At 41.2% G+C, this 64220-nt stretch overlaps 2 protein-coding genes across 3 annotated transcripts in view; both read right to left on the reverse strand.

The window, feature by feature from the left end:
• GFRA3 (GDNF family receptor alpha 3) overlaps nt 1-13786 on the reverse strand; it is a 17833-nt gene extending 4047 nt beyond the window's left edge. Inside the window, exons 1-4 of the mRNA XM_023549383.1 lie at nt 13714-13786; nt 6864-7154; nt 2337-2429; nt 731-1043 (exon numbers count right to left, since the gene is read on the reverse strand). Coding sequence (XP_023405151.1) covers nt 731-1043; nt 2337-2429; nt 6864-7154; nt 13714-13786 — 770 coding nt within the window. The remainder of the gene's footprint in view (nt 1-730; nt 1044-2336; nt 2430-6863; nt 7155-13713) is intronic.
• Nucleotides 13787-19800: 6014 nt separating this feature from the next.
• Nucleotides 19801-59652, reverse strand: CDC25C (cell division cycle 25C). 2 transcript variants are annotated; one of them, XM_010590942.3, is made up of 15 exons: nt 59044-59652; nt 58661-58859; nt 56701-56804; nt 55959-56004; nt 50602-50635; nt 50402-50491; nt 49084-49182; nt 47176-47331; nt 32794-32904; nt 31716-31817; nt 25467-25529; nt 23435-23533; nt 22744-22877; nt 22237-22348; nt 19801-22047 (listed from the first exon to the last, which is right to left on the reverse strand). In XM_010590942.3, the coding sequence occupies exons 2-15, from the start codon at nt 58852-58854 to the stop codon at nt 21898-21900; spliced, it is 1494 nt and encodes a 497-aa protein (XP_010589244.1). In that variant the 5' UTR covers nt 58855-58859; nt 59044-59652; the 3' UTR covers nt 19801-21897. The 2 variants fall into 2 exon arrangements, with proteins under 2 accessions (XP_010589244.1, XP_064132756.1); XM_064276686.1 differs by having other exon boundaries at nt 58661-58866.
• Between the last annotated feature and the right edge of the window lie 4568 nt (nt 59653-64220).

Below are 64220 nucleotides of genomic sequence, written 5' to 3' on the forward strand. Positions count from 1 at the left end.
GTAAAGATTTACAGCCTTGGAAATCCTATGGAGCAGTTCTACTCTGTCCTACAGGGTCAGTGTGAGTCGGAATTGACTCAATGGCAATGAGTACCGCTTACTGAGCACTTATTCTGCACCAGTAAGCTAAATACTTTACATAAATTATCTAATTTAACTCTCACCAGAATCCCATGAGGTCTGCATCATTTTTCTGTTTAGTTTTAATGAGAGTTAAACAACCTTAGATTAAGTGGTGGAATTTTAGGTTAAGTGGTGGAATCTTAAGTGGTGTGCACAAGGTCACACAGACCCAGGATTTAAACTCATGTCTCACTGCAGAGCTCCAGTCTTTACCACTACTCCATACCACCTCCACGGGAAAATGCTCATGAGATATGTAACAAACATGAATGAAGCAAGATACAAATATATTTCCAGAATGTCTAATTCTGCTTATCTGTATAGAAAAGAAAAAAACAGAAGGAAATGCCCTCAAAGGTACAGTGAGTTATCTTCAGGCGATGGAATTTTGAGTGATTTTTTTTTTTTTTTGTATGTGTATTTTTTTAAGTTTTTACATAAAGGGGGAAAAACTTCTTCTTGAGAAAATATCTAAGGTAGCCACCTGATAAAGAAGCCAGTCAGTTTCTGGGTGGAGAGAGATATCAGGCCCAACCCCCGCACAGGCAGGTGGCCCTCAAGGAGTGCACCACGCCCATTCCCACCAGGGCCCACCCGCACCCCACACCTGCAGAGCGGGTCTGAGAGGCAGGTGCGGCGCAGCTCCAGGCAGTTGGGGACAGCAGACGGCAGCGCGCAGCTGGGGGCGATGGTGTTGCGACGGCGCTCCCCGCAGCCTCGGTCTCCTTGTGAGCACGGGCAAAGCAGCAGGCCCTGAGCGCGGTGCTCCGCCGCCTTCTCGAAGAAGGTGCGCAGCTGCTCAAGGCAGATATGGCGCTGGCATCGAGGGCCTGAGCACGCCTCCCCGTAGGCCTTGCGCAGCCGGTCACACTTGTCGTTCAGAGTGCACAGCATGGCGAACTTCAGGCAGAGGTCTGAGCCTGGGAGAAAAGGGGCACCAAGTCACCAGGCTGTGTCCTCCAAGCATACCTGCAGCCCAGCCTCCCTAAGAACCCGTAAGCACCCTAATTTAACTCTGAAGGCTGGCGGGGGGCGGGGGGGGGGAGGGGTTGAAAAGCAGGACTGACTTGAATAAGGCCACTCCTAATCCAGGGTTTTTCCTTCTACCCACAAATTATATCTGGTATTCTTCAGACTCCTCCATCCTACTCCTCATCTTGACTAGGTTAAAAAAAAAAAATAAAATCCATATGTATCTAACAGCCACTCATCTAGAATTCAAGCAGCCAGAAAACCCAAATAACCAAAATCTTTCCTTTGGTGAGATCTGGTGGTGGAAATCATAATCTAGAGGCCCTGCAACGTTCTAAAGCACCTTCTGAACGGTCCAAGGCAGATGCAACCAAGTTCTGTTTAGTCTTTGTTTTGCATCTGTCTATTCTGTTCTTTTTTTTTTTCAGCTTTAATGTCACTTGTCTGTCTTTCATTGATTCATGCATAAAAATTCACCACACTCTGAGTCTTGGGAAATCATGGTGATAATTCCATTAACAGGATATTTCGGCAGCCAAACAATCAAGTAACTGGAATGGGATATTCACTAATTCCTGATAATTAGAGTTGGTTATGCATCTCCATTTTTTCTCTCAAAATTCTAATATATAGAACTGACTATACAACAAAACTCAAATCTTTCTCAAAAAGAGAGTGCATGTGTGTGTGTGTTCCTTCCCAACAGCCTAATCTTCCTGAAAAACATACATCATAGTCCTTGCCAGTCTGATGGCTCCCCACCCCAAGTCACCCCTGTGTGGAGTCACACACTCTTGCACTATTTTCCCTGCCCAACACCTCGCCCATCCCATTACATTGGCTGAAAACAAACAATTTCCTATTCTTTAGGGACAAAAAGCTACTTTCCTGGCTGCCTTGAATAAGGGTAAATAACTCCATTTCAGTACATTTTTCTGAGACTGCTGCCCCTCCTGCCACTCCCACCACACCCTTTGTAAGGGCTCACCTTTGGGAACCAAGGAGCCCTAATGCCTTCTCTTCAAATGCCTCCCTAATAGCTGCTGCTCTTTGATGGCTCTTGTAGGACCAGACCACACCCACAGCTCAGACTCCCACCCTAACATAATAATTCTTTAGTCACCTGGCAGGGTAGGAGTTATTCCCCCACAAGTCTCCCCAGCTTATGTTCCCACCAGACACCCTTTCCTTGGGGTCCAGGCCCAGCCTCCCATTACCCAGCCTGGGCTTGCCCTCTACACCTGGTTTGAGCATGTTCAGTTTGCGGAGATCCGTTTTCCAGGGTTTGCTGGTCACTGTGTCTTCATAGGGGGAGACATCCAGCTCGTAGTCACCTAGAGACAAGGTAGAGGGAGCACCAGAATCCTGAGGACCAGGGTGGGGGTGGGAGGAGGGGCTGAGGCTGCTGGGCCAGACCTCAAAGCCCTGTGGAGAAAAGGAAAAGGCACAGGTCTACTCAGCTAGCTGTAAACGGTACAGAGATTAGAAAAAGGAAGGGCCTTGAAGGTATAGGCTGGGCTTGATGAACAAAGTAGGTTTAATGATAAGAAAATAAAAGTATCATTTGTCCATCACACTATGTGCTGGGTACTATGGTATGTGGTGTGTGTGTGTATATATATAATATATATATATATATACAGACACGTATATATATGCGTAATTGATTAACCTATCTCATTTATATATATACTTTACATAAAATAAATAAACTTACGTGTGTGTGTGTGTGTGTGTTATGGATTGAATTATGCCCCCCAAGAATATATGTTGTAAATCCTAACCCGTATGCTTGTGGTTATAATGCCATTTGGGAATGGGTTGTCTTTGCTATGTTAGTGTAGGGCGTATTTTGAGTCAATCTCTTTTGAAATACAAGAGATTAAACGATCAGTTGAAGCAGAGAAGGGTAAAGAGAGATGCCAAGCCACATGAAGACTGTACAGGAGCAGAGGCTCAAAAGAGGCAAGGGCCTTCCTCTAGAGCCAACAGAGAGAGAAACCCTTCCCTTAGATCTGGCACTGTGAATTCAGACTTCTAGCTTCCTAAAACCCACTGCTGTTGAGTCGATTCTGACTCACAGGAACCCTATAGGACAGAGTAGAACTGCCCCATAGGGTTTCCAAGACTGTAAATCTTTATGGAAGCAGACTGCTACATCCGTCTCCTGTGAAGCAGCTGGTAGGCTTAAACCACCGACCTTCTGATTAGTAGCCGAGTGCTTAACCACTGCACCGCTGGGGCTATTTACTCTCCTAAACTGTGAGAGAATAAATTTCTGTTTGTTAAAGCCACCCACATGTGGTATTTCTGTTATAGCAGCACTAGATAACTAAGACTCTGTGTGTGTAATAAAATCTCATTTAATCTTCCTGGCAGCCTTGGATAAGTAAGAAAAAAACTGAGGATGAAAGAGGTTGAGTTACTTACTCAGACTCACATAAGCTAATAAGAAGTGGAGCTGGGACTGATTCCAGAGTCACTGCCTCTAACCACTAGACATATTGCCTGCAGGTACATAATCAATAAAGGGGACCCCGTCTCTTGTTTTCTCTTGCTATTAGGGAAGGGGCAGTGGTGGACTCTGTTCCAAGCCTGACCACTTGGGTATGGAAATGCATCATATGCCAAGGAAATGGAAGTGAGACCAGGTCTTGAATTAAACCTGACTGAGAAGGGCAGAGAAAGAAGAGACAATATTTCAAAGCAAACATATCTCTCTCACACACACCCATGGGGGTGTGAGCTCCTTAAAGTGATTTACTAGGTCTTATAAAAATCTCTGCATAGCTCATATATATGGTAGGTGCTCAATAAATGTTGGTGAATAAATCTTGCAGGGATGTCACCCAGTAAATCTTTGTAAATGCATCTTCAAAACAAAAGGAATATCGATGATGCTGGATCCTTGGGAAGAACTCCAGCCTCCCAAGGGAAAAGGGGTGGTGGTGCAAGGATCTCGGGAGAAGTCTCAGGGGGAGTTCTGAAAGAGAAGCCATTAGGATGGGAGCAGAAAGTAGGAAACAAGGAGGTAGTAAATTGTATTATTGTTCTCAATTATTTGCTACCCACCTTACGGGAGCATTATACATCTCCACCTATTGCCGTGCAACTTTCATGGCCCCTGTGAGAGGAGTGTAATTCCCCACCCCACTGATGTCAGGCTTAGACACGTGACTTGCCTTGGCCCATGGATTGTTAGCTGAAGTGACGTAAGTCACATCTGAGCAGAAGGTTTAAGAGCCATCACATGGTTCTCGATTGCTCTTTCCCCTCTACCAGCCTGGATCCTAGAATGAAGAAGACAGGCGGAGCAGAGATGAAGCCAACTTGTGGAAGCTCACAGCAGATGTGTAATATGAGCAAGAAATAAATTCTTGTTGTTGATAGCCAGTGATCTGGGAGTTGTTTGTTACTGCAGCATAACCCAGCAAATCCTTATTAATAAAGCAATTGATACCTAAAATGGAGTGCTGCAGTAACAAAAAAATCTAAAAGGTGTGGCACTGTTTTGGGGACTGGGCAGTGGGTGGTAAAGAAACTACTACTGGGGGCTGGAAAGATAATAGCCCATGTCATGTAGTGGCAAAGCATTTGGTAAAATTGTTGCTTGCAGTAACTTAGGAGGAAGATGATTTACCAAATGAGCTTGTGCTTTAAGGGGAAGGAGCTGAGAATCAGAACGTTACTAATACGTCTTAATTGTTATTGGCTGCATTTGGCAAGGTACTACAAAAAATACATAAGCTCAGAAAAGAACTGGCCAGTGTGCAAAGTACAGATGAAAGGGGAAAGAGAGAATCCAGAAACTCCATGGCCTGCAGCAGGATTGAGAGATGCAATAAATGGTAAGATAAAATTGAGAAATGCTTTGAGTGATAAGCTCAATTATAACTTAGCCTTAGAAATAAAAAAAAAAATTTTTTTATTTTATTAGGGCAAAGATCAAGTGTGTGACTATCACACATTTTTAGAGATTTCTCAATTGATTAATGGTACCAAATAAATCCTGCCATTTGGACCAAAGCACTCAGGGAAAACAAAACAAAACAAAACAAAACAAAGGTACTGGCTCTCCCACAGAAGCCTGATAAGGTCAAAGTACTTCTAATTAGATCTAGAAAGAGATTCATGTCCTGAAAAAAATTGTGAAAAAGGCTACCGGAACATGAGGTGACAGAAATCAAAGAGATAAAAAACAACTATATTTTGAGAGAGTTGTACTGTTAAACAAGCCACTAGCTTGGATAAAAAGAGACTGTAACTATTGGAGCCTTTAAATGCCCCAACATTCCTCAGGCAGGAAGCAGGCTGAGAACATTGCTCAGTCCCCAAGGAAGCTGTAGTCTCCAGTGCCCTCTTCAGATGTGGCCAAAGAGAATAATGGAAAAGGAAGGACTCCCAGAGGGCTTGGGCCAAGAGTCCTAGAGAACAATGGATAGAGCAACTACTCCCATGGAGCAGAATAAGGGCTTTATTAAGGAACAACCTGTACTCCTAGGAAAGAGGGCCCTTGCAACATTTGTCTAGCGGAATTCCAGAATTGCTATGAACCATTCAGTGTCTGCTGTGTACCTCCCACTCTTCCCCCATTCTAACTGGGAATGTTGTTTGTGGTTATCCTGTCCCTGTTCCATTATTGTTTACTCAGTATGTGTGGAAGGTAGATGACTTGTCTTTTTAGTTCATGGGCTTCTAGATCAAGAGAAGCCACATCCAGATGTGATACAGAGACTATCATGAGCTCCTAGACTTTAAGCCTGATACCATGTTTGTCTAGAACTTTTAGGGCATCTTCCTTGGGAAGAGGGGATGGGTGTATTTTTCTTGTGGAAGGGAGGAAAGTGAATATTTTGACCAATTGGTGGACTACGGTAGATTGTATTACTGTTCCCAGTTATTCTTTGCCTTTCCTGTAAGATTATATATTCTCATTTCTATCATGTGATATGTAGTGTCTTCCTGTAGGAGGAGTATACTTCACTGCCCCAGTGATGTCAGGCTTGGCCATGTGACCTGCTTTGTCAATGGAATGTGAGCAGAAGTAGCGTAGGTAACATCTGAGCAGAAGCTTTAAAAGCCATTGCGTGGTTCTGTCACTGCTGTTTCCCTGTGTGATGATAAGGGTACATCCCACATGAAGCTGCACTGTTAGCCTGAATCTCAGAATCAAGAATATACATGAAACAGCCAACACAGAACATGAGCAAGAAATAAACTTGCTTTGCAAGTCACTGTTTTGTTACTGCAGGATAGTCTTATAAAACCTAATACAAAGAAGGCCTAAGAAAAGAGTCAGAGGAGGTTCCTCTCTTTGGCTCTTTAGGTGCTTCTCTCTCTTATCTGGTTAATATGTATCCTTTCTGTTGAAGGCTGGACAAGAATGCTACCTTCCAGTCTCTCCTAGCTGTGGATTTCATAATATCTGGAGCCTGTTTACGTGTTAGGATCCTTTTCCCCACCTCTTCTCCATACCTTTGTGTTCAGCAGCTCCCCAGGCTGGGCCTCAGCCTGGTTCAGTGCCAAGAGGGAACTACACGTTGCCAGGTAAGAATAGGGGACGTTAGAAAAAGAGAGCAGTGTTCCGGAGACCCAAAAGGATACCGCCAATTCCTCTTTCCACCTTTTACTGCTGTAAAATGCAGAGTTTCATCATCATCCCTATTGAAATCCACCACATAGCTCATATTCTGCAAGATTAATAAACAGCCCCCGAGAGCCACCTGCCCATTTCCCCAGCTTAATCCACTCTAGCATGGGGAGCTCACCAAGGCTGCGGGCATGGTGAACAGTCCAGTAGATGTCCAGGCAGGTAGCTTGGTTCTTCATGCGTCGGTGGCATGAGCAGCCCATCAGAGAGCTGTTCCTGAGCTGCTGTGCTGCCTCCAGGCACTCTGCAGGGACTGATGGCTGCTCAGAGGGTGATGGGGTGCTTATACTATAGATGCAGGAATACAGATGGTGCTGGTAGGCAGCATTGCACGTGGGGTTGGCCTGGCATTTCTTCTTGGCTTGGATACAGCTGTTCATAAGCCGGCCCTCTGTGGGGAAGGTGTCCCCTGCAGCGGATGAGAAACCAGGTGAGGCTCACAGAAGCTCAGAGTAGCTGTCTGGGAGTAACAAGTTGCGACACAGGGTGGAGGGCTTCCCAATGAAACCTTGGGCAAGAAAGTCTTGGGGTAGCACAAAAGGCCATTTAGGAATAAGAATGAGGAGAAAGAAGCCCAGCAGGACTGGGCAGTCTGCAGCTGTCACAATCTCATCAGTACAGTTCAGGCCCAATAACAGATGGAGGATTTGAGGAAAGGCTGTTTAGCCTCCAGGAAGGAGGAGGAGGGCACTTGTTTGAAGCTGAGCCTGATGACCCTGCCAGGCTAGGGAAATGGGGTCCTGGGCAGAGCCATGCCAGGGAAAGGGATAGCATCATGAGAAGAGAGTTGAGAATGTCCAAAGGAGTGCTAAACCAGAGTCAGAAACAACTCTGAGTCCTCTGTTAAATAAAAATTATTTTAAAAAATACTTTAACATGGGAACCGGTTGGGGTTGGAGTTGAGCTATTGCTAGAAGGGAGAAGGGGTAATCTGATCCTCTCACTCAGGAATACCAGGGTTGGTTAAAATTCAGCCCTGGAAGAAACCCCTGTATCCTAAGACATAGGAAGCTCTGCCAAGGGGATCCCCATCCCCCCATTATGGGGTAACAGACACCATCCCCTCAGTTTTCAAGGCAAAAAATCTAGGAATCATTCTTAATGCTTCTCTATCCATCACACCCTATGTTCAGTCCAGCAACAAGTTGTGTCAACTCCATGATATATCTGGAATGTGTCCACTTCTCTGCACATCTATCACCGCCTCCTTAGCTCCAGCCACCAGCAACTCTTACCTGAACTATTGCCAAGCCTCCTTACTGTTCTCCCTTATTCCATCCTCCAAACCCATTCTTCCATACTATCCAACCATCTTTTTTAATAAACTTTTTTTCTTTGTAAACCAGAAGACTATTTTTTTAATGAGGCAAAATTCACACAACATAAAATTAACCATTTTAAAGTGTACAAATCAGTGTCATTTAGTACATTCTCAGTGTGGTACAACCATCACCTCAATCTAGTTTCAAAACATTTTCATCACCCCAAAAGGAGACTTGGTATCCATTAAGCAGTTGCTCCCCACCGTCCCTTCCCCCCAGCCCTGGGAACCACTAATCTTTCTGTCTCCATGGGTTTGCCTATTCTACACATTTCATATAAATAGAATAATACAATATGTGGTCTCTTGTGTCTGGCTTCTTTCTAGGTTCATCTATGTTGTAACATATATCAGTACTTCATTCTCTTTTTTACGGTTGAATAATATTCTGCTGTATGAAAATATCACATTTTGTTTATCTACACACCAGCTGATGAACATCTGGGTTGTTTCTACCTTTTGGCAATTGTAAATCGTGCTGCTGTGAACACTGGTGTACAAGTATTGTTTGAATACATATTTTCAGTTCTTTTGGTGATATGCCTAGGAGTGGAATTACTGGGTCATATGGTAATTCTACGTTTATCTTTTTGAGAAACTACCAAACTGTTTTGGCTGCACCATTTTACATTACCACCAACAATGTATAAGGATTCCAATTTCTCCTCATCTTCGCCGACACTTACTTTCTGTTTTCTGGTTTTTTAATTATAGCTGTCCTCATGGGTGTGAAGTGGTCTCATTGGGAATTTCATTTGCATTTCCTTAATGACTAAGGATGTTGAGCATCTTTTCATGTGCTTGTTGGAGATTTATATATCTTCTTTGGTAATAAACTTTTTACTGAAGTATAACATACAGAAAAATGCACAAATCAAAAATGTACAGCTTAATGAATTTCACAAAATGAATACACCTGTGTACCCAGCACCCAGATAAAGGAACAGAACATTATGAGCACACCCAGAAGCCCTCTTCTACTCACTATGACATTTCCTAATTTCTAACACCAGAGACTAGTTTTGCCTGTTGCCTGTTTTTTAATCATGCAATGTGTACTTTCTGTTTCTTATCTTCTTTTGCTCAGTATTACATTTGTGAAATTCAATAGCTTATTTTCATTGCTGTGTATTATTGTTGTTGGGTGTTACCAAGTCTATTACGTGAGAGAGTAGAGCTGCCCCACAGGGTTTTCTTGGTTTTAATTTTTTTTTTTAAATAGTATTTTATTGTGTTTTCAGTGAAAGTTTACACAGCAAGTTAGCCTTCCATTTGACAATTTCTACACAAATTCTTCAGTGATACTAGTTATATTTTTCAAATTGTATCAACATTCTCTTTGTTTTCTGGTTGTTCCATTTCCTGTACTCTAGTTTCCTTATTATCCCATCTTTGCTTTAGAGTACCTGTTGACCTTTTGGTCTCTTGGCTGTAATCTCTATGGAAGCAGATCACCAGGCCTTTCTCCTGCAGAGCAGCTAGGTGGGTTTGAACTGCCAACCTTTAGATTAACAGCCAGGCACTTAACCATTGTGCTACCAGGGCTCCTTCATTGCTGTATACCATTCAATTATATGAATATAACTAATTCTACTGTTGATTGGCATTATGTGGGGCTATCTTTTAAAACCGTAAGTCAGGTCATCTCATTTCTCTGCTTAAATCCCTCCAATAGTTTCCGTTGCACTTAGATTAAAATCTAATTTATGTCCCTTGTAAAGCCTGATCCCCAAATTGGGAGGAGCCTCAGAATTCAATTACTCCAACCTCCTCTTCCAGTCCAACCTCAAATTATCTAGATTATTTATTAAAATGCAGATTCCCGAGCCCCACACTAGACCTACTGCCTCAGAATCTCTAATGATAAAACCTGGGAATCTGAATTTTAGAAAATTCACTGGAGATTTTCATGCTCCCTAAAGTTTGAGAGCTGATCCCATATTCAGTGTATAAACACAGGCTCAGTCTTAAAGATTTTTCTTTTTGCCTCAGGCCCCAGTATGGCTCAGCATGGCATTGTTACTCTTTTTATTCACAATTTTCATATTCATTATGTGTTTTTTTCCCATTAATTTTAATTTTCTTAAATATTACTTATCTTGACTACTGAGTTTCTTGACACCCCTTCACTCACCTCACTGTAGTCCCAGCCCTACATAGAGCAATTTACTTCACTTTTCTGGACTTCAGTTTTCTTAGCTGTAAAATGAAGGAACTGAATTAAATCAGAGTTTCTCAAGAGAGAGAATTAGGAGGAGAGAGGATAGGTCCCTTCTGGGGGTAGATCAAAATTTCCAGAGGGAATGTGTAGTTCAAAAAAGTGTATTTGAGCAGCGATGCAGACAGACACATACACATCAATGTTTACTGTATCACTGTTCACAATTGCCAAAAGATGGGAATGACCTAAATGTCCATCAACAGATGAATGGATACACAAAATATGGTCTATACATACAATGGAATATCACTCAGATATAGAGAAATAAAATCCTGATACATGCTACAGTATGGATAAACCTTGAAAATGTTATGCTGAGTGAAGTAAGGCGATCACAAAAGAATATTTTATCTCACTTACATGAAATATCTAGAATAGGCAAATATATAGAGAGCAAAATTTATTAGTGGTTACAAGGGGTGGGAGGGCGGAGGGAAAAGGGGAGTCATTGTTTAGGAAGCATTGAGTTTCTGTTTATGGGGATGGAAAATTTGGCAATGGATATTGCTGACGGTTGTACAATATGATTGATGTAATTGATGTCACTAAATTGTACACATGAAAAACATTAAATTGACAAATGTGTTTTATAGATATAGATAGATAGATACAATAATAAAAGCATCTTTGGCAGTTTTATATGTGGAGATAAAAAAAGCTTTTGAAATTTCAAAAAATGTTTAAAGAAGGCATGAGATTTTTATCTTTATCAAAAGGGAAATATGGCTTGAAACTGGTTGAGAATACTGAAAGTTTAAGATGTTGGTACTTTGGGTAGGTACCCAATGAGTGCTTGCTGAATGAAAAGTAGCAGGTCCATGTCCATTGTCTTAAGTGGACTAAATGTTGCGTTATAACAACTTTCAAAAGAAAATTTCTCTAGTTTTTTACCTAATTGTTCACAAAGGCTGGGCAGTGGTGGATTTAGGGGCATTCCAGCTCAACAAAAGAACTTGGGAATCACTTTAAATTTCATCAGAACAGGGCAGAACTTGTGTTTCCTGGACTGTGAAATATGGGCTTGATCTAGGGCAAAGGTCACAAATTAACCCAGTGTACAGTTGTTTTTTTTTTTCAGTCTACACAGTATTTTCTTTCTCTCTTTTTTTTGCATTTTGCATTTTTTTGTAACTAAAAATTGTAATTAGTTGCCAACATTTAAAAATCGTATTTCACATAGAATTCTGAATTTCTAACTTCTCTTGAAAAATGGCAAGACTGGGCCCACAACCCCACAATGCAACAGCTGGAGTTGAGTAATGACTGCCTTTTTTGACAAGTGTTTTCTAGTTTGTCACAGGCCCCACCACTCTCCTGCCCCCCTCCTAATTTCCACTGCCACTGACATGTCTTTATTTCATACTGATTAGTCAGAAGCCTGGCTTCTGAATTGGTTTTCTGCTTCTTGAATCATCACAGAATGAGTAGCTGCAAATGGGGCAGAATTCAAGCTATGCTTCAGGGCACAAGACTCTCATTTGTTGCTCCCTGGTAAGGCCCACAGCACAGACACCCATTCTATAGATCGATGAACAAAGAAAAGTAACATACAAGCGGATGTAGCAAGTCAAGGCTGGAGCAAGGCTAGAAACCAGGACTCCCAACTCCTACTTAGTCCGGAATGATTTTGAATACATGATGCCACTTCCCTGTGAATTAGAGGCCTCTTTTATGCTTGGCGGAAGCCCTGGTGGCATAGTGGTTAAGTGCTATAGGGGCTAACCAAAAGGTCAGCAGTTCAAATCCACCAGGCACTCCTGGGAAACTCTATGGGGCAGTTCTACTCAGTCCTATAGGGTCACTATGAGTCAGAATCAACTCTATGGCAATGGGTTTGATTTTTTGTTTTTTATGCTTGGCAGGTCGCTGGGTGGCGCTATTGTCTACTAACCAAAAGGTTGTTGGTTCAGATCCACCTAGCAGTGCTGTGGAAGAAGTGCCCAGCTATCTACTTCTGTAAGATTACGGCCATTGAAAACTATGGAACACAGTTCTACTCTGAAACACATTGGGTTGCCATGAGTCATTATCAACTAGATGGTAACAGGCTTGGGTTTTTGGTTTTTTAATGCTTCGGTGAGCCCTGAGCAGAGGTATTTTCCACTCAAATGCTAAAACCCTCTGTTTGTGCTCTTGGAGAGCAATTGGCCCTATATTGCTGCTCCTGGATGGCTGTTTTAAGGATTTTCAATGAGGCCACTTAACCACAAATCACTGCTATCAAGAATTATCATGCAAAATAGACCTCTACCCATACTGCTTCATTAAATTGGTTAAGGAGGAAGGCGTTTAATATTTACCCCAATTCTGACATGACCAGCCATACCACTAGGGTGAGTGGAATTTTCTGGGCAGTCAGTCAAATCAGATGGGTGATGTCTTTCTGTACTGATTTACTGATGGAGTCAGTCTGGACAGACCCAGTCCTTTCCCTTCCTCCTTCCAGTCTGTCTTGGAGCCAAGATTCCATCTCTGCAGTACCCATTTGTGGACTGAGGAGGCCTCCCGCCAGTGTGTGATATCTCTGCCTCAGGATTCCCTCCCCTTGGGTTCTGGACAGAAGCCTCACAATGAGATTCCAGAGAACTACCCATCCCACTCTAAAGGCTGTGGACATGTTCCCTGGGATCACAGACCCCAGGCTGACTCCTTGAGGGAATGGTATGGTTCTGATCTTATGCCTTGAACTATATATTCCACAAAACATCTACTGTGGATCTATTATAGGGCAAGGCAGGTGCTGGAGAGCTTGCAGAGGAAAGGCCATCCCCCCAGTAGCCAGTTTTCGGCTGCAGTTAAAAAAATGATACTCTGAAGGCTGTGCTGGTGTGGTAGGTTGGTGGTGAGCAATAGTCTCAACAATACAAACAAATAATGATGTTAGCAAGTCTAGAGCAGCAATTTACAACCCTAATTTGTCACAAGTCAGTTCTAACATAAACCTCTTTTCTTCTTCTGGACCTAGTTTCCCCTTCCCAGCTTTTAAAGAGGGTAAAAGAGTTGAAGCTCATGTGGAACCAATAGTTCTGCTTCTGATCAGATTGTGCCGCCTCCAACAGATGCTGTTTTGGTAGTGGCCTGGCCGTAGGTTGTTCTCTGACGGTGGAGTCGCACCTCTAAAGAGGGAAGAGGGAAACCAGGGAGGGAGGAGATGTCTGGATGCCCAGGCCATTGCTGGCACTTAATCCCCAACAGCTCGGACACTGTATTAGGCATGGAACCCAGGCCCTTCCTGGTACCCAGCCTTCCTCCTCCAGTTCCTGAGGCCAGGGTGAACCGACTGACCGGACCGGGTGGCAGTTGCTCCAGCGGACCCGAACCCACCAGGCTGAACCCTCTCCGGACAGCCCCGCCTATATGCTCACCTCCACCTCCCGCTACTGCCTTGGCCCGTGCGGGCTCCGCGTACCCACAGACGACACTCACCTGCTCGCAGCAGCAGCAGCAGCAGGAGCAGGACCCCGGTCTGCAGCGGCCGCGGGCTCGAGAGGCACGCCATGGCGGGGGTGCGGGCGCTGGGTGTCCGCCCCCGCGGGGCACTGTGCCTGCCCCGGCGCTGCGCTCTCTTGTTTCTCGCGCTTGAGCTGTGCGAGCCGAGCTCCCTCCGCCGGCGCCTCACGCCCCTCCTCGCGCGGAGCCGACTCTCTCCCACCAGGGTCCTGGGCGTCGCCCTCCAACTCCGAAGCGGACCGACGCACCGCGCGGCTCTTCTACTGGACGGAGAAAGCGGGCAGGGGTGGGGACGAGGGCCTGCGTCCTGGGGGCTACCCGGGCGCGGGAGGAAGAGGGTGCTCCACCCAAGTCTGCCCACCTGCCGTCTGCTGAGAACTTCGCTCAGAGGAATTCTGCCCAAGACAATGTAAAGGCTGCTACTGGAGGCTTGCCACTTCGAGAAGTCCAAATATATCTCCAAGAAAGCACTCTCACCTTCTGGACACACGCATACACACACCCAAAGCACAAGGGCAACCACCACGAATGAAATCTTCTAACACTTGCATTTGTAGTAATTTATTTTTCTATTAGAATTTGCTCACCTATTATTTTCCCCTCATAAGAATCTTCAAGACTAAGATTTGGTTGTCATTACCCCAGGACTCTGCAAAGATGGGTCCCAGACAGGTGAAATGATTTTGATGTAAGCAAACCTAGGGTCAGGTCCCAGGAGCTTTATCAAACTAGGCTCCAAAATTCAGGCCCTTTCGTGTCATGAGGGGGGATGGAAGGATTATCCCCCGCCCTTTAGACTAGGAAACCCCGGTGGCATAGTGTTTAAAAGCTACAGCTGCTAACCAAGAGGTCAGCAGTTCAAATCCACCAGGCACTCCTTGGAAACCTTATGGGGCAGTTCCACTCTGTCCTTTAGGGTTGTTATGAGCACTATGAGCTGGAATCAACTCGACGGCAAAGGTTTTTTGTTTTTGGTTAGACTTAAAGCAGAGATTTCTCTGGATGAAACACAAGGTCATTGAGGGAAGTGACTACTGAGACCATTTAGGAGCCCAATCATTTTCAGATGATAAAAGAGTTTCAGAGAGAAAGATGCTCTAAACAGAACCACAGTTGTGCCCAGAACCCAAGGTTTCTACCCTTAAGGAAAGAGATATTTATTGGGCTTGGGGCTGATTCTCAAGGAGCCCTGGTGGCGCGTGGTTAAGATGCTCAACTGCTAACAGAGACGTGGGCAGTCCCAGAAACCGCCAGTGCTTGGTGGGAGAAAGACGTGGCAGCTGGCTTCTGTAGAGATTTACAGCCTTGGGAACCCTATGGGATTGCTGAGTCGGAATCGACTGGACTACAGTGGGTTTGGTTTGGGGGAGCTGATTCTCACTGGCTCCCAGATAAAGACAGAGGCGACAGGATTTGGAAGGATAAGAACTAAGCAGTGCCAGAGAAAGAAGAGAAAGTAGTGAAAGGAAGTGAAGGGCTTCACCCCCTAACCCACCTATTCAGGCTCCCTCCTTACTTCCACAGCCTGCCTGGCAGAGGGCCAGGAGGGAGGGTATTGAGAAGTGCAGTATAAACCTCTGAGATTTATTGGCTGCTGCTTCTGAATATGGCTATCCTGCTGTGGCCTCTGGGGGGCATTTGCTGATATGATCAGCCCAGAAAGAGAGTCATTCCAGCTGGGGGTGTAAATCACCTTTCACAAAGCTAGGAGAGAGACATGTGGCCCCAGATAAGGAAGGAGACTGATGTGGCCTCTGTGCCCTTCCCTCCCTTCTCCTGCCCAGGGGGAGCTGGTTCTTGAGCAGTAATGCACTTTAAATGGAGTTTGTGCTTCATTTTAATCTATATCTCCCTTGCCAGCTTTACAGGAGACCTGTGAAAGTGACCATCTGGCTACTCAGCCTTTGTACAGGGCTGGTTTTTCCCCAGCTCCACCTTACTTCTATGTACCTTTCCCAGTCCCTCCTCCCCAGTAAGGCTAGGGAACCTGTAGCTGGGGAGCTGACACCACCCCCCCTTCCACTGGCAATAGTTTCAAAAAGGAATTTACAAAGTAAAAAATAACAATTTCAGGTGATTGGGATGCTAGGCAAGATGGAGACCCATGAGCCAAATAAGATGTGGGATGGTCAAGGGTTTGTCACCTCTGCCCTTCCCCTCTGCCAGAAACCAAGGCAATTCAGGTTTAGGGGAGGAGGACGGAATGAGAAAAGGCATTTGCTCAAGGTGCCCTTATAGTGTCTACTCAATACTATCCCCATGATATGGACCTGAGAGGCAGGCACAGGGTCAAGCTGACAAGCTGGGAGCAATGCCCAATCCCACTTGTAAGAAGCTGGCCTTTTTGCAAGAGGAACTGGGGTGCCTGGAGCATATTCCTGTCTGAGCACTGGGTGGAGGGCCCGACATCACTGGGCCTTTAATGAGGTTCGGTAACCAAGGCTAGGGAAGGGGAGAGGAAGCCTCTGCAAATAAATATGACTCCAAGACTAATATTGACAGCCCTCCAGCACACCATCTCTCCACCAACCATGTCTCTATGACTGCCAACACCTGCTAGATAAACAGCCACTGCCGTTGGGAACCTTGTGGATAATGACAAATGAGTCAGTCCTTTCTACAAAATTATGCTACTCCGCTATCATTCAATTCAGTAACATCTTTTGAGACTGATTATGGGTCCAGCTTTGTGCCAGGTGCAAAAATGATTAAGACACAAACCTTACAATCCGCTGATTGGGACCAAAGGTCCAAAGGCTCTGTACCTGGGCAAGTCAGTGAATTTTCCACTCTTCAGTTTCTTCATCTATAAAATTAAGGGTAATAACACCTATTTCATTAAACAGTTGTGAGGATTAAAGAAGCGTACACTGGGTAAAGGGTTTAACATAGTGCCTGGCATATACCCACCCAGTGCTGTTGAGTCAATTCCCTGGCATATAGCAAGCACTATATAAATACTGTTACCCTCAGTGGCATGCTGGCATTAATTATTCTGTGAACTTGGCCAGTCCCCACCACCGACTCTGCTTTGGAGCTAGAGGGTGCAGTACTTCCATTCACTGAATGGACCAGAGTGCTTGTTGAGATGGGAACAAAGAGAACCATTTTCTACCTTGTCAGTTTCTTGAGGGCAGGGACTCACATTTGAATCCTGTGGCACTTAAAATTGACACCCTGGGTGTATATGTTTAAAGGAATTGGTGTTTCCTTAACATTTCCCTGAATGGAATGAGGAAAGAGAATCCTCCATACTTACCACTCTCCGTGGCAGAGGCTAGCCAGGTCCTGCTCTGAGAGTGACAACCAGAAGCAGTTTTTAGACCAAAAGATTTCCATTTTTTGTTACTTCATTCATGATGAATGAATACTGGCCAGTGCAAGGAGCCCAGTGCAGAGCTTACCCACTACATAACCTTATTCTGAGGTGTCTGGGCTGGGATCTTAGTATCTCTGTCCTTAGCCTCATCTCCCAAGCCCAACCCCTTATGGCTCTGCCTTCTCAAGAGCCTACAGCTAAACCTCTTACGTATTTAACATGCACCTATCTCAGGTTGAGAATTAAATAATATATGTAAAAGTGTCTAAAAGTGCTTGGTAGCATAGAATAAACACTCAATATTAGCTATTATTATTTACTTCTAACACTTTCATTTAACTTATTTATATATGTATATATCTAGATATTGGTCTAGAGGTCATAGAAATGGAAACCCTGAAAGCATAGTTGTTAGGTGCTATGGCTGCTAACCAAAAGGTCGGCAGTTCAAATCCAACAAGCACTCCTTGGAAATCTTATGGGGCAGTTCTACTCTCCCGTAGGGTCGCTATGATCGGAATCGACGGATTTTTTTACACTGACAACTCCAGAAAGTCACACTGTTCCTTGATAAGGAGTTGGTTACAGCAAAATCCATTAAGAATACAGACTCTGAAGTCATTCTGCCCGGGTTCAGACCCCAACTCCACCATTTATTAGCTGTGTGACCTTAAATAAGTTACTTAATTCCTCCGTTATTCAATTTCTTTATCTGCAAAATGTGCATCATAATTAGTACCTGCTTCAGGATTGTTGTGAAAATTAGTTTATAAATATATACAAAAAGTCTAGCATTTAATAAGCACTTGAAAAGTGTTAGCTATTATTATTTCCGAAAATAATACAAATCAAAGATAATACAAGAAATTATATGAGAAAACGTTGCCTTATAGATGAATGCAATTCTTCACAAAGTAGATATTGTTGTTGTTAGGTGCCATCAACATGGTTCTGACTCATAGTGACCCCATGTACAAAGGAACAAAACAGTGCCTGGTCCTGTGCCATTTTGACAATCATTGCTATGCTTAGGCCCATTGTTGCAATCACTGCATCAATCCATCTTGTTGAGGGTCTTCCTCTTTCTTGCTGATCCTCTATTTTACCAAGCATGATGTCTTTCTCCAGGGACTGGTCCCTCCTGATAACATGTCCAAAGTATGTGAGACAAAGTCTTGCCATCCTTGCTTCTAAGGAGCATTCTGGCTCTACTTCTTCCAAGACAGATTTGTTTGTTCTTCTGGAAGGCTATGAGGTATTCAGTATTCTTTGCCAACACCATTAATTCAAATGCATCAATTCTTCAGTCTTCCTTATTCATTGTCCAGCTTTTGCATGCATATGAAGCAATTGAAAATACCATGGCTTGAGTCAGGTGCACCTTCGTCCTCAAGGTGACATCTTTGTTTTTTAACACTTTAAAGAGGTCTTTTGCAGCAGATTTGCTCAATGCAATACATTGATTTCTTGACTGCTGGGTGATTTCTGGAGTCCTGGTGGCACAGTGAAGGGTTAGGGCTGCTAACCAAAAGGTCGGCAGTTCAAATCTACTAGCCATTCCTTGGAAACCTTATGGGACTGTTCTACTTTGTCCTGTGGATCACTGTGAGTCAGAATTGATTCGACAGCAACAGGTTTGTTTTTTTTGTTTTGGTGGGGGGGCAATTTCTTGGTTCCATGGGGGTTGACTGTGGATCCAAGTAAAATGAAATCCTTGACAACTTCAATATTTTCTCCTTTTATCATGACGTTGCTTATTGGTCCAGTTGTGAGGATTTTTGTTTTATGTTGAAGCGTAATCCATACCAAAGGCTAGAGACTTTGATCTTCACACAAAGTAGATAACTAATTTAAAATAGATACTAATCCACAAAGTAGATAATTAATTAAAAACTTGTTGCAGTAGAGTTGATTCTGACTGAGTAGAGCTTCCCCATATGGTTTTCTTGGCTGCAATCTTTATGGAAGCAGACAGCCAGGCCTTTCTCCTCAGTGTCACTGGGTGTATTCAAACTGCTAAGCTTTAGTAGTCAATCGCAAACCACTTATGCCATCACCAAACCTATTGCCTTCGAGTCGATTCTGACTCACAGTGACTCTATAGGCCAGAGTAGAACTGCCCCATATGGCTTCCAAGGTGTGGCTGGTAGATTCGAACTGCCGATTTTTGGTTAGCAGACATAGCTCTTAATCACTGCGCCACCAGGGCTCCCAAGGACCTTATAGATAACAAATTAAGCCCTAGCTTTTTGTTTTGTTTTGTTTTACAACTCAGAATTTCCACTTAAGCCTACTGAAATGTGAACACATGTGTACCAATCGCCTCTTCTCACGTGGGAGCTTGGTTCTACTTTTGGAGAAAATTATCAGGAAATGGCCCATAAAGGTAGGCAGAGTTGGGGACCTTCCTCACACATGAAAGAGGTGCTTCCAGTAGTTTCCTTCTTAGACCACTAAGAGCTCCTGCTTAGTGGGGATAAGTGTGTGCTGGCAGGGGGAGAGTAGGATGGAGGAGCACCAGGAAGGCCAGCATCTTTCCCTCAGCCATTTCCACTTAATGTAGCAGCACCTTTTCTCTTTTTTTCCTCAGGTCTTCTGAGCTCCAGGGCTTAGCGAGGACAGAGTAGTTCCTCTGGACAAACAGATACTGGCTAGGAGTGGAGGCTGCCGGCTCCAGCTGCCTGGCTTGGAGTGCCCTCTGCTGTGAGGCGCGCATGCAGCACTCCAAGGATGAGTACCTGAGAACCCTGCAAAATCAGTAGTCATGTGTCTTGATGTCCATGATATGTTCTGGGAGATAGGACGTTACATGGTTTGGACATTATGCAAACACCATATTATATACAGGAAGTCTCTGGATTATGAACACATTCCATTCCTATGTCGGTCTTTAAGTTGAATTTTATGTAAATTGGAAGTGTGGTATGGTTAGTATCTAATGTCGTTAGTCAAATGTTTGTCTTAGTGTATCGTGTACCTTTCTATGCATAAAAGTTAAACACTTCCAGATACACTAAAACATCTTTAACATAATAGACTAATAATTTTTTGATGCATGTTGCAAAGTAGCACCCATTTGCATGTACTTGGAATTTTGAATAGGCTTTACAGGGGTTGGTTTGTAATTACAGGTTGTATGTAAGTTGGACGTTCATAACCCAGGGACAATAGAAAGTACAGTACAGTACCCACATAAGCCTGTAACACAGGCATTTACTATGACTATCAAAACATACGTATTATAGGTTCCGCCAGGCACTCCTTGGAAACCCTATGGGGCAGTTCTACTCATAGGGTCACTATGAGTCAGAATTGACTCGATTGGAATAGGTTTGGTTTTATACCATTATACGCCTGGCAGGGCAATTGTTTTGTATGCAAGAGACATGAGATAAACCTGTTGCATGCAGAAAGCTGTTACATTCCCCACGTCTGGCTACTACGTCTGCTACATCCCATTCTCCAACCGAGATTTCTGAACTCTATTATAATGTTATAGGACCACGGTCAGTGGTTCCTTAAACGAACGTTATGCAGCACTCATATGGCTGTAGTCCAGCCATGCAGTTACACTTGTAGGCTGCTCTGTAGCTACAGCCCTCCTTTCCTCCCACTCACTTTAAAGTCTTCCTGTTCCAAAACCTGGGGAAAATGTCATTTTTGCCTCTATTCTATCTCTGCCTAAGCCCGAGTGCTTGATCCTTTTTTCGTCCTGGGCTGTTGGTAAACCAGCAGCTGTCAAGTCAGTTCTGACTCATGGTGACCCAGTGTGTGTCAGAATAGAACTGTGCTCCATAGGATTTTCAATGGCTGACTTTTCAATAGATTGTCAAGCCTTTCTGCAGAGGTGCCTCTGGGTGGACTCGAACTGCCAACCTTTCAGTTAGTAGCATTAACCATTTGCCGCACACCCAAGGACTTTATCATCTGCCTTACAGAATGCTAATCATCTTTGTTTTCTGAGCCTAGATACACTGTGTTGCTCAGTCTGGGGCACACCTGTTGGTAACTCATGTTATGGAATGTCTAGAAAAGGAAAGCCTGGGCTATTGCTGAAGAGTGCAGTTTAAAAAGTTAAAATTCCTGGGCAGTGGTTCTCAAGCTTTAGCATGCGTTAGAATTATCTGAAGTTTTTTTTTTTTTGGTTAAATGCAGGTTTCTGGCCTAATCTCAGAGTTTCTGATTTAGTAAATCTGTGGTGGTGCCTAAGAATTTGCATTTCAAACAAGTTTAGATGATGCTGATAGTCCAGGGTCCACACTTTGAAAAATAAGGTCTAGAGAAAAGCACCTTGGCTCAACTATAACTAAAGATGGTTATATCTTTATGTTTGAAGGAATCTAATTTGGTGATTACTGTTCCTTGTACAGATCTTCTAGGAGCACAATCTGGGGTCACAATTACATCTCTCATTCTGATGTGTTTATTCTCCCATTTAAGAAAAGGGAAAAGAGAAAGAAACAAAGAAGGAAAATACACAGGGAAGATGGGCAACTTTCTTACACAGCCAGAAGCACAGGGAGAGAAAGAGCCGGCTGGCTTATGAGAAGATAGGAGTTTAGTTGGGAAGAGGAATGCAAGAGCTCCCGGAAGCAATATATATCTCTAAGCAACCCAAGGTTACAGCCTTACAGAGTCAGTTCCAGGACTCATCCATCAGCCAGGAGCTCTACTAAAACTCAACCAATCTCCAAGACTGGGATTTCATGAGCTTGGCAGTTGTTGGTTTTCAGACATCTCCTAACAATCCTCGGTCTAGCCACAGAGAAGATGACTTCTTTCTGCTCAAGATGTCTACAGTCTTTTGATGAGTCCTTAGTAGCCAGTGGCTGACCCCTTAATCATGGGTTCACGTCCTTCACCAGGAGGGCAATCTGCTCCCGAAGCTGCCGTTCCCCTTCCCATGCTTTGCTCTGGCTTCGACACTTCAGCAGCTCAGCCTTATGGTCTTGGTGGTGCATAGGGCAGTAGCTCTGCGGTTCACACAGCTCCTAGAAGGTAAGGGAGAGAGTAAGAGATTCTCTAGACTCCTGAACTCTGCTCTATGTATAACAAAGATGCTGTGGTGATGGATAAGAAGGAGCAGCAGTTTCCTCTCAGAGGGCTTGGCAGGCCCCGGGAACTGTATGTTAAAATTGGTTCTCCCCAAGTCTGGGCTCCCTCCTTGCCCCATATTTTACCATATATTCTGGAAAGAAGTCTCTGTAGCCCCCTTTGAGGATGTACAGTTCTGGGTAGTACAACGCGGGATATTGGTTCAAAGCCCTGTCCTCTTCTCTCAGAAAGCGGCACCTTTAGAGAAAACCTGTAGATGGGTGGACTGGAAAGAATCAAGGTCAGGGTTCTCTGGGCCACTCACTTGGGAAGGGGAAGGAGAATAAACTATTTTAACCCAAAAAAGGACCTCCAGATCTCACCATTTTTGCAAACAAGGTCCAAATAACACTCTTTCTTCCTCCCTCCACTGGGGCCTCGTTCCCAATCTATTTTCCGTTACTGTTCCAAACTTTGGAAATGTAGAAACCGCTTCCTTCCATTTCCCCAACATTCTCCAGACTGCAGTGGAAAGCATGACCTCTCTCACTCATTCAGTCTCAATCTGAACCAGTCTTGGAAGGTTCCCTGGTGGTAAATACCAACTTAAGATCCATTTCTATCACCCGGCCTATCCAGTGTAGACAACTCACATCCGGGGACCCCTCTCTGAGGAGAATTCACAGTGAAACACGATAATTATCCGTTTCTGGATGTCCAAAGGGACAATGGGCTTCTTCAGAAAGAAGTTATGCAATTCTTCCTGACTATACAAGTTTAAGGCTCCCTGTAGAAGAAGAATTTTAATTAGTGATTCTTCAAGGGTTTGTGGACATTGCCAAAAGTTAGAAATGACTGGGATACCATCCTGGTATATTTGGGCCAGGGAAGTTAGGCTATAAGTGCCTTCAGGGCAGAGACCTAATTTTATCTTTGTATCTACCCCCAGGGTCTTGCAGAGAGTTTGGCAAGTAGTAGGTACTCAATAAATTTTCAGAGAAATGAACTGCCTGAAGTGTAGGGATCATTGTGCGAAATGCCCATGAACAGTGAGTGTTTAAAAAGTGTTTCTCAGTCCTTGGATTAACATGTTTTTACTTCTAGGTAGGAGCCCTTGGTACTACTTCTATAGGAAAGAAGGTGACTAGTTTAGGAGGTTAAGGGAAAGTAAGTTGCTCAGTGTGTACACAATTAAAACAGGAATGAGGACTGACAGCCCTGATGTGCCCCAAATGTGTAATCTCTGCTCTAGTTCTAGAGTTCAAAGGATCCTTTGTCCAGATTCTTCTTAGTAAAGAGCTATCTCCAGCCCCTTCCCAGCTAATGTCCACCATGTAAACTCACCTGGATGTGTCCTCCCAGGTACTCATATGGATAGCGGCAATCGATGATGTAAAACTTCTCAATCAGACCCTGGAACTTCCCCCAAAGTAAGGCAGCCACCTGCACAGAAACTGTGATTGAATACCCTGCTCACTGTCACTCCACTCACACAGATCCTTGTTTGCACACTCCCTGTAGTCACCCAGGATTCCACTGTATACCCAGTCTCCAAAGTCACTATATTTGAAATGAAATTCAGCCCTATCCCACATGAGAGAATGAGATAAGAGTGGCTTTTTTGGAGAACCAAAATAGCAGGTATTGCCAAGACACCAAGGAAGACCATATCCAGGCTACCCATCTAGAAGCAGCCATGGCTAGAATTAGTCTCTCAGGAGAAATCCAAGGACTTCTGCAGTGGCAGAGGTAGCAGCTAGAGATTTCAGTTTTGCAAGAAGAGGTGGGAAATGGTTCCCTACCTTCCATTGTAAAGGAGGAAAGTAAGTCTGTCAGAAAAGGATATGGAGGGAAGAGGTTGATACCCAGAGGAGAAAACCCAAGCTACTTGTAGGACTGTAAGCTGGTTCAACCTTTCTGGAGGGTGTTATGGATTGAATTGTATCCCCCCAAAATATGTTATAAATTCTAACCTCTATGCCTGTGGTTATAATCCCACTTGGGAACAGGTTTTCTTTGTTATGTTAATAAGACAGGATTACTGTAGGCTGTGTCTTAAATCAATCTCTTTTGAGATATAAAAGAGATAAGCAAGCAACAGAAGCAGAGATGGGAAAGATAGATGCCACACCACATGAAGATCACCATGGAGCCAAAGAATAGAAGCTGAAGAGACAAGGACCTTTCCCCAGAGCCAAAAGAGAGAGAAAACTTTCTCCTGTAGCTGGCACCCTGAATTCAGACTTCTAGCCTCCTAAACAGTGAGAAAATAAATTTCTGTCTGTTAAAGCCATCCACTTGCAGTACTGGTGTTATAGCAGCACTAGATAAGACAGGGAAATTTGGAAATACATACAAAAATAAATCTAATTACACACTGAGTCACCAATTTCTTTTCTAACATCTTAAGTAAATAGAAAAGTACACAAAGATGTGGGTACAATGATATCCATCTCATCACTATTTTAAGTAATCAAAACATTAGAAATAATTTAAACATTCAATAATAGGCTTTAGTTAAGTAAATTATATATGCATATAATAGAATGTTATGTAGCCATTCAAAATGATAATGTAAATATTTTTTATTGATGTAAAGATGTTTACAATGTCTCGGCATTCCTGGTCGGCATAGTTAAGTATTGGACTGTTAATGAAAAGGTGGTGGTTAGAATTCACCAAGAGGTGCCTCAAAAGAAAGGCCTGGTGATCTACTTTCAAAAAACGAGCCTTTGAAAACCCTGTGGAGCACAGCTGTACAGTGACACAGACAGGGTCACCACGAATCAGAACCAACTTGATGGCAACTGGTTTGTTTCTTGGTTTTAAAATGTCTTACATTAAACTGGTTGCAACACTGGATGTTTGCCATGTTATCATTTTTATAAAACATCTGGTAGAATAAAGTCTGGAAGGGCACAGAGAAAATATTACTAGTGGTTATTTCTAGTGGCAAGAATATGGGTAGGGTGACCATATAATTATTATATAAACCAAAACACTTAAGAAAACACTACTAACTGCCCTGTGGTAATAGACATTAAAGGGATTACAATATGCAAACCAGGATATACGGCTGCCCTAAATTGAGTGATTTTTAGTTTTTTCCTGTTTACGTTTTTGCATTTTCTTTTCTCTCCTTCCTTTTTCTCTTTTTTCCTTTCCTTTTACAACTATCTGTCATTTGTTTAATTAAAAACAAAGGGAGAAAGAACAATGGGATAGAAGACAATCCTTTAACATAGCTTAGGCTGAAAAAGGAGACTGCATGAGTGAGGACATGGAAAGAAATACAAAAGGAATTGGGAATTCAAGGGACAGAACAGAGCAGATGGTAGCTTACGTAACCAGATACCACCTCCAAAAATCTGCTTACCGTTTCTGGGTTGATGTACCTCAGATCTTGGTGTCTCCCTGACACAGTTGGCAGTGCACATACCTAGAAATAACCAGAGCTGAAATAACAGCAAGTTTTCCACGCCCAAGTTTGAGATTAAAGACTCATATATCGTCCTTCTTTCCAAATGACTCTTAAAACTCCAGAGATCTTAAAAATCAGTCATCTCTATAATGTGCATATGCAGCAATCCCATTTCTAAGAACTGATCCCAAGGAAGTAATTAAGGATGTGCATGGAGTTTAAGATCTAGCTACAGATATGTACATCTCAGCATAGTTCATAAAGAAAAATTATAAGACTAAAATCTTACAGGAAGGAATTTCTCAAGAAATTATCAGTAGCTAAAAAAATGAAATATTATGTAGCCATTAAGAATGATAAAATGAAGCAGAACTGTTTATTTATTTTAAAATTTCATTTCAGTTTTCATAGCCTGACATGTCAAGCAATCCAAGGATGTTTGCTACATCAGCACCCACTGTACCACTGATGCCACCTGACCTAACAATGCGGTGACCAGATGCAGCGGCGAGCATGGAATTGCGATTGTAGCTCTAGGAGTTCACTCTGGAATTGTGAAGGTGCCATATGAGGGCGTGTGTTTGTCCAACAATTTGCAGCTGTTGACAAATTTGGGGACTTCTTAGGAGCAAGATAAGCAACAGCAGAATGTCAAATTGCTCCATCATATTCAAATACAGGCATACCTTGAAGATTTGGAGATACTGTGGGTTTGGTTCCAGACCACCGCAATAAAGTCAGTCACACCTATTTTTTGGTTTCCCAGTGCATGTAAAAGTTATGTTTATGCTATACTGTAGTCTATGAAGTATGCAATAGCATTATGTCTAAAAAACAGTGTACACACTTAATTAAAAAACACCTTATTCCTAAAAAATGCTAACCATCATCTGAGCCTTCAGAGAGTTGTAATCTTTTTGCTGGTGGAGGGTCTTGCCTCAATGCTGATGGCTGCTGACTGATGAGGGCGGTGGTTGCTGAAGGTTGGGGTGGCTGTGGCAATTTAAGACAACAATGAAATCTGCCACATCGATTGACTCTTCCTTTCACCAAAGATTTTTCTGTAGCATGCGATGCTATTTGATATCATTTCATCCACAGTACAACTTCTATCAAAATTGGAGTAAATCCTCTCAAACCCTGTCACTGCTATATCAACTAATTTTATGTAATATTCTAAATCCTTTGCTGTCATTTCAACAACGGTCATAGCATCTTCACCAGATTTCATCTCAAAAATCACTTCCTTTGCTCATCCGTAAGAAGCAACTCCTCACCTGTTAAAGTTTTCTGAGGAGATTGCAGCAATTCAGTCACATCTTCAGGCTGCAATTCTAATTCTAGCTCACTTGCTATTTCCATCACATTTGCAGTTACTTCCTCCACTGAAGTCTTGAACCCCTCAAAATCATCCAAGAGGGCTGGAATCAACTTCTTCCAAACTTCTCTTAATGTTGCTATTTTGACTTTCTCCCATGAATCATGAATGTTATTAATGGCATCTAGAATGGTGAATCTTTTCCAGAAGGTTTTCAATTTACTTTGCCCAGATCCATTAGAGGAATCACCATCAATGGCAACTATAGCCTTACAAAATATATTTCTGAAATAATAAGACTTGAAAGTTGAAATTACTTCTTGATCCATGAGTTGCAAAACGGATGTTGTTAGCAGGCATGAAAACAACCACCTCCTTGTACCTCTCCATCAGAGCTCTTGGGTGACCAGTAGCACTGTCAATGAGAAGTAATATTTTGGAAGGAATCTTTTTGTCTGAGCAGTAAGTCTCAATAGTGGGCTTAAAATATTCAGTAAACCAAGTTGTAAACAGATGTGCTGTCATCCAGGCTTTGTTGTTCCATTTACACAGCACAGGCAGAGTAGATTTATCTTAATCCTTAAGGGCCCTAGGATTTCCAGAATGGTAAATGAGCTTGGCTTCAACTTAAAGTCACCAGCTGCATTAGCCCCTAACGAGAGGTCAGCCTGTCCTCTGAAGCCAGGCACTGACGTCTCTCGAGCTATGAAAGTCCTAGCTGGCATCTTCTTCCAATACAAGGCTGTTTTGACTACACTGAAAACCTGTTGCTAGTGTAGCCGCCTTTATGAGTTATCTCAGCTGGATCTTCTGGATAACTTTCTGTACCTTCTACATCACCACTTGCTGCTTCGCCTTGTACTTTTATGTTATGGAGACGGCTTTGTTCCCTAAACCTCATGAACCAATTTCTGCTAACTTGAAATTTTTGCAGTTTCCTCATCTTTCTTAGCCCATTAGAATTGAAGAGAATTAGGGCCTTGCTCTGGATTAGACTTTGGCTTAAGGCAATGCTGTGGCTGGTTTGATCTTCTATCCAGATCAATAAAACTTTCTCCATATCAGCAATAAGGCTGTTTTGCTTTCTTATCATTCGTGTGTTCACTGGAATAGCACTTCTAATTTCCTTCAAGAACTTTTCCTTTGTATTCATAACTTGGCCATTTGGTGCAAGAGGCCTAGCTTTTGGCCTGTCTTGGCTTTCAACATGGCTTCCTCACTAAGCTTAATCATTTCTAGCTTTTGATTTAAAGTGAGAGACAGGTGACTCTTTCACATGAACACTTAGAAGACATTGTAGGGTTATTAATTGGCCTAATTTCAATTTTGCCGTGTCTCAGGGAACAGGGAGGCCCAAGGAGAGGGCGAGAGATGGGGTAACAGCTGGTCTGTGCAGCAGTCAGAACACACACAACATTTATCAATTAAGTTCTCCATCTTATATGTGTGTGGTTCGTGGCACCTCAAAACAATTACAATAGTAACATCAAATATCACTGATCCGAGATCACCATAACAGATATAATAATAATGAAAAAGTTTGAAATATTGAGAGAATTACCAAAATGTGACACAGAGACATGAAGTGAGCATATGCTGTTGGGAAAATGGCACCGATTGACTTGCTTGATGCAGTGTTGTCACAAATCTTTAATTTTCAAAAAACGCATTATCTGCGAAGCGTAAAAAAGCAAAGCACCATAAAACAAGGTATGCCTGTAGTTTCCAAGCAAATCTTTACTTTCTTGGAAGTGTCCAGGAATGCAGCAGGAATGTCACACACTATAGGTCTCAGAACGATGGTTCCCATCCATGCACTATTCTGGGTACCCACGGATTGTATTACATGTTGTCATTTGTGCATAACTGGCTACCATGCGTGCTTGTGCCATCAGTTCTTTTCTGGGACATTAAAAACCAATGGTAATTAGACTGAAGACAAATGGTCCAGCCCATGGCTATCAACTGATCCAGCCAAAGACTGGCCCTGCCGGGTAGCATAAGAGATTTGCAGTATCCTTGCACTCGTCTTTCCCAATTGAGACCATAAAAGTGTTAAATCTTCTCCTGAGCTGCTCTGCATTACTTCGGATCTTAGCAGAAGATCCAACAACAATTTCAAATAAGACATTTCATCTGAACTTGTAAATTGATGCTATCTTAAGAGTAACCAGAGGTGGTAGATTGGAAAAATCCCAGGTCTTAGGATAGAATGTAAAGTTGCTTTAAGGCTCTGTCCTCTACTCTCACTTGTGGCTATATAAGCAGACCGACTCTTTACTCCTGTAGCTGCCAATGCCTTGTATAACCCGTCTATTAAATAGCATAAAAACACAAGTCCTGGAGTGACTTCATTGAATCTACTTCACCATGCGGGATCAAAAAAGGCCTTTGTGTTGAGAGCTTAGACTTTGAGCTTCCCAATACCTGGGCCTTTTTCGTCTGCATTTTTTTCTTGTACTTTAGAGGAAGGTTTACAGAACAAACTAGTTTCTCATAAAACAGTACATGTATTGTTTTATGAGATTAGTTAACAACCTCACAACATGTCAACACTCTCCCTTCTTGACCTTGGGTTCCCTATTACCAGCTTTCCTGTCCCCTCCTTGCCTAGTCCTTGCCCCTAGGTTGTTGTGCCTCTTTGGTCTTATTTTGTTTTATGGGACTGTCTAATCTTTAATCTTTGGCTGACGGGTAAACCTCGGGAGTGACTTCATTACTGAGTTAAAAGGGTGTCCGGGGGCCATATTCTCAGGGTTTCTCCAGTCTCTGACAGACCTGGTCTTTTTTTGTGAGTCAGAATTTTGTTCTACATTCTTCTCCAGCTCTGTCTGGGACCCTCTATTGTGATCCCTGTCAGAGCTGTCAGTGGTGGCAGCCAGGCACCATCTAGTTGTACTGGACTCAGTTTGGTGGAGGCCATGGCAGATGTGGTCCATTAGTCCTTTGGACTAATCTTTTCCTTGTATGTTTAGTTTTCTTCATTCTTTCTTGCTGCTGAAGTGGTGAGACCAGTGGAGTATCTTAGATGGCCGCTCATAGGGTTTTAAGACCCCAGACACTATTCACCAAAGTAGAATGTAGAACATTTTCTTTATCAAGTATGTTATGCCAATTGAGCTAGATGTTCCCTATTGTCTGGATTTTCTGTTAATGCAGCAATTCTTCCTTTAAGAAGCTAAAACCTAATGTGGTCCTCCATCGTTGGTCAGATAGTTTGGTATTCTTTGGGAAGTATTCCAGAACAGTTTATGGACATGAAAAGTTGTTACTAATACAATATTAAATGAGAAAAAAAAAAAAAAACCAACAGATCACAAAACAGCATAAACTATTTTTGTGGAAAAACAAAAACTGTATGTGTGCGTGTGTGTATGAAAATCACACAAAAAAGTTTGGAAGAATATACACCATGATGTCAAAAACAGTAATTAATTACTCTGGTTGATAAGATTCAGGGTAAATACATTTTTTACCTTTTCTGTAATGACCAAGTATTATTTATATAGTTTTAAAAAGGTCCTAATAAAAATATACTGAAATTGTCAAGGATTTCATTTTACCTGGATCCACAATCAATGTCAATGGAAGATGAAGTCATGAAATCAAACGACAGCCTGGCTACCATTACTGATCATTCTGATCAAAGATTCCAGAGAAGAATGTTGACCAAAAGGGAAAATATGCAGAAACAGGATTTAAAATTCTCATGGACTTCAGACTTTCTGGAGCCATGGAAGCTGGATGAACTCCTGAAACCATTGTCTGAGATAATCTTTAAACTGTAAACTAAAAATATCCCCTGAAATCTTCTTAAAACCAACAATAGTTTAGCTTAACCACTAAAAAAATGTCTGTTTTGAGCATTAAGCTCTTTTACAAACTAGTTATATGGGATCAAAGTGACAACAGGAACTCAAAAAATTAGAAAGAGCCTTATGGGCAGTGAGTTTATGTTAATGGAGAAAGAACAGCTCAGAAAAGGAGGGTGAGAATGGTTGCACAACTCAAAGAATGTAATCAATGTCATTGAATTGTACATGTAGAAACTGTTCAATTGGTGTAGGTTTGGCTGGGTATATTCTCAACAACAAAATTTTAAAAAAGAAAAGAAAAAAGAAATCAGAGGACATATTGCATTGGGCAAATCTGCTGCAAAAGACCTTTTTTAAGTGTTAAAAAGCAAAGACCTCACTTTGAGGACTAAGGTGCACTTGACCCAAGCCATGGAATTTTCAATCACCTCATATATGTGTGAAAGCTGGATAGTGAATAAGGAAGACCGAAGAATTGATGCATTTGAATTATGGTGTTGGGGAAGAATACTGGATATACCATGGACTACCAGGAGAACGAACAAATCTGTCTTGGAAGAAGTAGGGCCAGAATGCTCCTTGGAAGCAAGGATGGCAAGACTGGACATGTTATCAGGAGGGACCAGTCCCTGGAGAAGGACATCATGCTTGGTAAAGCAGAGGATCAGAGAAAGAGAGGAAGATGCTCAACGAGATGGATTGACACAGTGGCTGCCAACAGTGAGCTCAAACAGCAATGGTTGTGAGGATGGCCCAGGACCAGGCAGCATTTTGTTCTGTTGTACACAGGGTCGCTATAAGTTGGAACCAACTCCATAGCATCTAAGGACAATAAAAATAAAAGATAAAGAGCCTCATACTTTCCCCTCTGTTTGGATTATCTCATAATGAATAAGGAATAGTTTCTCACGGGAAAGGCTTAGTGCCTAGATCTACCACTAGAGCACCTCGGGTTATCAAAGAGTACTTGATGAGATACATAATTATACCCAGCATCTTCTGCAAGCAGGGAAGAAAAGATTCAGACCCCAGTGGCTCCCTGGAATATAGGATGAGTTTAACCAAACTTACCTTGGAGAAATCACCAATCAGATGTCCCTTGTTAGAATCTTCCTCCAGTATTTGAGTAATACTAATGTCACAGAGAGAGACTGTCTTCTTTAAACCTAAGCCCTGAAGATGACAAGACCCCAACCCCAATTGTCATTTTAAGAAATTTGAAAACCAAGAGAGGGCAGGGACGGGAGGTTCATTAAAAATATGTATACCCTTCCATTTAATCATTTCACTTGTTTCCCTAAGGAAACAAAGACATGTATAAAGATTTGGCTATAAGGATAGATATTCCAGCATGTTTATAATAGAGAAAAATTACTAATAAATAATCAGTAACGGGGTCTTGGTTAAACAAATCATATTCTACACGATAGCAATAAAAAATATGCTGTAGACAAATTTTATTGACATGAAAATAAGTTTATGGTATCAGTAAATAGGTTAGAAAACAGTATGTTCTTTGTAATGCCGCTTTAGCAAAAGAAAAAATATATATATTTACACAGAAAAATGTCTGGAAGAATATATATCAAGTGTTAATAGTAATTATCTCTAGCCTACAGAATTATGAATATTTCACAATTGCTTATTTTTTATTTCATTTTCTATGTTTCTAAATATTACATATTGATTTTATAAGAAAGCATAGTAAAAGGTATTCAGATTTTTTTAAGGTAGGGGATGAAAGCTAAGTCTCTCTGGAGTCACTTTCAACCAAACCAGAATATTGTATGATGATGTTTCAGAATCCATGTAAACTTGCAGCAAATATCTCTAACAAAAATCCATTGTATTCTCTCAGGTCTTAAAAAAAGGGTCGGGAAGAAAGTATGATATGATTTCCAAAACTGTTAAATATACTATATACAGATGCAGACATAGAAAAAGCAAAAAGAAATATGGAAAGAACACAGATAGGAAGGAAAATCTAATGAAGAAGAAGAAGATGAAAAAGATGTGCTAAAGCAATCCCCACCCTGGAAAGATAGAGAAGACCATGAGGTAGGAGATTAACAGATTCTCATCTTAAAAAGTGCTTACTTTCCCAAGCACGTTATAGCTGGAATAATGCTTCTTTTTTTTTTTTTTTTACCTGATCTACTATTGGGTTGTCCTTGAATTCTACCACCTGCTTCAGTCTTGGCCTGTTCAAATTCTCTGGCATTGAAGGGGAGCGATACAGGTAGCTTCTGTTCAGAGATGCCTGTTTGGGAATATCAGACCCCTTAGTTCTTATTCTTCAAGGCGTTTCTGCAGACCAGCAGCATCAATATCTCCTTGGAGTTTGTTAGAAATGCAGAATCCCAGATGTTAAGCCCAACCCCAGGCCTACTGAATTAAAATCTTCATTTTAATAAGATGACCAGGTGATTCCTAGGAGCATTCAAGTTTGAGAAGAAATGCCCTAGGTAGGTACACTGTCTTCCCTTCCTCATTGACATCTTTCTCCTCAGGCTGCATGGTCCATCTCCCCCAGATGTTTTTAACTCTAGCCAAACCAAGTTCTCTAGCTGATTGTCTTAGATAAGTCAGTTTTTGCAGGAGACAGCAAATACAAGCTTAGTTCCTCTAGTCATGTGATGAAAAACAAACCTAAGCCCAGTCTCTCTGTGGGAGCCTAGGACAATAACAATCAGGATTTAAAGAACCCAACAAAACTGAAAGACAACAAGCCAAAGAAGTTAGCCAGGGTGAACAAATACTAAGCAGCAAGAGTACATGTCACTTTTTTGGTAGCAATTTCTTTGAGTGAGGAAAAGAAAAATATCATTCAGCCTTCTTATAAAGGGGATTGTTAACATGGGATAAAAATAGCAAAACAAGTATCATGCAAGAGAAAGAGAAACACTAGAATCCAATAGCAGGATGAGTACTGTAGGATTGATACTACAAAGCCAATCAGGAAAAGAAATGGATTAGATACCACGAAGAACTGGCCTTGGATATAAGATGTATCAATTGGTCTCAACCCACCTGGAGCAAAGGAGGATGAAGAACACCAAAGACACAAGTTAATTATGAGCCCAAGAGACAGAAAGGGCCACAAAAACTAGAAACTACATCAGCCTGAGACCAGAAGAACTAGATGGTGCCTGGCTATAACCAATGACTGCCCTGACAGGGAACACAACAGAGAACCCCGAGGGAGCAGGAGAGCAGTGGGATGCAGACCTCAAATTCTCATAAAAAGACCAGACTTAATGGTCTGGCTGAGATTAGAAGGAGTCTGGAGGTCATGGTCCCCAGACCTTCTTTCTATTAGCCTAAGACAGGAACCATTCTCAAAGCCAACTCTTCAGACAGGGATTGGACTGGACTATAGGATTTTTTTTTTTATAGGATAGAAAATGATACTGGTGAGAAGTGAGCTTCTTGGATCAAGCAGACACATGAGACTGTGTGGGGAGCTTCTGTCTGGAGGGGAAGTGAGAAGGCAGGGGGCAGAAGCTGGCTGAATGGACACGGAAATAGAGGGTGGAAAGAAGGAGTGTGCTGTCTCATTAGGGGGAGAGCAACTAGGAGTAAAGTGTATACAAATTTTTGTATGAGACTGACTTGATTTGTAAACTTTCACTTAAAGCACAATAAAAATTAAGAAAAAAAAAGAACTGGCCTTGAGAATTGTTTGCACAGGAATAGACTAAAGTTAAGTACAAGAGGATAAACTGTTGTCTATTTGAAAGGCATGACTTGAGTGTGATACCCACAGGCAGGGGATATATTAAACCATCTCTGATAACAACTTCCCACTAATACAAGATTCTTAGCCTCTGTTCCCAAATGTCCTGGACCTTCTACCTCTGGTCTAAATATTTAGGCAAAAGCTTCTTCTCTACACATTCACTAATAGTTATGGATTGATTTAGGAGGGGCTAGATACTAAGAGAGCTATATTAGAATATGGCTGATGGTCTATGGTCTGGGAGAAGAAAATGAGAATATCAACCTTTTATTTTATAACTATGTCTTTTACAGTGTCTGCCACACAGTAAAGTCTAAGTTTGCCACACTGTAAGTCTAAGGCAAACTGCCTCGCTCATGGTACCAACTGAAGTTACAGCTGCCATTTTGCATACCAACATTCTATACCCGCCTTTTCCCCTGGACATTTGTTAGCCATTCTCCTATGTCCCCACCCACCCTACCTCCAGTCATTGACGAGTGGACCATACTGCTGGTTGAACACATACCTATTACTTGGCCTAGAATAAGGAAAAATAATCTGGTCCAATCGAGCTCCCTCTCTTGGGAGTCTAACTTGGAAAACAGAGAAATAATCAGGCAGCAGCAGGAGCCAAGCTTAAAAGGAAGAAGCCAATAGAAACAGTCAAGGTTATGAAGCCAATAATGGATGAACCAAAGGTTACATACTGTTGTTGGATACCATCCAGTCAATTCTGACTCACAGTGACCCCATGTGCCAGAGCAGAACTGCCCCACAGGGTTTTCCTGGCTGTAATCTTTATAAAATCAAGTCTTTCTCCTGCAGGGCCACTGGGTAGGTTCGAATCACCAAACTTTCAGTCAGCAGCCGACACTTTACCATTGCTCTGCCTAGGCTCCTTAAAGGTATGGTAGGAGACAGGATATGGTGAGGGATTGAGGAATAGGTTGCCCAGCCTCCATGACAGACCTCCCTTCAATAACTTCAATTTGGTGACTGTTTTTCCTTGAGAAGAAGAAAGCCAGATCAGAATTTCAGATTTGCTGGCCTTAATGCAATCTTTAGGAGCCCTGGTGGTACAATGGCTTGGCTTGGCTGCTAAATGAAAGGTCAGCGGTTCAAACCCAGCAGCTGCTCTGTGGGAGAAAAGATCTGGCAATATGCTTCTGTAAAGATTACAGCCTAGAAAGCCCTGTGAGGCAGTTCTACTTGATGCATGGGGTTGCTGTGAGTCAGAACTGACTCAACAGCACATAACAATAGTGCAATCTTTCTTGTAACCCAAAGAGCCCCTCTAGAACACACTATAATTGCTAAGTTAAAGGCTCATTTTAATCATAGGTTGGAATTACTTAAGAACTAATTGAAACAATGTTAACACTGTCAGTCTATCTGACACTATGGGAGATTTAAGTGTTGGAATGGAAGCTTCTTAAGGGAAAGGACTATGCTATAACAATACTTGATTTTTTTTTGTTGTTTTGTTTTCCCCCTTTTGTTTTATCTTTTTTAAAGTTAGGCTTTAATAAGTACAAAAGTATAATTTACCTTCACTAAAATTCACTCTTTTTAGTGTACAGTTCTGTGAGTTTAGACAAATGCATGTAGTAATGTAACTACCACCGTAATCAAAATATAAAACAGTTCCGTCACTCCCCCAAACTACCTTGTGCTTCTTTGTAGTCAACTCCTGCCCCTACCCCCAGCCCCTGGCATTCACAGATCTGTTTTCTGTCTTTATAGTTTTATCTTTTCCAGAATCATATATATGCAATCGAACAGAATGTAGCCTTTTGATGGCTTTTTTTACACAGTTATACTGTGTATGGAAGATTAATCCATGTTGCTGCATGTATCAGTAGTTTATTCCTTTTTATTGCTGAGAAGTAACCCATTGTATGAATTCACCACAGTTTTTCTATCCAGTCTCCTGTTGAAGGTCACTTGGGTTATTTCCAGCTTTTAGTGATTATGAATAAAATATTCATGTACAAGTTTCTATGCTTTTATAAGTTTTCATTTCTCTTGGGTAAATACTTATGCCTGGGCTTGCTAGGTTATAAGGTAAGAATTTGTTTAACTTTATAAAAAGCTGCCAAACTGTTTTCCAAAGTGGCTGTACCATTTCACCTTCCCACTAGAAATGTCTAAGAGTTCTAGTTGCTCTGCACCCTTGTTGGCACTTGACAATGTCATTTTTAATTTTAGCCATTGTAACGGGTATAAAGTGGTAACTCGTTATGTGTTCCTAGGCATTTCCCTAAATGACTGGAATGTTGAGCATATTTTCATTTGTTTATTTGTCATTCACATTTTTTTTTTTTGGTGAAGTGTCTTTTCAAATTTTTTTTGCCTATTTTTCAATTGGGTTGTTTTCTTATTATTGAATTCTGACAATTTGTTTTTATATATTGTGGATACAAACCCTTTATCAGATTTGCATTTTGCAAATATTTTTTCCTGGTCTGTGACTTCCCTTTTTGACAGTTCTAAGAGCAGAAGTATTTAATTTTGATTAAGTATAATTTATCAGTATTTTTAGTACTGTATCTAAGAAATCTTTGCCTAACCCAAAGTCACAAAAACTTTCTCCTATGTTTTCTTCAGAACAGAACACCAGGTGACAAAGGATCATGACATCTGATCAAAGGGAAACAAGTGAGGCAAGTCCTATGACTGTCCCAGATTAATACCTAGAGGAGTTTTCAGGCTGTGGCATGTGTGTGGGGGTGGAGGATAGGTAGAGCTCAGAAGTCACCCTGAGTGAGGAGACAAAGCTGGGAGTCTGGTGAAGCCAAGGTAGCTAGAGTTCACAGGGCAGAATACTAGAGTGGGATAGAACTTCCCAGAGACAGAAAGAAAGCCTGGAATTATCAGCTGAGTAATAATCAGTGCATGACATGAGTGTTAGGAAACTACCTGAGGCTAGGAAAATAAGCATCTGAAAGGATTAGAAGAAACAATTTTTAGAGCTCACACAGGGGAGGGAATAGTTCCTAGAATAATGGCCAGAGTGGAAAATCTCATAATACATGGGGCATTAAGTAGAGTACTCAGAAGGGTTTTGTCTCAGTTATTGTTCTTGTGTCCCAACAAGTCGGTTCCAACTCATAGTAACTCCATTGGACACAGCAGAACTGCCCTGTAGGGTTTCCTAAGCTATAATCTTTACGAAAGCTGTGTAGGCAAAATTAGCCCCAGATAAAGTGCCAATCTGGGTCAAACTATGTCTGAGTAACTTAACTGTGTCCCAGGATAAGCTCCAGAATATTCATAGGAATACAAAAATATACAGCACCCAAAGGTAAAATTCACAATGTCTGTCATCTAAAAAAAAACTTATCAGGCATGGGAAAAAAAACAACCCACAACTCATAAACTAAGGGAGGAAGGAAGGGTCAGTCAATCAAAACAACTCCAGAAATGACACAGATGATAGAATTGGAAGTCAAGAACATTAAAAGAGCTTAAGAAACAGAAGAAGATTGAACATGTTAAGTAGAAACAAGGAAGATATAAAAAAGATCCAGGTTGAACCTCTGGAGATGAAAATTACAATGTCTGAGATGAAAACTACACTATATAGGATTACCAGCAGATTAGATACCACAAAAGAAAAGTTAAGTGAATTTGAAGACACAGAAATGGAAACTATCCAAAACAAAGCAGAGATAAAAAGGTGAAAAAAAAAAAAAAAAGTAAACAGAACATCAGTGGAGCTATGGAACAATTTCAAGAGGCTTACTATAAGTTTAATTGGAGCCTCTAAAAGTGTAGAGGAGAAAAACTACTTGAAGAAATAGCTGAAACCTTTTCCAATTTGATGAAAACTACAAACCCACAGATCCAAGAAGCTCAACTACTAACCTCATGCACAAGAATGATGATGAAAACTACACCAAGGCAAATCATAAACAAACTACTTAAAATCAGTGATAATGAGAAAAAACACACATTACATACAAAGGAAGAAAGATTAGGATAACAGTAGATTTCTCCTCAGAAACAATGCAAGCCATAAGACTGTGGAGTCAGATCTTTAAAATACTGAAAGAAAAAAGTCAACTTAGAATTCTATACCCAATGGAAATATCTTTCAAAACTAAGGGTAGAAAACAAAAAGGAAAAGAATAAGGTATAATGAAGACTTCTTCAGACATAAAAACAGAAAGAATTCTTCACTAGCAGACCTTCACTACAAGAAATGTTAAAGGAACTCTTTCAAGCAGAAGGAAAATGAAAATATGGATCTATAGATCTTTAAAAGATATTGTTGAAAGTAACATAATAATAGTGTGGGCTTTATATCATATGTAGAAATAAAATATATGACAATAATAGCACAAAAATCAAGAGGAGAGAAATGGCAGGTATATGGGAAGTGGTACAATATCATTTGAAGATGATAAAGATGTATATAAATCCTAAAGCAACCACTAAAAAACACAACAAAAAATTATAGCTAATAAGCCAACAAAGGAAATAAAATGGAAGTTTTAAAATGCCCTATATAAAATAAGGCAGAAAAAGAGTGGCAAAAAAAAAAAGAACAGATGATACAAATAGAAAACAAATAATAGCAGTTTAAACCCAATCAAATTAATAATTACAATGATCTAAACATCCCAATTAAAAATCATAACGCGCCAGATTACGTTAAAAAACAAGGACCCTACAGCATTATTCTCAAGAGCCAAAAGGTGGAAACAACCCAAGTGTTCATCAATAGATGAATGGATAAAGAAAATGTGGTATGCAATGGAATATTACTCAACCATAAAGGAAAACGAAATTCTGATACATGCTACGATATGGATACACACTACGTTCACGGGTGAACCTTGAAAACATTATGTTGGGTAAAGTAAGTCAGACATAAAAGGACAAATATTGTATGATCCCACTTACATGAAATTTCTAGAATAGGCAAATGCAAAGAGACAAAAGTTTGTTAGTGGTAACCTGGGGCTGGGAGGGTAGAGAATGGGTTATTGCTGAAGGGGTAATGAGTTTCTCTTTGGAGTGATGAAAAATTTTTGGAAATGGATAGTGGTGATGGGAGCATAACAATGTAATTAATGTCACTGAATTGTACACTGAAGGTTGGTTAAAATGGCAAGCTTTTTGTTATACATACATGTATTTTAGCACAATAAAATTTAAAAGAAATCAAATCTGAAAAAAAAAAAAACAAGGCAAGACCCTACTATATACAGGCAGTCCCCAGGTCATGAATGTTTGACTTATGTACAACCCGTAGTTAATAAACCAACCCCTGCAAAGCCTATCATATTAAAAATTCAAGGTACATACAATGGTTCATAATAACAAATGGGCACTACTTTGCGACACGCATCAAAACATTATTATTATATTATTATGTTAAAGATGTTTTAGTGTATCCGAAAGTTTCTTTAATGTAGGCACACTACATACTATATACTTAGACAAATATTTGACCAACTGAAGTTAGATACAAACTGTACCTACCTGTTACAACTTACGTGCAAATTTGACTTAAAGACAGATTTAGGAATGGAACTTGTTTGTAAACTGGAGACTGCCTGTACTACCTGTAAGAAACCACTTTAATTCTAAAGACACAAATAGATTAAAAGTAAAAGGATGGAAATCTATATATTGGGTTAAAGTTAATCAAAAGAAAGCTGAATTGGCTATATCAATATCAGACAGAATAGGTTAAAAGGCAAAAAATATTATCAGGAATAAAAATAATTCATCAAGAGAACATAAAACCTCAAACATTTATACACCTAGTAACAGAAATTCAAAATCTATGAAGCAAAAACTGATACAACTGCAAGGTGAAATACACAAATCTACACTTACAGTAATAGATTCAAGTAGCTGTCTCTCAATAATAGAAATAAAGCAAAGAAGTTTCCTGAATACAGCCAAGGACTTCAAGGGACAGAGTAGTAGGGGTGGGGGTCTGGAGACCATGGTTTCAGGGGACATCTAGGTCAACTGGCATAACAAAGTTTCTTAAGAAAATGTTCTGCATCCCACTTTGGTAAGTGGCTTCTGGGGTCTTAAAAGCTAGCAAGCGGCCATCTAAGATGCATCAATTGGTCCCAACCCACCTGGAGCAAAGGAGAATGAAGAACACCAAAGACACAACGAAAATACAAGCCCAAGAGGCAGAAAGGGCCACATAAACCAGAGACTCCATCAGCCTGATACCAGAAGAACTACATGGTGCCCAGCTACCACCAATTACCACCCTGACAGGGAATACAACAAAGAGTCCCTGACAGAGCAGGAGAAAAGTGGGGTGCAGAGCTCAGATTCTAGTAAAAAGACCATACTTAATGGTCTGACTGAGACTGGAGGGACCCCAGAAGACATGGCCCCTGGAATCTCTGTTAGCTCAAAACTAAAACCATTCCCGAAGCCAACTCTTCAGAAAAGAGAAAAGACCTGGTAATCTGCTCCCTATGGGGCAGTTCTACTCGGTCATATAGGGTCTGCTATGAGTCAGAATTGACTAGAAGGCACATAATAACAAAAAATACACTATCTACGTTATAAAATTCAGGATGATATTTCTGAGATTGTGAAAGATTTTCAGTCTGTAAAGAGAGGTTATTTTCACTGTGCTGTGCTTAAGGAGCCCTGGTGGTGCAGTGGTTTAGTGCTCGACTGTGAACTGAAAGGCTGGCAGTTCTAACCCACTCGTGGTGCTGCACAAGAAAGGCCTGATGATCTGCTTCCACAAAGATTTCAGCCAGGAAAATCCTATGGAGGAGTTCTACTCTGTAACATGTGGGGTCGCTATGAATCAGAATTGCCTTGACGGCAATGGGTTTGGTTTTTTTTTTGTTTATGCTCCATTAACTCTCATACTCTTGATTTTTCCCTCTACTCTCAGATAATCTCAAAGTCACCCTTCAATCAGGTTTAGGAATGGTTGTCAGATAGGATTAACCTTAGCTTTTACATTTTAATTTTTTACAAAGAGAATACATTGTTGTTGTGTCCCGCAGAGACAATTCTGACTTATAGCAACCCTATAGGACAAGATAGAACTGCCCCATTGGGTTCCCTAGGCCATAACCTTTATGGGAGCAGATTGCCAGGTCTTTTCTCCGTCAAGAGTTGCTGGTGGGTTTGAACTATCGATCTTTTGGTTAGCAGCCAAGTGCTCAACCATTGCACCACCAGGGCTCCTAAAGAGAATATATTCAAGCATTATTTGTGAAATTAAAAATGTATGAAGTGAATAAATATATAAAAGTATCATAGATCCTTCCTTTATGATTCGTGAATGATGTTATCCCTCTATGTATCCACTTCATTATCAGTCTCATCAGTGGCTATCACTCCTTCTCTAGAAGCTTTCTCTCTACTTATAAACTTACAGTCATTAGCCTTCATTTTCTCCTCTATGTAGATAGCCCTGAAATGTACACTTCCAATCCTGATGGCTCCAACTCCTCCTGCAGTAATTCTATTTAAATTTCCTATCCCCATCTCTAAATAAAATGTCTAAAACAGAATATATCTTATTCTCTCTGAATTCACCCTTTTCAAATTCATTCTAGTGTCACCATTTCTCCAGGTTACTCAGGTTAAAACCAACAGTAGTACCCTCCCCCAAGGCCTTTTTTTATATTACCTTGTCATTCATAGCATTTGTGACACTCTGTCATTATCTTATTCACTCTTTGGTTTACTTGCTTATGTTTGTCTTTCAGACCAAAAAGAATATAAATGCAAAATCCATTGCAATCGAGTTGCTTCCGACTCATAGTAACGCTATAGGACAGAGCAGAACTGCCCCATAGGGTTTCCAAGGAGTGGCTGGTAGATTCGAACTGCCGACCTTTTAGTTAGCAGCATGAGCTCTTAACCACTGTACTACCAGGGCTCCTATAAATACAAACTCCATGAAAATTAGGAATCTTGTCTGCCTTAATTACAATTCTGTCCTTAGCCCTAGAGTACAGTGCCTGGCACACATTAGTCTTACAATAAATACCATATGTTGAGTTACTACTTATATTAGTTTTCATTAATAATAATAAAGTATATGAAGTATTACAAACTGGTTTTAATCCTTATCATGTTCATGACAATCCTATTGAGGATGTATTTTATCACTATTATTCTATTTTATAAATGAGGAACTGAGGCCTAGAGTGATTAAGCGTCTTGCTTATGGTCACAACACTTGTAGATAAGAGAATGAAGGCTAAAATCCAAGTGTTCAAGCTCCACTACACCATATTTGCCTTGCAAGATGAATAAATTTAAAAAACATATACTTGTTTCAAAGAAATGAAATTGATTCAGAAATGCAAAATGCCCCAGAAACTATCTTTTGCATATCAGTAAGGTCAATAAGCCACAAGCTTCTGATAGTCCTGAATGGGAAGGATTAAAGAAGACAAAAGGATACATTGTGAAATACTTTGGCAGTTCCTCAAAAAGTTAAACACAGGCTTAGCATAAAAAAAAAAAAAAAAAAATCAACCATTGCCATCAAGTCAATTCTGATTTTTAGTGACCCTATACCAAAAACTAAACCCATTGCTGTCGAGTTGATTCTGACTCATAGTGACCCTATAGGACAGAGTAAAATTGCCCCATAGAGTTTCCAAGGAACAGCTGGTGGATTCAAACTGCCGACCTTTTGGTTAGCAGCCAAACTCCTAACCACTGCGCTACCAGGGCTTACCATTAAAAAAAAAAATCCTGTTGCTATAGAGTTGATTCCGACTCAGAGCTACCCTACAAGATCCAGCAATTCCACTCCTAGGCATACACCCTAAAAAGCTGAAAACAGATACTCAAATACATGCATACGAATGTTAATAGCACTATTCACAATAACAAAAAGGTAGAAACAACCCAAATGTTTATCTATCAACTGATAAAAAGATAAATAAATTGTGATATATACATACAGTGGAATATTATTCAACCATTAAAAGGAATGAAGCACTGATACATGCTACAAGGTAAATGAACCTCAAAAATACTATGTTAATAAGTGGAAAAACATGCCTTGCTCATGGATAGGAAGACTTAACATTACAAAAATGTCTATTCTACCAAAAGCAATCTATACATTTAATGCAATTCTGATCCAAATCCCAAGGACATTCTTTAATGAGATGGGGAAACAAATCACCAATTTCATACGGAAGGGAAAGAGGCCACGGAAAAATAAGGCATTACTAAAAAAGAAGAACAAAGTGGGAGGCCTTACTTTACCTTATTTTAGAACCTATTATACCGCCATAGTAGTCAAAACAACCTGGTACTGGTACAACAACAGATACATGGACCAATGGAACAGAATTGAGAATCCAGACATAAATCCATCCACATATGAGCAGTTGATATTTGACAAAGGCCCTAAACAGTTAAATGGGGGAAAAGACAGTCTTTTTAACAAATGGTGCTGGCGTAACTGGATACCCATCTGCAAAAAAATGAAACAAGACCCATACCTCGCTCCATGCACGAAAACTAACTCAAAATGGATCAAAGACCTAAATATAAAATCTAAAATGATAAAGATCATGGAAGAAAAAATAGGGACAATGTTAGGAACCCTAATACATGGCATAAACAGCATACAAAACATTATAAAGAATGCAGAAGAAAAACTAGATAACTGGGAGCTCCTAAAAATCAAACACCTATGCTCATCCAAAGATTTCACCAAAAGAGTGAAAAGACTACCTACAGACTAGGAAAAAGTTTTTAGCTATGACATTTCTGATCAGCACCTGATCTCTGAAATTTACATGATATTGCAAAAACTCAACTGCAAAAAGACAAATAACCCAATTAAAAAATGGGCAGAAGATATGAATAGACACTTCACTAAAGAAGACATTCAGGTAGCAAACAGATATATGAGGAAACGTTTACAATCATTAGCCATTAGAGAAATGCAGATCAAAACTACAATGAGATTTCATCTCACTCCAACAAGGCTGGCATTAATCCAAAAAACACAAAATAATAAATGCTGGGGAGGCCGTGGAGAGATTGGAACACTTCTACACTGCTGGTGGGAATGTCAAATGGTACAACCACTTTGGAAATCGATTTGGCAGTTCCTTAAAAAGCTAGAAATAGAACTACCATAGGATCCAGCAATCCTACTCCTTGGAATATATCCTAGAGAAGTAAGAGCCTTTACACGAACAGATATATGCACACCCATGTTTATTGTAGCACTGTTTACAATAGCAAAAACATGGAAGCAGCCAAGGTGCCCATCGATGGATGAATGGATAAATAAATTATGGTATATTCACACAATGGAATACTACACATCGATAAAGAACAGTGAGGAATCTGTGAAACATTTCATAACATGGAGGAACCTGGAAGGCATTATGCTGAGTGAAATTAGTCAGTTGCGAAAGGACAAATATTGTATAAGACCACTATTATAAGAACTTGAGAAATAGTTTAAGGTGAGAAGAAAACATTCTTTTGTGGTTCTGAGAGGCGGGAGGGAGGGAGGGTGGGAGAGGGATATTCACTAATTAGATAGTAGATAAGAATTACTTTAGGTGAAGGGAAAGACAGCACACGATACAGGGGAGGTCAGCACAATTGGACTAAATCAAAAGCAAAGAAGTTTCCTGAATAAACTGAATGCTTCGAAGGCCAGCGTAGCATGGGCAGGGGTCTAGGGACCATGGTTTCAGGGGACATCTAAGTCAATTGGCATAATAAAATCTATTAAGAAAAAAGTCTGCATCCCACTTTGAAGAGTGGCGTCTGGCGTCTTAAACGCTAGCAAGCAGCCATCTAAGATGCATCAATTGGTCTCAACCCACCTGGATCAAAGGAGAATGAAGAGCACCAAGGACACAAGGTGATTACGAGCCCAAGAGACAGAAAGGGCCACATGAACCAGCGACTACATCATCCTGAGACCAGAAGAACTAGATGGTGCCTGGCTACAACCAATGACTGCCCTGACAGGGAACATAACAGAGAACCCCTGAGGGAGCAGGAGAGCAGTGGGATGCAGACCCCAAATTCTTATAAGACCAGACTTAATGGTCTGACTGAGACTGGAAGGACCCCAGTGGTCATGGCTCCCAGACCTTCTGTTGCCCCAGGATAGGAACCATTCCCGAAGCCAACTCTTCAGACATGGATTGGACTGGACAATGGGTTGGAGAGGGATGCTGGTGAGGAGTGAGCTTCTTGGATCAGGTGGACACTTGAGACTATGCTGGCATCTCCTGCCTGGAGGGGAGATGAGAGGGTGGAGGGGGTTAGAAGCTGGTGAAAAGGACACAAAAAGAGAGAGTGGAGGGAGACAGCAGGCTGTCTCATTAGGGGGAGGGTAATTGGGGGTGTGTAGCAAGGTGTATATGGGTTTTTGTGTGAGAGACTGACTTGATTTGTAAACTTTCACTTAAAGCACAATAAAAACTATTAAAAAAAATACTATGTTAAGTGAAAACAGTCAGACACAGAAGGTCACATATTATAAGCTTCCATTTATGCAAAACATTCAAAATAGGTAAATCATTAGAGATAGCAGATTGGTGGCTGTCTTGGGCTGGGGAGTTGGGGGAATGGGGAGCAGCTGCTTAATGGCTATGAGGTTTTCTTTAGGGGTGATGAAAATATTTTGGAATTAGAGAGAGGTGGTGTTTGCACAACACTGTGCATGTAGTGATAAATACCACTGAATTGTATACTTTAAAATGGTTGATTTTGTTACACGAATTGCACCTCACTTAGAAAAAAGAAATACATATAAAGTGCTTGGAAACAGAATCTGGTTCATAGTAAATACTTAATAAATGTTAATTGTTATTTGAAAAAAGAAAAAAAAGAAGAACAGAGGGAAAATGTAGAACAGAATTTCAAATTCTCACGGGCTACAGACTTTTTGGAGCCAAGTGGGTAGATGAACCCCTGAAACTACTGCCCTGGGATAATCTTTGAACTTTCAACCAAAAATATTCCTTGAAGTTTTCTTAAAACCAAACAATAGTTTAGCAAGAACTATCAATATGGGGTCAAAGTGACAACGGCAACTCAAAAGATTAGATAGGAACCTTTGAGGACAGTGAGTATATGTTAATGGAGGAAAAACTCAGAAAAGGAAGGCAAAATGGCCGCACAACTCCAAGAATGTAATCAATATCACTGAACTGTACACGTAGGAACAGTCAAATTGGTATATGCTTTGCTGTGTGTGTTCTAAACAAAACAAAACCGAAACCCACTGCCGTTGAGTTGATTTTGACTCACAGCGACACTAGAAAACAAAGGAGAACTGCCCCGTAGGGTTTCCTAGGCTTTAATCTTTATGCAAGCAGACTGCCACATCTTTCTTCCATGGAGTGGCTGCTGGGTTCAAACCCCCAACCTTTCGGTTAGCAGCTGAGCGTGTAGCCATTATGCTACCAGGACTTCTATATATTCTCAACAACAAAATAAAAATTAAAAATAAAGAAGAACACTGTATCACGAGACACCTGGAATATCATGCTAGGTATACTCCATCCTTAACTTTTGTCTGGAGGCATCACTTATACCAGATTACATGGATGAGTCCTGATCTACTCACACCACTAATGGGAAGCTGCTCACTCAGCAATAGGAATATTTCCATGGTGAACTGACATGTTAACAGCTGGGTAGCTCATAGAGGATAGGAACTATGTCTTCTTGATCTCTTCATCTCTAGCATTTAGTACAGTGGGTGGACCATAGTAGACAAACAATATCATTTGTCCAAGAGTGAATGAACGAATGGGAAGAATGCAAAGATACCATCAGAGACCACTCTACCTTGGCATCTTCTTGATCCAGGGAAAACTCCATCAAGTCTTCTGAAATATCCTCTGCCTGGTCTTCTCCCAGTTCTGGATTTTTATCCAATTTTAGAACTGTAGTAATGGGACTGCCCAGATCTTTCATTTCACTTTCCAACAAGTTTCGATTGTCCTATCAAGTATATTGACAACATTAAAAACTATCCAGTAATATACCTTGTTCCAGGCCTTCCCTCCTTCTCAGAAATAGAAAATCTAAAATACAACCAATTTTACCCACTTAGGATGGGATACGTTATAGTGGCTTTCTTATAGGGCTGAGAATAGCTATGAAAAACAAATGAGTGCCTAGGTGACTTAAGAGCCCAATAGCTAAATGGGCAAAGGACATGATCATTCACTAGAGAGAATACACATAGCTAATATTAAAATGAAATCACTACTAATTATTTTTAACATGAAATATTTTTATTTATACACCCACTCCTCACTTATTGACTATCTTGTTATCCAATATTTCACATTTACAATAGTAAAAAATCTACCATCTGACTATTTTGTGCACTAATGATGTATGTCTGGCAGTAATGAACGCTGCAGTGCAAAGCAAGAGTAATGCTGGCTGTGATGGTTTAGGTTAAGTGTTAACTTGGCTGGGCCATGATTCTCAGTAGTTTGGCAGTTATGTAATGATGTAGTCATCCTCCATTTTGGGATCTGATGTGGTCATCCTCCATATTCACATAACAACCTGGTCTTTGGAACCTAACCATGTAGATAAGTAAGGGGTGGGTGCATAATTAGCAATTTTTAAACAAACGAACAAATTAAAAAACCTATTGCTGTCAAGTTGATTTCAACTCATAGTGACCAAATAGGACAGCACAGAACTGCCCCACAGGGTTTCCAAGGAGGCGCTAGTGGATTCAAACTGCCAACCTTTTGGTTAGCAACTGAGCTCTTTACCACTGTACCACCAGGGCTCCATTCCATGAGCTATGGATTGGTCATAAGAATATAAATTATAACTTTCAGGGAAAACAATTTGGCAGTGTGTACCAAAATTCTTTTAAAAAATCTGTGCCCTTTGACCCAGAAATTTTAATGTTTGCTACCACTCCTAAAGAAAAAAAAATCTAAAATACAGGCAGATTTATGCTCAAGAATGTACATCATAGTATTATTTATAACAGCAAACTCTGGATACCACTAAGTGTGTGAGGACAGGAAAAAGCTTACGCAAATGATAGTCCATTCATTAGAATAAAAGCATCCATTAAAATATTTACCAAGAGTTTTAAACTTAAAAAAAAAAACCGGGATATAAACTTGTATGTATGATATGACCCCAACATGAAAATGTAAAGATGAAAATTATAAAACTGAAAAAAAATTAGATAAAATGTTACAGTAGTTTTTCTCTAAATGGTATTTTCCTTTTTATATTTTTATGTGTGCGTGGTTTTTTTTTTTTAAACATTTTCACAATAGGCATATTTAAAAAAAACAAAAACTCATTGCCATCGAGTTGATTCCGACTCATAGTAACTCTACAGGACAGAACAGAACTGCCCCATAGGGTTTCCAAGGAGCACTGGTAGATTCAAACTGCCAACCTTTTGGGTTAGCAGCCATAGCTCTTAAACACTGCACCACCAGGGCTCGAAATAGCATATAGCACTTTTAAAACCAGGGGGATAAATACTTGAAGAATTAAGTATATGGGGAAAAAAAGGTCTAAGAATTTTTTCTCCACTTTAAGTTTAAACAAACAAAATGATAAGAGAACATAGGATTCCTGCTCAAAGTTTACTTCTCTAATCCCTTTTCTCACTGGAGTTAGCTTAGGTAAATCAAAAGGTCATAAATCCAGATCTGCCATTCACCTTTAGTTGGCCCTTAATGACAATGTTCAGTGACTCACCAGCAGAGAAAGGGGAGAAAGATAAGGCCCTCCTGGTCTCTTTTGAAATCTTAGGTTCCTCGGTGACAACCACTCCACGGGCTTCAAAGTATTGTTTTCCTAAAAGAAGAACTACATTGGCTAGAGAAAAAGAAGTTAGTAGGCCCTGCAAAAACATTTCATCTGATTAAGCCGTGAATAACCCTTATGAAACACACTAAAGGTAATCAAGTTGACCCCATATCCTGAAAGATACAAATTATGGCTTGGATTTTATGTAAGATATGTAGATATGCTTTGGAGGATGTTAATTTTATTATCATAAGCAAAAGGATCAGAAAAGAAGGAGAGCCTGGCTGGGAGGGGATGGTGAGACTAAGAAACCTGATCATAAAAGGAGATTCAAAGGGCAGTGTTAAATCTAAAGAAAAAACTGATTAGAACAGCCAAAAACGGGCATATCTTAGTCAATGTGAGAAAAGAAGAACATCAATCTTTTATGGATACCAACCTAGGGTGGGGATGGAGGGGCAGGGAAAAGAAAAAGATGCCTAGGAAAGGGAATTAGTTGAAGGGATTACTTAGAGCATTATCTTAGTGATTAGGTGGCTCTGGAGAGGCCAGTCTCAACTTGGAACTGAAAGATGGCCTAAGGCTGGGACAAAAAAGCACTATGGCTTTCTCAGAACAGGGTCTAAGAAGCTAGACTAGGGGAAAATAAGAAGAAACTAAGAAATCTAGATTTATATGGGAAGCCATGCAAGGAATCTGTGAACAAATCATGCACGTATAGTTTCCCTTTCTGTTAACTGCTGTGCCAAAACAAAACAAAACAAAAAACCTCCTAAGTCCCTTACACTACTGAAACAGAGATTTTTGTCCTCAAAATGATCAACTGAGTATGGGTAATAATGATGACCTGCTACGGAGGACCTGGAGCTAGGTTCTGTTCTAAGGTCAAAGCTTAAAAAGAGAAAAAACAAAATTTTTTTTCCTGTAGTGATGCTAGTTGCTTGTCTAGCACACAAAGATATAAACAGCATTATGTCTCATAAAGAGTCCCTGGGGTGGTATACACAAACAGTTAAGTGCTCGACTACTAGCCAAAAGGTTGGTGGTTTGAACCCACCCAGACGCCCCTCAGCCTGGCAATCTGCTTCTGAGAGGTCACAGCCTTGAAAATGTTACGGAGTGGTTCTGCTCTGTGCACATGGGATCAGCATAAGTAGCAATCAACACAATGGCAACTAACAACAAATGTCTCCCAATGACACCGATGTGTTGTTCCATTCAAAGGCAGAAAACGGCTAATGTATCTAGGTGTCCACCAATCACTTACGTTTTCTTTATTTGTAGATGAACTACAGATTGCATTTTTCTTTCTGTGGCCATGGTCCAAAGAATTTGGAGTGCTGCACAGCAGTTGCGCCTATAAGAGAGTTTTCTGAGACCATCTTGCATCTTACTGGTACAGGTGAGTTAGAAACCTGCCTCCCACCCGAGAAACAAACCTAAGCTCGAGAAAGAGGGGCTACTCACTGGGCTGCCTTCTATAAGATGCTGGTGATGATTCCTGCAGATCAAAAGAAATTGCCAGTCAGCTAAACCCCAAATATTGTTCACTTATTCTTCAGTGGCTTAGAGCATCCCAGCTTTTCCTTTCTTCCACTGTATGAGCCCTATACCTAGTTGATATATGTCTTCCAATGCCCAGAAATGTATTATCTTACAGTTTAGAAGGCTATAAGTCTGAACTCGGAACCAGCTCTAGGGAAAGGCTTTCTCTGTTGACTCGGGGGAAGGTCTTTGTTCCTTGGCTCCTCTGGCAATCTTCATGTGGTGTGGCATCTATCTTCCCCATCTCTGCCTGCTTCCCTATGCCTAATCTGCCCTTTTGTATCTCAAAATTGACTTAAAACACATCCTCCACTAATACTGTCTAACGACCATAACAAAGAAAATCCATTCCCAAATAGGATTATAACCACAGGTACAGGGGTTAGGATTTACAACACATATTTTTGGGAGACACAATTCAATCCATAACAAGGCCCTTTATTTCACTTGCGTGATCATATATGCAGATACACATCAAAGATGAAAGAGTGTGTCCTCATCTTACGCAGACATAATCATTGTTATTTACTAACTTTTCCAGTATTAACTATTGAGGTTCATATACATTTCCTATGGATTTCTCTAAGGGAGCTTCCAGGATTTTACCTGAGTTCTTAGGACATTCATTCAGTCTATACGGGGTTAGGACACTTTAAGCAATTTGAAGAAAATGAAAGCAATATAAAGTGAAATTTTCACATTTCATGGAAAGCCTGTCCCAGTGCACTAAAACGAAACCAAAAACCTGTTGCCATAGAGTCAATTCCAACTCAGAGCAACCCTATAGAACAGAGTAGAACTGCCCCATAGCGTTTCCAAGGAGTACCTGGCGGATTCGAACTGCCGACCTTTCAGTTAGCAGCTGTAGTTCTTAACCACTATGCCACCAGGGTTTCAGCACTCTGATTCACCTAAGCACGGAAGGACAAAGTTCCAAAAAGTTTAAAACAGCCAGGTAGAAAACCTACCCTAATTTTAAGAAGGATTGAATTAAGTTGAATTCCTTGAGTATTCTCTGACTGAACATTTTAAGATTTCCAAATAAGAATCTATAACAGTAGTAACAGTAAACATTATGAAATGCTTGGTATGTGCTAGATACACGTTTTCATTTAATCCTTACAATAACCTTTTGTGAGAAAAGTGTTATCACTATCTCTGTTACAGGGTCCAATAAGGTTAAGACACTTGTCCAGGGTCACAGCAAGTGAAGTTGTAAGCCACTGAAACACATACTCTGACTGCAGAACCTGCACTGTTAACCACTAAGATATAGCACCTCTAACATGCAAATAAAAGCCTACACTACAGCACAATAAACCATTTTCTTTCATTATGAAAAATAACACTGATTGTATGTAACGATTAAAATAGCCTTCATTTTCACAACACTATTTAGGTCTCCACCACTTGTCTGTTAGTTTGTCGTACCGTGATGGCTTGCATGTTGCTGTGATGATGTGATGATGTGGTGGCTTGTGTATTGCTGTGATGCTAAGCCACTGGTATTTCAAATACCAGTAGGGTCACCCACGGTGAACAGGTTTCAGTGGAGCTTCCAGAAGAAGATAGATTAGAAAGAAGGACCTGGCAATCTACTTCTAAAAAACTGGCCAGTAAAGACTTTATGAATAGCAATAGAACACTGTCTGATATAGTGTGAGAAGATGAACCCCTCAGGTTGGAAGGAACTCAAAATAAACTCAGGGAGAGCTGTCTCCTCAAAGTAGAGTCGACCTTAATGATATGGATGGAGTAAAGCTTTCGGGGCCTTCATTTGCTGATGTGGCATGACTCAAAATGAGAAGAAACAACTGCAAACATCCATTAATAATTGGAACATGGAATGTACTAAGTATGAATCTAGGAAAATTGGAAGTTGTCAAAAATGAAATGGAACACTTGAAGATCGATATCCTAAGCATTAGTGAGCTGAAATGGACTGGTATTGGCCATTTTGAATCAGACGATCACGTGGTCTACTATGCCAGGAATGACAAATTAAAGAGGAATGGTGTCATATTGTCAAAAAGAACATTTCAAAATCTTTCCTAAAGTACAATCCTGTCAGTGATAGGATAATATCCATACACCTACAGGGAGACCAGTTAATATGACTATTATTCAAATTTATGCACCAAACATTAATGCCGAAGATGAAGAAATTGAAGATTTTTACCAACTTCTATAGTCTGAAATTGATCAAACATGTAATTAAGATGCACTGATAATTAGTGGTGTTTGGAATGTGAAAGTTGGAGACAAAGAGGAATAATCAGTAGTTGGAAAACATGGCCTTGGTGACAGAAATGACACTGGAGATCACATGATAGAATTTTTCAAGACCAATGACTTATTCGTTGCAAATATCTTTTTTCAACATAAATGGTGACTTTACATGTAGACCTTACCAGATAGAATACACAGAATAAAATCGACTATATCTGTGGAAAGAGACAACGAAAAAGCTCAATATCATCAGTCAGAACAAGGCAAGGAGCTAACTGCGGAACAGATCATCGATTGCTCAGTTCAAGTTGAAGCTGAAGAAAATTAAAATAAGTCCATAAGAGCTAAAGTATGACCTGGAATATATGCCACCAGAATTTAGAGACCATCTCCAGAATAGATTTGATGCATTGAATACTAATGACTGAAGATCAGGCAAGATGTGGGATGACATCAAGGACATCATACATGAAGAAAACAAAAGGCCATTAAAAAGAAAGGACCAAAATAGATGTCAGAAGAGACTCTGAAACCTGATCTTGGACATTGATAAATGGAAGAAATGATGAAGTAAAAGAGCTGAACAGAAGAGTTCAAAGTGCAGCTTGAGAAGACAAAGTAAATTATTGTAATGACAAATGCAAAGACCCGGAGTTAGAAAACCAAAAGGGAAGAACACACTTGGCATTTCTCAAGTTGAAAAAACTTAAGAAAAAATTCAAGCCTCAAGCTGAAGTATCGAAGGGTTCTATGACAAATTACTGACTGACACAGGAAGCATCAAAAGAAGATGGAAGGAATACACAGAGTCACTGTACCAAAAAGAATTGGTCAACATTCCACCATTTCAGGAGGTAGGATATGATCAAGAACTGAGGGTACTGAAGGAAGAAATCCAAGCTGCATTGAAGGTATTGGCAAAAAACAAGGCTCCACGAATTCATGGTCTACCAATTGAGATGTTTCAGCAAATGGAAGCGACATTGGAAGTGCTCGCTCATCTATGCCAAGAAACTTGGAAGGCAGTTACCTGGCCGTCATGGATTGAATTGTGTCCCCCAGAAATGTGTATCAATTTGACTAGGCCATGATTCCCAGTATTGTGTGACTGTCCACTATTTTGTCATCTGATGTAATTTCCCTATGTGTTGTAAATCTTATCTTTATGATGTTGATGAGAGGGTATTAGTGGCAGTTATGTTAATGAAGCAGGACTCAATCTACAAGATTGGATTGTGTCTTGAGCCAATCTCTTTTGAAATATGAAAGACAGAAGCTAGCAGAGAGACATGGGGACCTCATACTACCAACGAAACAGTGCCAGGTACAGAGTGCATCCTTTGGACCTGAGGTTCCTGAACGAAGAAGCTCCTAGACCAAGGGAGGATTTATGACAAGGACCTTCCTCCAGAATTGACAGAAAGAGAAAGCCTTTCCTTAGAGCTGACACTCTGAATTTGGACTTCTAGCTTCCCAGACTGTGAGAGAATAAATTTCTCTTTGTTAAAGCCATCTACTTCTGGTATTTCTGTTATAGCAGCACTAGATGACTAAGACACTGGCCAATCAACTGGAAAAGATACATATTTGTGCCCATTCCAAAGAAAGGTGATTCAACAGAATACGGAAATAATCAAACAATATCATTAATATCACATGCAAGTAAAATTTTGCTGAAGATAATTCAAAAACGGTTGCAGCAGTACATTGACAGGGAACTGCCAGAAAGTCAAGGTGGATTCAGAAGATGACGTGGAACAAGGGATATCACTGCTGATGTCACATGGATCTTGGCCAAAAGCAGAGAATACCAGAAAGTTGTTTACTTGTGTTTTATTAACTATGCAAAGGCATCTGGCTGTGTGAATCATAACAAATTGTGGATAACATTGAAAAGAATGATAATTCCAGAACACTTAACTGTGATCATGTGGAACCTGTACATAGACCAAGAGGCAGTCATTTGAACAGAACAAGGTGATTAAAATCAGGAAGGTGTCTGTCAGGGTTGTATCCTTTCATCGTATTTATTCAATCTGTATGCCGAGCAAATAATCTGAGAGGCTGGGACTATATGAAGAACATGGCATCAGGATTGGAGGAAGACTCATTAACAACCTGTGATATGCAGATGGCACAACCTTGCTTGCTAAAAGCAAAGAGGATTTGAAGCACTTACTGATAAAGATCAAAGACTACAGCCTTCAGTGTGGATTATACCTCAACATAAAGAAAACAAAATCTTCACAACTGGACCAATAAGCAACATCATGATAAATGAAGAAAATATTGATGTCGTCGAGGATTTCAGTCGGATCCACAATCAACGCCCATGGAAGCAGCAGTCAAGAAATCACACAAGGTATTGCATTGGGCGAATTTGCTGCAAAAGACCTCTTTAAAGTGTTCAAAACAAAGATGTCACTTTGAGGATTAAGGCAGGCCTTAGTATTTTCAAACACCTCATATGCATGTGAAAGCTGGGCAATGAATAAGGAAGACCTAAGAAGAATTAATGCATTTGAATTATGTGTTGGCAAAGGATATTGACTACACTGTGGACTGTCAGAAGAACGAGCAAATCCATCTTGGGAGAAGTGCAACCAGAATGCCCCTTAGAAGCAAGGATGGGGAAACTTCATCTTACATACTTTGGATACATTAACAGGAGGGACAAGTCCTTGGAGAAGGACATCATGTTAGTAAAGCAGAGGGTCAGCAAAAAAGAGGAAGACTCTCAATGAAATGGATTGACACAGTGGCTGCAACAATGTGCTCAAACATAGCAATGATTGTGAGGATGGCACAGGACCAGGCAACCTTTCGTTCTGTTGTACATAGGGTCACTATGAGTTGGAACTGACTCGACAGCACTTAACAACAACAACATTTAGGTCTGCAAAACTTAAAAGCTTTTCAAAGGAAGAATTCAGGCCTCGAAGCCTCATTTACACCCAAAGTGTATTCTGCAGCGTCTGCATAGGATATGATCCCCACAGCCAGTGCTGAAAAAAGCTTGAGCATGGGGCTAATTTAGCAAAAGAACTTACACCCTAGCTAACTGTATTTCCTGAGGTCCTGAAGAATCCAAATGACCTGCAATCAGATACAAAGGATCAGTAAGAGGAGTTATTCTTGTCCATGCACCCTGTCTTTCCTTCTGATCTTCTTCATTACCAGTAAACAGTATTATTTTAAAAAACTGAGCCATTGAACACATAGCCTCCCCATAGGTTCCAACATTCATGGAAACTTAATAACTTACAAATGTCATTGAAAGAAAAAATGCTGAGAAGCAGTATACTATGGAGACTTTCATGAGTAGAAATGAAAGCTTATCATTTAGAAAATCTGAAATGAAAGCGAATACTAGGATGGTTGACTAATGAAACATACTCCTTTTCAGGCACAGACCTATAAAAATGCATAAATCTTAGTTGACAAGGTATTTATGCTGGTTTCTTTCTTTGCCTCTGCTGAGACTAGACTAGGGCACAAAACTTCTCATATCTTAACTACTTCCGTTCACCAGTCAACAAAATATTCCTTCCTGTATAACATTTTCAAATGCAGTGACTCCTATTTATGTTATCTTTCTCTTCCTACTGGCTTAACCATTCTCCTCAAGCAGAAGTTACATTGGTTGCCAATCCACTAGTTACCCACACATTTCCAACTTCAAGGCTCGCTACACTCTTTCATCATCTTCCGTCTCTATCCTACTAGCCTGTTCTCTCCCTTATGTTATTCTTCCCACCGAGGCCATTATGGCTGTTATTCCCTTCTCCCTACCGGTTTTATCAAAGTCTGAAGAGGTGGTAAGCTGAGTGGCAGACATGGCAGACATCTCCCCACTGCTAAGATTCGAAAGATCAAGGCAACGTTTTGGGGTTCCTCTGTCAAGACATAATAGAACATCAAAATTCCCGTTAGGTTATAACATCCTTAAATGAAAAAAGCATAACATCCTCATTTGCAACACTCCTCAATAACTGTTACAAAAATCTGAAAAGTGTCCAAATAAATCTAGTAACTTTTTGGGAAACATTTCAGATTAATAATGAAACAAGAAGCCCTGGTGGCACAGTGGTTAATCTAACTGTGCCAAATGAAAGGTCAGAGGTTCAAACCCACCAGCCAATCGGTGGGAGACAGTCTACTTCCATGAAGATTACAGTCTTGGAAATCGTATGGGGGATTTCTAATCTACTCCATTTTAGAGGGTCAGTTTGAGTCAGAATTGACTTGATGGCAATTTTTTTTTTTAATTGTGCTTTAGGCGAAAGTTTACAGAGGAAATTAGTTTCTCATTAAATAATATATACATTGTTTTGTAACATTGGTTGCCAAACCCAGGATGTGTCAACCCTCTCCCCTTCTATACCCCAGGTTCCCTATTTCCATTCATCAGTTTTCCTGTCCCTTCCTGCCTTCTTGTCTTTGCTTTTGGGCTGGTAAGCCCATTTAGTCTCACGTACATGGTTGAACTATGAAACATGTTCCTCATATGTGTTATTGTTTATTTTACAGGCCTATCTATTCATTTTCCTCAAAAATCCTATGGTTGAAGGAGCAGAGCGTGTCCTTTGGACCAGGGATCCCTGTGCCTGAGAAGCTCCTTGACCAGGGGAAGAGTGAAGACAAGGACCTTCCTCCAGAGCCAACAGAGAGAGAGAACCTTCCCCTGGAGCTGACGCCCTGAATTTGGACTTTTAGCCTACTTTACTGTGAGGAAATAAATTTCTCTTTGTTAAAGTAAAAAAAAAAAAAAAAAGTCTTCTGGTTGAAAGGTGAACTTCAGGACTGAGTTAAAATAGTGTCCAGGGGCCATATTCTCTGGGTTTCTTCAGTCTGTCAGACCAGTTAGTTTGGTCTTTTTTTGTGAGTTTGAATTTTGTTCTACATTTTTCTCCCGATCTATTCAGGACTGTGTATTGTGATCCCTGTCTGAGTGGTCAGTGGTGGTAGCCAGGCACCACGTAGTTGTGTTGGACTCAGTCTGGTGGAGGCCTGTGGTAGTTGTGATCCATTAGTACAGCAATGGGTTTTTTGGTCTGGTAATAATGGGAACTAGGCTGAGAAAAATGTTTCACCTTTTCTTTACTCCAATAACCTGTATCTCAATTTCCCCTCACCAACATATTGAGACAGGATAATTTTTTTTTTTTAATTGAGGCCCAAAGTTTATTGATCTACAGGTCTTGATCTTATGTCCTCTCCCCTGTGCACCATGAGGACACAGACTTGATTCCTCCCTGGGTTCTGTAGTACTTTTCAGCTCTATAAATCTTCAACTTCATTTGGTAGCTGAGGCATCTGGACACGACATCGCCAGAATTTAAAGTGCAAGAACACACACACATATTGATTCCGACTCATAGCGACTCTATAGGCCAGAGGAGAACTGCCCCATAGCGTTACCAAGGAGCGGTAGATGGATGTGAATTGCTGACCTTTTGGTTAGCGGCCGAACCACTGTGCCACCAGGGCTCCAAGTACAAGTACGATAACACTAATAATAAAGTGTGCAAAGACTTCCCCAGACATCACGTCATTAGATTCTCACCCAATCCTGGTAAAATAGGAAGAGACTGTTATTCCCAGATCACTGAAAAGAAGCCTGAGATTCAAAAGGGTCACAGTTAGTCAAGTGGCAGAGGTGAGACTTAGACCCTTTTCCTAGGGCCAGGATAATTTATAAACAAACTAGAAAAGCAAGGGAAATAAAGTGTGACTATAAAAGTGAACTTACCCAGACAAAATGCTTAGGTTTCCAGAATCAACCAGGAGTTTGTCCACCGGAGTTCTAGGGAGACCTGGACACTTGGTAAAGGAAGTCTCTCTCTCCAGCAGCAGGTTTAACCTCTTCCTTTGATTGGATCTAAAACTGGGTCCTGAACCAGCGCCTCCCTCCTCTCTTGTGGATGAGAAGGGATTTGCAGACATGGGCTCTAAGTTCTCACCAAGAAAAAATTAAACCAATATAAGAGGACAAGGTCATCTATGTAGGTGCATCACTGATACATCACAGCTTTCACAACAACCTCCCTAACCCTTTCCAGCAGCGGTCAAGCAAATCAGTATTGGAGTACGGGCATACCCAAACGGTGGTCTTTTTGGTGGATCCTAACTTACCGAGAGGCAACTCAGGGCTTTAAAGATGGGATGAAGAAAGGCCTTTGATTTGTTCCCGGCCACACAGCTAAGCGAGTCCTAACCGGAACTCAGGTCTCCTAATTCGCGATAATGCCTATCAGGTCCTCCCGCCTTAGGTTTGCGGGGTCCCGGCTGGACCCGGAGGAGACAATGGGGTCTCCGTGACTCCGTGGCGTAGATGGCTCCGGGCCTAGGTCTTTTGGGTCCTGAGCCTTGTCTTCACGAGGAAAGGATCGGCCACAAGCGAAGCCTCGAGCAGAATTAAACAAAAGAACAAACTGGGGAAAAGAGGCGACTAGCCAGACTATTTTGCTCTTCAGCTGGGTAGGCGGGGGCCAGGCTTTGCAAGTTCTCTCGGCAGAATGGAAGTTACAGTCTCAGTGCAAGAACACCAACAGCCGTAGACCTTGACCATTCAAACCTTCCGCCCTCCCAATAACCTATCCACGCTTGCCTCTAAACTGCGTCAGCCGATCTCGGCGTGCCCGCCTAGACGTCCTCAGCCAATCGTACATCACCTCTGGGCGTGCGCTTGCTCTGGAAGAGCAATATTTGCCCCGCCCCTGGATCAGAGCAGCCCGGCGATTGGCCCACCAGCTTTAGACAGAAAAAAAAAAAAAAAAAGGTGGATAAGCCCCGCCCCACAGGGAACCTGGAGCATTATTGGCCCTCCCTTTGACCAATCGCCACATCCTTCCTTCAGTCTGCCCGCAGCCTCACCAACCCCGGGAGATTTAAATTGCGACCACTCGCTGGCCTAATAACAGGAGCGTTTAGTTTAGATGGGAGAGTTTGGAGAGCGTCTCTTTTTTTTTGCTTTTTTTCTCGTGCTGTTACGCGGACCTTTCCCTTCTAGCTTTTCTAGCTTTCCACTGGCGACGGAGCATTTGCCGCCGGCGTGGCAGGTGTTGGGAAGAGACAGGTGTGTGTGTTTATGCAGAGCGGCGTCAGCCCCTCCCAAGAGTTTCGGTGACCCTTTTTAGGGGTAGCATCTGAGACTCTATGTAGGGTAAACAGGAATTCCTTTGCTGGGAGAATAGGAAAGTTGAATAATTTCTTGGCATAATCCTTATCACAGTTCAAAGAATTCAGTCTTTGTTATGGAAATTTGTCTTGACTAAGTGGTATTAAAGGAGCTTTGGTGGCATAATACGGAGAGCCTTGGTGACGCAGTGGTTAAAAGCTTGGCTGCTAACCAAAAGGTCGGCAGTTCGAATCCACCAGCCGCTCCCTTGGGAACCCTATGGGGCAGTTCTACTCTGTTCTACGGCGTCGCATGAGTCGGAATCTCTCCACGGCAACGGGTTTCCTTCTTTTTGGTTGGTGGCGCAATGGTTAAGCGCCTGGCTGCTAATGAGAAGGTCGGGGGTTTGAACCTAAATCTTTAGGCAGTCTGCTCCCTGAAGATTTCAGCCTAAGAAACCCTGTGAGGCGGTTCTGTTCTGTCATATAGGGTCGCTATGAGTTGGAATCCAGTCGACAGTACACAACAGCTGATACTAAGTTATTCATAATTTGGGGGATTTGCTTTTAAATAATGGGGTAGGGAAAACCGGTGTGTATACATGAAACAAATTGGCCATGAGTGATGGGTGATTGGTACACGACGCCCACTAGTACTTGTCAAAGTTTAATGTGCATTCTAACCACCTGGGATCTTGTTAAAATGCAGATTCTGACTCCCTAAGTCTGGGTTGGGGTCCAAGATTCTGCACTGCTAACAAGGTCTTAGGTAATGGTGATGCAGCTAATCCTAGGACTATACTTTGAGTAGCATTTAAAAAAGAAAAAACATTGCTGTTGAGTGGATTCTGACGCGTAGACCCTACAGGGCAAAGTAAAACTGCCCCATAGGGTTTCCAAGAAGTGGCTGGTGGATTCAAACTGCCCCAAGGCATTATGCTATTCTCTTTACTGCTGTGTATTATTTGAAATTTCCCATAAAAGTTTAAAATAAACTTGTAAGCTCTTGAAAATGCAAGAGCCCCAAATACTGATTCAATAGGTCTGAAATGGGGCCCAGGAATGATCAAGGCCCCCAGGTGCTACCAAAGCAGATGGTTCGCAGACCACACTTTGAGAAACATTAAGTCAGAAATGCAACTTTATCTTTGAGAAAACAATAAGTCAGAAATACCACATTTATCTGGTGTCAGAATCTTGGTGGTGGTGGTGGCTGAGAAGCATTGTAGTCAGCTGGTTACTCCCTGATACTCCCTTCATCTGTAGAATCTGCTTCTCTAGAAAGGAGATGTGTGAGGAGTCTTTGTCTTCTGGGATACAGATGGTGAATGCAGGAGTCAGCACAGAGTCACGCCATGCCAGGTGAGTTTGCAAATCAGGCTGGGAATTAAGAGAGTATGGGATGAGTTGGTTCTGCTTTGATGACTATAAATCACACTTTGTGGGGCACTGTGTACTTCCCCACAGTAGAGACATATGACATTGTCCTGCAGCGACGGCAAAAGCAGATAGATTATGGCAAAAGCACACCTGGCTACCAGGGCTTTCTGCAGCAGGTCTCCACATGAGTCCCATTGTGGGGTGGTCACAACAAGGGTGCCCACCAAGTTGCTTTGGTTCAGAGGATGGAAAGATACTAGGATCTGAGTGTTTTGAATGTGCTCACAAAGTTGCAGAACTACTAAATTTCTTATAATCTAGCCCTAATATTTCCAAGGTTTTTTTTTTTTTCAAGTGGAACATACTTGGTCCATTGGCTTTTTTAAAAAATTGATTGTGGTGAGATATATATTTCAACAATTTTCTGTCTACAATTCAGTGACATTAATTACATTCACCATGTTGTGCAGCAATCATCATGTTTCCAATTTTTTTCACAGTCTTTAACAAAAATTCTGTATCTCTTAATATCCCCGATTTTCCTCTCCCACCCGCCCCTCCATGTGACTTTTTAAAGCTCTATCTGTGTTTCCTAATAAGGTGGTTTTCCTTCCAACCATTTTTACCATCGTCTTCTTATGCCTCCTCTTGACTTGGTAATTGCAACATACTTGCCTAAGTACATGTAAATTTACACACACTCATAGAAATTAAATGCATGAAAATGAACATTTGTTTTAAAGGGAAGTCAAATATTTTATGTCTACCTTGATTTCCAAGAATATATCTAATTTACCCTTTCCAGAAGAAAGGCTATTAGTGAGGCTGAAAGTTTGGTGTATAATCTGAAGATCTACTTTTTCTATTTGATTGAGGACACTGGTCTTACTCATTCTCAGGGAATTTCTAACTAGGCTCCTGATTCATTGTGATAAGTAGTGAGCTGTGCCCCCTGCTATACAGGGCCCCCTTTCATATTGACCTCAGCCTGACCCACATTTGTTGTTGCCAGGGCACAGCGACAGCCAGGGCTTCAACCTCAGACGCCAAACAAGAACAGACAGTACAGCCATCGCTCCTGGGATGCCCAGAACAGGCACTGGAGAAGAGCCTTGCATTCCTGGGATCCGCCCAGTCAGCCCCTTCAGGGCAGGGCTGCTCTGGGGTGTGCTGACTATTTCTGGTTCCTTCAGTGAGTGGTGGGCTGAGCCCCACATCTCCCCACTTTGCAGAGGTTTATCTTTCACTGCGTGAAAAGGGAGGGTCTGAATAAAAGGCATGTTCCTCTGACTCTGCTGCCTTCCTAGACAGGGAATGGAGAGTCTCTTAGAGCCAATGGACTCCACCCCTTTGGACAATCTACTGGATGACTGGCTCCAGGCCCTGAAACTCTTCGAGAATCTGGATGGAGACCAGGTAGTATACTCTGCTGAAACTCCCTGGAGCAGGGTCAGAGATGAGGTCTAGCCCAAGGGCACAATTAAGACGAAGTTCAAGGTAGCATCCCAAGAACAAAAGGAAGCAGCTGGAAAAAAAAATAACAGGTCATGACTTAAAAACTTGAGAACTAAGAGAAGGGTATAAAGAGATTTAAAAGGAGCCCTGGTGGGACAATGGTTAAGTGCTTGGCTGCTAACCTAAAGGTTGGTTATTCAAACCCACCCAGTGGCTCCATGGGAGACAGTCTGCTTCCATAAAGATTACAGCCTTGGAAACCCTATAGAGCAATTCCATTCTGTCACATGTGGTCACTATGAGTCGAAATCGACTCGATGGCACCTAACAAGAAGGAGATTTAACTATAGTTAGTAATGGAGGTGGAGCTTTGGGCTACACTGAGTGCTATTTTACCCTTGATGAAAGAGGGGGTATAGCCTTCCTTTGAGGCCTGAAATCTGCTCAGTTTTTGTTTGATTTTGTTTTTTAACGTCTCAATTTCTTTCAATGTTTTACAAGTTAGCCAATGCTAACTTAACTTCTTTTACTCAGTCATTTAACTTTTGTAAGCACGGATAATTAAAAAAAAAAAGTGGGGGGTATATAGCCTAGTGCTTTACATAACCAGGGCTTTAGAGGCTCATAATTGGTTCTTTGCCCACCACTTGGGCACTCAACCTCTTGGGCTGTTTATTGTCTCATTTGGTGATTGTAAGCAAAAATGAGAATACATTATTTAAATTATATAGCACCGTGCCTGGCACATATAAGTGCTTCACAGCTATTACTGAAAACAGTGTCTCCTATGCTTCATGGTCCCTGCCTCTGCTTCTTTTTCACCAAGGGGAAATGTGCATGGCAAGGTAAATCCCCCTCCCACTTTCTTATAAATACCTCACTTTTCCTTTATTCTTTTTCAGTTAGCTGACTTTGTGGCTCCTGCCTCCTCCCTTCCATGGCTCAATGAGGAAGATCCCTACAATGACTACTTTCTAGCTGAACACAGCTAATTTACCTGTACCACTCCTGAGTGAGGCACAAAATATATACAGAAAACAGATGTCTTTCAGGGGACTTACTTGCATTACTACCACTTTCCAATCAATTAGAAATCTAAAACTCTACCCTACAAAGGGATCACAACCCAAAGGCATTGTTTAAAACCTCTTCTTTTTCCATCTGTTTGCCTGTCTCTCTGAACCATCTTTGATGCTAGCTGAGACTCAAATTTACATAAGAGCCAGAAACCATCTAACTGTTCCCCAACCTCTTCACCTTCTACTACTTTCAGTCTCTTTGAAAAGAATTTAAACTTCGGCTGAGGTGGGAGGTGGTGGTGGTGGGAGAAAGTTAAAAAGAAGGTGGTTTTCCTCATC

This window comes from Loxodonta africana, chromosome 2, assembly GCF_030014295.1.
Source record: "Loxodonta africana isolate mLoxAfr1 chromosome 2, mLoxAfr1.hap2, whole genome shotgun sequence".
In the NCBI taxonomy this organism is placed as follows: domain Eukaryota; kingdom Metazoa; phylum Chordata; class Mammalia; order Proboscidea; family Elephantidae; genus Loxodonta; species Loxodonta africana.

Coding starts and splice junctions, on each gene's coding strand:
- CDC25C (XM_010590942.3), bottom strand. CDS start 58,854: ATGTCTGCAAATCCCTTCTCATCCACAAGAGAGGAGGGAGGCGCTGGT. Junction 56,005..56,700: donor TTCAGACTTTGATAAAACCG/GTAGGGAGAAGG, acceptor ATCTGATTGCAG/GTCATTTGGATTCTTCAGGA. Junction 50,636..55,958: donor GAAATACAGTTAGCTAGGGT/GTAAGTTCTTTT, acceptor TTTGATCTGCAG/GAATCATCACCAGCATCTTA.